The sequence below is a fragment of the Argiope bruennichi genome, chromosome 4 (genome assembly GCF_947563725.1).
Source record: "Argiope bruennichi chromosome 4, qqArgBrue1.1, whole genome shotgun sequence".
Classification (NCBI taxonomy): domain Eukaryota; kingdom Metazoa; phylum Arthropoda; class Arachnida; order Araneae; family Araneidae; genus Argiope; species Argiope bruennichi.
This window is the reverse complement of record NC_079154.1, coordinates 80765415-80837503: the sequence shown is the minus strand read 5'-3', so window position 1 is coordinate 80837503 and position 72089 is coordinate 80765415. Positions and strand designations below refer to the sequence as shown.

Below are 72089 nucleotides of genomic sequence, written 5' to 3'. Positions count from 1 at the left end.
TTTATGCTTTAAATTAAAGTGTAAATGATTAATCTGCAATTAATATAATAATATTTTTTACTGAAACAAAGCATTCTTTTAATAATATGATTACTGATAACAGAATCACTGAGCGTTTACACTTTATGGGCACTAAAGAATATCTTTCTTAATTTATGCAATATCTCAAGAATTTGCCAACAAAATTTTCTCAGATTCATCATGAACAGATCGATTCATTAACAATGTTTCATTTTAAATGCATCAAACACTAAGAAAATAAAATGAATCGTTTAAAATAATCGGTCGGAAACAGGTTTAAAAAAACTACTTAAAAAACGATGTACTTAAAACTATAAGCATATACAAAAAAATATATAACTAACATAAATACAATTTAATTACAAAAGCATGCAACTAACCTAAAAATAATTTGAATCATTGAAAACAGATTTTAAAAAAAACTACTTAAAAAACGATGTACTTAAAACTATAAGCATATACAAAAAATATATAACTAACATAAATACAATTTACTTACAAAAGCATGCAACTAACCTAAAAATAATTTAAATCATCCGTTGATAAGGGTTGTCATGACCACAATCAGAATACAATGCGCATGCGTGAATTTTTTTCGCCAGTTACGCTAACGCAAATGCGTGAATTTTTCTACGCCAGTTGGGGTAACGCTATGCAGATTAGACATTTTTAATTTCCTTTATTCTGTGTTATTTTAATTCAAAAGTACTTCAGAATGAATCTGAAACATGGATTAATTAACAATGTTTAATTTTAAATGCATAAAACATTAAGAAAATAAACAGCATCGTTTGAAATAATCGGCCGAAAATTGTTAACCCTAGCCTCATTACTGTTGGGAGAAAAAAAAATGAAGCCTTACTCATTTGGCGGTGGGGAAAATGGAAGATTTTTTTGGGTGGGAAAGTTGGCGGTGGGGAAAATGGAAGATTTTTTGGCGGGAAAGTTAGTTTTTAATTAATAATTAAAATTCTAATTAAAATTTCAAAAAAGGGGACCCCAGGGGCACATTCCCGACCTCTAAGGTATACATGTACCAAATCTGGTAGCTGTATGTCAAATGACCTGGCCTGTAGAGCACCAACACACACACACACACATTGAGCGTTATTTATAAGTATAGATTTTCATTTTATTACTTATTAGACTACCTACTGGTTCCCGGGCGGTACTGCTTATATTTAATTTCAATTAAATCGCTTAAATTAAACTTCATATCCAAGAAATATATCGCGGAATCGCCAGACATTAGAGGCTTGTTATTTTAGTTCTCGTATATACCTTTCTTTCATTGTGTAAATGGGGCTTTTAATGAAAACCATCCCATATTATTATAGCTCTATTAAAAATGTTAATGTATTTAATCTATCTTATAAATTTCGAAATATTGTATCGTCTCTTTTTTTTACGGCTTGTAAACTACACAAATATTAAACAGAATCCTTCTTCTTTAACTTACAATAACGAAAGAAAATCATGCGTTCAGATAGTTGATAAAGCAATATAAACGGTTTTAATTTCTGGCAAAAATGTAATCTAATATTGAAAATTAGGTAAAACATAATTTTTAAAAGATTAATAAAATTGACCAAAAATTCGAAAGATTTTTTAATTGTTATTAATAAGGCTTTGATCGACATTTTGAAATGTTATTTTGTTTCTGTTTTTAATAGTTTTAAAAGTTATAAAGATAAAACGACAAAATTCAGCTTAATTTTTTATTAAAATTACAAAAAAATATCTCTTAGAATTGCCTATTTCCATTTTCCAAGATGTATATAAGCCAAATTTGATAACTGTAAATCAAATGGTCTAGCATGTAAAGCGCCACCACACATTCATTTGTATTTAATATTTTAATTTACCATCTATAACGACCAGCTGGTTGTTTTTGATTTTGATAAAATCTAATGCTGTATATTTTAATGTTCATAATTTTCTCAACAAAGTCATTTTTATTTCATATTATAATAGAACCAAAACCATGATATTTTAATAGCCTTATATTGTGTACATGAACCTTACTAATTGTATTTTGCCCTATGATACCTCATTGCCACAAAAAATTAAATGCCCAGATAATCTATCTTTAATTTGTATATTGTCTTTAGCTATACTGTAAATTAAATTTCAAACGCAATCTGCTCAGATAATAAGAGGAATATTTCTTCTTTATCTTTCAACAATAGCCCCAAATCACATGTTTGATTGCACATGAAATTACTTCAAATTCCATAACAATAAAGAAAATTAGTATTAAAAATAACTTAACTTAATTTTATATATAATAATTTGAAAAAAAATTGTATGATTGCTAAATTTATATCATTAAGGAGCATTTCAAAAAAAAATTTACAGTGTTGTTGAAATCATTCACCAGGCAATACTATTTTTGGAAATTATTACACAAAAACGCCAGAAAAAATATGATTTTTTAAATAATTAAATACTAATTCGTCTTTAAAAAAATATTACTGAGAGTTGTATATTTCCACCTTCCAAAACATTATTGATAACTTTAGTTCAATTAGCTTACCAATAGTAACTTTAACTCAGTATTGCTCCAAAACAGACACACACATTTCTTGTTCAGATAAACTCTTTTTGTTCAAATAAATTTTAAACATCCTAAAAAAAGTAATTCCTTCTTTATATAAGAATATAATATAGTAAAAACAAGTTTTACAACAACGTAACATTTGTTTCAAATTAGTTTTGAGTTTTTTATTAGTTTAAAGTTCCATCAAAATTATAATATTTTTTGCCTTTCAGAATAACTTTTTTCCGAATCACAGACTTAATTTTATTCCGATATTGCAAAGTATAATTCTTTTTGATAGACGGACCCAGCATAAAGCAACATATTTATTAACTAACTTCAAATAGAAACTTTATCTATTAGATTTGAAGCACTCTACAGAGACGTCTGCATTTTCTAAAGGCAAAACTCTGTTTACATTTTAAGTGCAGAAAATCAAAGGTTCAAGTGAATCCTTCAAATAAAATAACTTGGTCTTAAAAACAGTTTTTATTCTTTAAAACATTGGATAAAATCTTTATATCTCGTGCTTTTAAAATAAATATTTTAAATTATCAAAAACAAACGTCGATTTTTGTTTGGAACCATTTTTTTTCCTTCAAATATCGTCTGAATCTTTCTATCGTTCCTTCAAATATCGTTAAAATCTTGCTATCTCATGCTTTTAAAATAAATATTTTAAATTATCAAAAACAAACGATGATTTTTGTTTGGAACCATTTTTTTTCCTTCAAATATCGCCTGGATCTTACAAACCATATAAACCTGCAGATGTATGTTCGGACATTCAAATCATTAAAGTATATTCCAAAGAAGAGAAAATCTATTTATTCGTACGCTTTTTAAGATAGTTTCCAATGATTTTGTAATTGACATTCTGGAATGATTTGAAAAAAGATAAGAATAACTTTTGTTGCTTTATTTAATGTATTTTAGAAATGGTTACAATATGTTTAATTTTATTTATAGGTTTAAACCCTTATAAATCTATAATTTTAACACTTCCATGCATCTAATATATTGATTACATTTCGATCTCTATAGCTTAACCCTCTGGCTGCGTAATTATTAAAAATCCCTATTTAGATGTCTGAAAATAAGTTTAAGTATTTTTCAAACAAAGTGAACTGATATTATATGTTACACGATACTAATATGCTATAATAAATATTCTAACCATCGAAAAACGCGGAAGGCAGCAAAAAATGGACTGATTGCCAATACGCGGAAATCGTGGGATACACAGCTGGAAGGTTAATAATGTTCAAGGCATTATACGAGCGTTTAACTAGTTAATATTCCATACAAGTCCTGAAAATTATACTTTTATGGATACATGATTGTTAGTTCCATTTGTAGAAATACACTTCGTTTTTAGAAATTCAGAGATCAGACAATGTTTTTCTATTAAGAAATTCATATTTGTTAATATATTATCTTTGATGTTGTTATAAAATTCAAATCTAAGTTTAAACTTATTGAACCAATGAACTACTCTATAATTTTTTTTTTTCTGTGCAATATGTTGATTGTCATAACTCCATTTTCTAGTTCTTATTTGCATTTTTCGTTTTGTTCCTTCTATTGATTCTTATTTAGAATTTAAAATTTAATATAATAATTTATAAATTTAATATAAAGTTTTAAAAACCAGATTAAATTAAATTTCAAAAATCAATTTCTTTTAAATACATTATTATTAATGCACTAAAACCAAAAATTATTTTTATTTTAATTATTACGAATTTTTGTTTTTTGATCTTTAATTCATTGTTATCAAAATTAAAGATTTCAAAATCAATTCTTTTCATAACTTCAGAATCATATGACATCAGAAGTATCTAAATAGAATTTAACTTAATCTTTCTATTAACTGATAATTAAATTTTGAAAATATTAAAACAATGTATTATCAGCCAGAATGCACAATTGCGCAAAATTTCAAAACACTTGGACATCAAGAAGGGAATGAAAATATGATTACGATATTTCACCACTACAAATATGAAATAATAACAGTTAAATAAAAAGGTTTAAAAAGTAAATTCTGTCTCAAGCCTTTCTATAAACAGAAAAGAATCACATTAGTTTGATTTGAAGAAGAAAGTGGCTCGACATACCGATTTTCAAATCTTTGTCCTGTATTTGTATGGAATTGGTAATGGTAATTTAATGGTACATTGACTCACTTCTTTATTTATGATTAGAGTTCATTCGTATTAAAAAAAATACTCTTTTAATGAAACCTATTTTAACTTTTAAAGAATCTTTCCTTCTAAATTTTGCAGTGCATTCTGGCTCTAAATTTATCAATATGATCAAATCAGTTAATAGAACAAAAAAGTAAAAGCTATACAAAATATTTATTTATATGTATTTTTCTGTTCTAGACGAATTATATATATTTTGATAGTAAAATGTATAATTATTTTAGGAATATTTTTATTTATTTATTAGAATCAATTTAGCATTATTCTCCGGTTATTCCTTGTTTGTTTGTTTTTTGCATCAGTGAATCCGAGGAACAGTGCACCATTATCCCATTTACATTAAAAAAATTAAATAAAGAATGCTATTTAGGGGTAGAAATTATGAATAGAGATCTGTAGATTAATGCAATGTGAAAGGTATATTTCATTAGTTAAACTTGCATAATAATAATAATTTAGGAAATTATGGAAGAAAGAAAACATTTTAAATTAATTTTAGATTTTTGGTGAAAGTTTCATTATTGAAAAATTTTTCTTTAGTGAAAAACGAACAACAGTTCCGAAGCTAACAATATTTCAGCATGAAAGAAAATAAACTTAACTTTTTTTTCTGTTTTTTATGGTTATTACTACAAGAAGGGTTCAAATGAAAAGGTATGAAACGACACAATGGGTACAAATGAAGATTTTATTCAAATTATACACCATAGGCCTAAGCACAACGATCCCATTGATTAACGAGCGAAGAATTCATTGTTCCCAGAATTCCTATGGCCGTGACGAGACCCAGTCCTTCACAGCATCCTTGAGTTCGCCGTCCAAGGTCCGCTACTTGTTGAATTCCTCGAGCACAGAAGAACCATTAACTCCAATGTGTACTGTGAAACACTTCGAAGACTACGCAGGCTCATCAAGAGCAAAAGACCGGGGCCACTCACGGACAGTGTGGTTATGCTCTATGATAACGTGCTTCCACACGTCTCCAGGGTCACACACCCGGAACTGGCCAAGTTCAAGTGAGTGGAGTTCGACCATCCGCCCTACAACCCGGACATGTCACCCTGCGATTTCCCTCTTTTTGTCCCCTGAAAAACCATCTGAAAAAGAAGCACTTCAACTCGGATGGCGAACTCAAGGGCACTGTCAATGACTAGGTCTCGACACGGTCATTGGAATTCTGGGAACAAGAAATCCTTATTCTCGTTTATCAATGGAATCGTTGTGCTCAGGCCTATGGTGTATACTTTGAATAAAGTCTTCATTTTTGCCCACAGTGTCGTTTCATACCTTTTCGTTTGAACACCCCTTGTACTAATAATTAGACTAATTGTACTAATAATAGACCGTAATTAATATTTATTTGATATAATAGTATAGTAACTCTAGGAAAGAGGGTTCTTGAGCACTATAAAATTTTGAGATATAAATTTATCATAGTCGAAGTTTTCTCATTCAAATTAATAATTAGAACGATGTTCTTATTTGCTGAAGATGTACCAGAAATTTTCATCTGTATAGGATTACTCTTCAGAGACATCAGAAACTGGACTTATCAACATATCACACAAACAGTATCAATTAAAGAGACAGAAGTGTTTTTGATACATTAATATGTTACAGAAGAAAGCATATTTATATAAGAAAATATTAGAGAAAGGTAATTGGCTTACTCCAGTGAGGAATATAATTCCGTTGCAGATTGCATAATAATAATAAATAACTTTGGTTTACCTCAAAATAATAATCATTAGCGCCATTGAAAGCATAACTATCCTGGTAATATATCTTCTAATTGCACTTTGTTTTTCGCTGCACCATAACTATACTTTTTTATTTAAAATAAATGAGAAAGTACCCAGACTCATTATAAGCACGGATTTTTATTTTTTAGCTTTCAATAATGGAAGAAAACTGACTAAACAAAATTAAATATTTGATAAAATAATGAAAAGTGTTTAAATTTTTTTACAAAAATAATGTTATATATATATATATATATATATATATATATATATATATATATATATATATATATATATATATATATATATATATATATAAAATTATGTAAAATATCTTTAAAAATTTGTTAACTTCTGAAATAGTTTCATAGCAGCTAAATTAGTGCTAGTACAAAAAAAAATTATTATTTTAAAATGGCATAAATATTATATGTGTGCAGTTGTAATTCAGGAAGTTGTTGTGGAAAAACACCAAAATCACGCTTTTTCTTTAATCAATCAAAATTCCAATTAAATTTTTTTTTTAAATCACTTCGAGATGCATATTTTCTCTAACAAAGCCTATTTGTGCTAGATTGCATTAAATCTATCCTGTAGAATGTCTACAGACACACGTACATTCGCCTTGGTTATTATCGGAGAAGGATCTATCAAAGAACAAGCATATCTATCGGCGATATACAATACAGAAAGACCAACCTTTTCGTATTACTTCAAAACACTGTGTAGAGAAGAGGACAGTGACTTTTTAATTCTTTTATTGAAATTTTACTTTCAATAAAAGAATTAATTTACTTTTTATTCTTTTTATTGAAATTTTACTTTCAAAAGGATTCTTTTGTCCTCCAACCGATAGCCTAAAACATTAAATAATTTAATGTTGAATGCTATAACATTAACATTAAATATTTAATGTTATAGCAATTTGTAAATCTTTCAAATTGCTATAATTAAATATTATATTATTCTTTGATTATCTGCATAGATTCTTCATTAGTTGTGTAATTTTTGTGCTACAATAAGCCGAGACAAAATAAGGTTAAACATTAAGTTTCAATTAAAAGAAAATTTTTACAAATTAAAGAAACGGCTTTGCGTAATTTTTAATTAAATTATTCAAATCTATGCTCTTTATGGAGCGAAACAAATCAATAGTGGAATCAACTATGAAAGATTCAACATAAATTCATTCCAAAGTATACAAACAGAATAAATCTCAATTATTAATCACTGTTTTATCACAAAGAGCTTATCATACAAAGATTAAACCCTTGAGCACACATTTCCCCATAGTTTCTGTACCATGTAGCGAATTTATTCCCTATTTGGTTAAAGCACCAGCTTAACCAATTGCATTTAATTGTTAAATATTTGGTATTTCAATCATACAATTGTCTACCGGAGATGTATACTGGAAAGGACACTCAAGAACGGTGTAACCAATTTTGATTTATGGATTGACGGCCGGAAATTACAGGGATAAACGTTTCAATCACTACTCGTAATCGGCATTGATGAAGTTGCAACTGTGTGACATATTCTCTTCTAGCTAAATATGGCAAACATCTGGCTCAGAACATTAATCATATAGACGAGAATATAGGATTCAAGCGTATGAGAATTGTAAGAAATAATGGACGCATAAATAATGCTCGGGATTGCAGAAAGTTCATCTGTCTGATACGAATTATATCCTTGGAGTGATTATACATAATTGTCCTATGGAATAAAAAAAGTTTTGAAAATTTGATTAAAACAATCGAAATGTAACCATATACCAGATTTAGGCTTAAGAATCTAAATAAGTATATACTGAGTATATATTGAATATGAGTGTATATTAAATCATTACTTTTTGCAAATTTTGGGAAATAAGTAATATTGTAAACATTTTTATTAAGCTCATTTTAAGGTTTTTCACAAATTTCATAGAAAATTCATTTTTGCTATATTACTATACAAGTACGTCGGTGATTTGCAATTAAGCCGTCACAAGCATGCTAAAATTATAAAATAATTATTGTCATGATGGCTAATGCTTAATTAATTGCTAACAAATTGCTGATCTGCCCTGTTTATAAACATAGGTATAGAAGAAATAAGAAACAATTCTATATAATTATGATATATTTACCTTGTACAAAACTTACGGAGCGTTCTTTATTTTATTACTAAGGGCATTTGCAAAAATGTTACCTCACAATATGCATTACCTTAAAGTATTTATGGAGTTCATATTTCAAAATGTGCTAAAGATCTTTATTTCATTTCTTGATGAATATTGGTTATTCTCTTCTACACTATCATTTTATATAGTGTGTTCCAGCATTTTTAAATCTCTGTGTATACGAATATGGAATACCTATACTGACATATTACTAATAAATATACCAATTTGCCAATCAGTGTCCAATATATCTTTGACAAGACACATCTACTTCTTCATGTTCTGTTTTAATTTTATTTCCTGAATAATTTTAAATAAGTGGTTTGGCAATAAGCGGTTGTTGGAGAACCGTAGCGTTGATTTTCATTAGTATAACCAAACAGAGATTTAAAAAACGTCAGGATATCGATGATACCCTAACATTAAAAAGAACTGAAAATGAACTTGCTGACTTAAAACACCTCGCATTTCTGCATACAAAATCAAATCATTTAATTCAACGTTTAAAAACACCTAAAATAAAAGACAATGAAAATTGCCAGAGAATTCAAAATAGGTCTTCAAATCCTTCGCTTAAATAGCCCCAAATTATAACATCAATTGCTTCTTTTTAATCGTAAATTCGATGTATATTCATCAAACGATTCAAATGAAGTCGTATTGAAATAGGCTAGACTATACATATTTCAATTATACAACAGCGCGGGATTTGTAAAATGGAAAAAAATCTTGACTGTTTGTTTTTCACTGTTTTTGTATTGAATAGCAAAGAAATATATTTCATGTGTTCTATTTTTCAACGTATTCGTATATTATGTGACCTCATGAAGACCTTAATTTGACCTTGTGAAGATTCGAAGACGAAAATATTCGTGGGACTGAAAATTTTAGATTTCTTCCATTATAATTATTGATGCCAAAAAAAAATTTTTTTTCTTTTTATTTCCAATGTCAAATTAGAATAAGGATAAATTGAAGTAAAGCAGCCAATGGCCGGCCAACAAATAAATTCGTCACCATTAAAGTCGTGTCATTTGTAAGCATTTGCATATTTTAAATAGCAACCTCTCTACTTCCCATATTTGTTTCATAATGTCTGTCTTCGAAAATGAACATAGTACATTCGGTTACATAGTACAGCAAACGAACATCATAAGATGCTACGACATCAATGAAACTATTCTTTAAGACTCAGTCAATGTCACTCCAGTAACAAAAATCCACGACCTGCAATGCAACAGAACAATTCCTAGACTTCCATGATTTAACGATTCATATCACTCTTCAGACAATAATTCTTTTTGTCATCTTCCGGAGAAGAAATATTGTTGTCCTTATTCCGTCTGTCCCTCGGTGGGAGCAGCGTTACTGGGGGAGGATCTAATCTCTCCGCCTGGATAACACGAACAACCAAGAAATATATTAGTGACGTGTGATTAAAATGACCCTTATCGTTTTCTATACGGAGGGAAATATTAGACACAGAGAGACAGGGAGGAAAGTAATGTTTGGTGACATTTAAGACACTGTGGTGTCTAGGTGTCCCTTTTTTCTATAATTTGTTTGACAATTATTTATATTTAATAACTGGACAAAAATGTTAATTATTTAATAATTGGGCGGATTATATTAATGTTAATAAAGAGTTCGATAAATTGAAGAGAAAATCACTGTTTCCTTTAGGCTAGAGTAAAGAGGGTCTTCGTAATATTTCACACAATGTATAAAAGATTTTAACATAATTCAATAATTAATATTAATGAGTGCAAAACTAATTAATTAATATGAAGTTCAATAATGGAATATCGTTTGAAAATACATATACTTATGTTTCTAGTTTTCTATCTATGTTTCTACGTTTAAATCTATCTATGTTTAAATATCTTAATGTTATCCATGTTTGAATAAATATATAGAAACTTTGCAGTAAATGATAATAAATATTTATTAGATTCCTTACACATGTAAATATTACCTTGGCTACAGTTTGTAACTTTTTTAAATATTTAATGCTTCTAAAAAGTAAATTAGCAACAAAATTTTAATAATATTGGCATATTTTCCTTCAAACTTTCTATTCGTAGTCTTTATAAAGATATTTTCTCAAAATACAGCTGAGGAATTATCGTTGAAATTATCATAATTTTTCCCATACATAGTTTATTAGCTTTTATTTCCGCAAATTCAAATTCCGTTAGTCTATAAATTATTCTAATTTTAAAACTTTAACTCGAATGCTTGAAAAAATTTATGAATGTAAGAATTTAATTCTTCGTGGCCAACAATTTAGGATAAGTTCGGTATTTTCTAAATAATATCACATTTAAAATAGGCGTAAGAATGTTTTTCTGCATTCTTACATGGTACTGCCCATAGGTACAGCATCATCTTGGATATGCAAGGAACATCCTTGTAAGTTCTAAGGCAGTGTTTCCCAAAGTGTGGTACGCGTACCCCCGGGGGTACAATAAGAGTTTGATGGGGGGTACAACTGAGGCGAAAGTCAACTCCCGGAAAATCACGTGACTCTGTCCAAAATGAAAGAAGAATCATCTGTGGCCCACTATCCCTGTTTGAACTTAGACATGAACTTCAATGTTTTCTTAATGATAGATTTGAGTTGAGAAATAGTTTACATGACTGGAAATGGCTTCGTAAACTAGCATATTTAGCAGATATATTCTCTGTTTTAAATTGCCTCATCGTTACAAGGCAAAGGAATTTCATTGTTTCACGTTCAAGATAAAGTGAAAGCTACCATCGCAAAACTAAATTGAAAAAGAGAGTTGGTAGAGGAGAAGTAGACTCGTTTCCTTCTCTTCATGAGTTTATAACAAGTCCGACTACTAAAATTAATGCTGATACTCTCAAATGCATAACACAGCATTTGGAGAGTTTGCAAGTGGCCTTGAAAAACTATTTCCCTGATTTAAACAAAAATATTGAATGGATAAGAGATCCGTTTAACATTGACACAACATTCATGCCAGAAGATTTGACGCATGCAGAAGGAGAGCAATTGTTGGAATTGGCTTCAGACGGATTTTTGAAAATTAAACACAGGGAGAGTATCTTAACATCATTCTGGTTACAAATGCAATATGTGTATCTGGTCTTAACAGAAAAAGTTCTGAAATACATCTTGCCTTTTCCAACTTCATATTTATGTGAAGTTGCTTTTTCAGCATTTCTTGAGATTAAGTCGAAAAAAAGGAACAGACTATTGAACGTGGAACCGCATCTGAGATTAAAATTAACAAACAGGGAACCAAATTATGACGATCTGTCATCTCAGCACGAAACAATTTCATCCTTCTCATTGATCCAAATAAATGTTACTCACAATATAACTTTTATTTATATTTTATTATGAATAATTTTATTTCTCTTTTCTTATTATTTTGTGTATGTCACATAAAAAGGAAAAATAAATATACTTTTGATTGTTATTAAAATACATCCATTTTTTTTGAGGAGGGGTACTCAGCGTTACGAAAATTATAGAAGGGGGTACACATATGTCAAAGTTTGGGAAACACTGTTCTAAGGTATACCACCAACAAAATTCTGAAGGGAAAAAATCAGATTTTCTAAACAATGAAAAAGATATCTATTTCATGACTTAATTAATAACTAAATACATTTATTACTTTTTTACTGACAGATTAATCATTTTTAATGTCCTAAAGATTATGTTAGATTTTTTTACAACAGCAATTATTTAAGATATCATTAAAAAAGTTTGCATATAAATAGACAAGTGATCATTATTTTAAAATCAGATGCAATGTTTCATGAAATCATTTGGAATATACTGAAATGTAACAATGTATTTATCCCAGAATATAAAAATACGATTTTTTGGAAAAAGGCAGCATAAAATGCTATTTAAATTTGATTAAAAGTAGAAATCACGTTGTCTTTATATAAAATATATTTCAAGATTTTAACTCACCCTTTTCATTTAAATACCATTACGAATTTGTGATGTTGATTCCTTGCGCAGAGAGTTTAATCGCAAGGAAAACAATTTGACACATAGTTCTATCGTTTGCTGCACGGATGCTGGATTCATGACACCCAACTGGCGCCCATTTGGCGACTTGGCGACGCAATATGGTGACTTTGGTGACAAAATGGAAGATTTTAGAATATTTAATAATATTAGGACAAGATTTAAGGTGATATTTCGAGAACCTTTTCTGTTCTGTCTTGGGAACTATAAAAGGCCGTGAAACCAAGCTGGTGTTAATCATTTGAATTCAGCCCAAGTTATTAATTGAACGAGTTCTCTATCTCTCACTCTCTCTCTCTCTGTCTCTGAGCGCTTTGAGCTGCTTATCATTATTTTGCTGTTATACTCCGATATTTGCTAGAAATGCTGCTCTTTATTACATGAGTGCGTTTTGGCTACATTTGATAGTCATCGTTTGGTTAATAAACGTCATTATTTGTTATTGAGTCCTGTTGACTGTGTCACTGTGCACCCACATCGAGTTTACGAAATTTCGGTAGCAATGCAAACATCAATAGAAATATATAATGATCAATATGATTGTAAGATATCTTCTTAACATAAAGACGTTTTTAATTTTTTTTTCAATAGCAGCAATAAAGCCAGTAATAGCAAAGCAAGCTTCATGGGCTGCTGCTATATGGTGAATAGGCAACACATCAACTGGTGCAACATTCACTATGAGGCAGATGACTATGAAATAAATTGAATTTTGTTCTAACGTAAATAATCTTTCACTATTTAATGAGAATTTTAAACTTTTTTTCTACAAATTTACCTATTTATGAATGTATCTCATATGTATATTACATATTTTATTGACAAAACATCTGCTATTAAAACGATACAAACAAAATCAATACTCAATATATTGGCTTTTCGAGACATATTGACGATCATGTAATCTTCTTTCATAGATGCAGGAGACGAACGAAAGTGCCGCTTTAGAAATAGTAAAAGGAGATTTTATTCATTTCCTTTAACACAGAACTCTAAAAAGACTGGTCTATTTTCTTATATTCCATTTATTCAAATTTCTTTGGAGATGGCTTTCGCATTCCAGTTTTGCATTTTCATTTACCTCTTACTCTTCCGCAGACGATTTCGAAATAGAATAGATTATTCTGATGCAATTGATACGAATAGGAATTTTGAATTCCTATCGTAAACAGATCGTTTTGAACAGTTGATTTATAAGAGATGCAGTGGGGATAAAATATTTTGTCAACATACTGAAAGCTAAAGTTTTCAAAATATTTATGTAGCCAGGCCTTAAATTAATTTTCTCAAATGTGGTGTATATTTTTGTTCATTCTCTTACTCCATGCACGGGAATATTTTTTGTAAAATATTTTTTTTTCTGTTAAAAGGATATTCAACTGCTCCTCAAAAACTAATTTTCTTACATTAAAGACAAAATTTTCCGTTTTTACATAAAAAAAAAATGTTCGCTATGATTAAATACCATATCGGATATCAAAAGGAAATTCAAATTCTTGAAAATAAAAATTAGCTCGAATATATAAAAATTTTTGCCCTTTCAAAGAAGTGAAGTATGAAATACGAATAATTGATTTTTCAGACTACTAATATTAAATGAAACTTTCAGAAAGTTCGATATATTTCTAGACTTTACTTATAAATGTTAATTGTTCTTGACTTACATTAATCTATTGTTTAACGTAAATAAAAAATGTTTGTTTTTTATCAAATATAAAAATGATATGTTATAATTTTAAATAATTATTAGATTGATATCTTAAAAATTATTTAATTAAACATACAAAAATTTTGATGTTAAATGAAAATGCAATAACTCAAACAGCGCTGACCGAAATTCCAACTACTTAGATTTAGTAATTTTCAAAGATTTTAATAAAAATTCTAAACTCTCGAAATACCACCAATTTTATGAATAAGTCATCAAAATTTATCAAATTATAAACTAATTTACATATATTACAAAATATTGCTAAAAGAAAGCAAAAGATAAAGTAGAACTATGGATAATTTTAAGGGGGTCCGGGACACATTTTGAAAAAAATTTTATTAATTAATTTAAAATTTTGAAATTTTTTGAACTGATCAACCATCTTATTAATAAGCAAAATCACAACACAAAAGTTTTCAAATTTTTTTTAAAACTTAAAATTTAAATTTTTTTTAAAAAAAGTGACGTTGTTTTAAATCGATATAACTCAAAATATTTTTGATCAATTTTCAAAATTTTTTCCTTAAATCAAATATATATTCTTTTATTTTGATTCGGCAATTTAAAAAATATTAATTTTAAAAAAAATTTAAATGAAAATTTTGAAAAAATCTTGGGTACTTTTTTTTTAAAAAATTCATATCTTGAAAAGTAAAAATTTTTTTTTAATTTGCTGAATCAAAATTAAGACAAACAGTTTGAAAAGTATGTGTTTCAAATTTCAGACCTCTGTCTTTATATGATCTGGACTTATATCAATTTGATCACAACAAATAATGAAAAAATGCAACATGGTTAAAAATGCGTTTAAAGTTTAAAAATAAAATTTATAAGAATTAAAACTATTTAAATACATTTAAAAGCTTCCAGATGCATAAGAGACGCCTCCCTTCCTCACAAGTGTTTATTTTAATTTAATTTTACATTTACAATTAAGAAAACAAACTTTAGAGCAGAAAATTAAAAAGCACGTTGTCTCATGAAATGTAAACACAGAGGTTCTAATAAACACTGAATCTCTTCGTTTCACTTCATTATTGAAGGAGTTGAGTTGTATACAAACTAAATCTAGGATTTAAAATAAATTCTTTAAAAATTTATTTTAAAAAAAATCAAAAATTAAGCTAAAACAGTGCCGGGAAATGTCTGTTTACATTTAAAGAGATGAAGTTGCCATGGCAACGCCTTTTTGACAGTTGGAATTTCAAAGCAATGGTCAACAAAAATTATGATATCTCTCGTTCTAATTAAGACAGAAACATGATTTAAATGTTATTTTAAGCAGAAAAGCATGAAGAATGTTTTCAGCTAAAAAAAATGTCGAAAATTTGACGATTTTGGTGTCCCAGACCCCCTTAACTAATTACTAGATTTACTGTATTACATAATATTTTCTCTTCTAAAATAACTACAACATATAAATTAGAAAGTTGAATGAATTGATTTTGTTATCATTTGAACAAAATTAATATTTAATTAAAAGACCAATTGATAATTAAATTATCAAAACAATAAAATAATGTATTGTCAGCAAGAGTATTTCTAAGGGAAAATGTTAAAATCATGGCATTTCTGGATGAGAAAAAAATTCTGCCACAAATATCACGAAATCATGGAATTTTCACATAATTTCTTGATCTAGAAATGGAGTTACAAAACATAATTGGGGAATTTCGAATGATATGATAATAATTAAAAATGAAAATGTGTGTTAGAATGGAAAATTAAAGAATTTTGAGATTCAAGAAATGCGTATTATATGAAGATACTAGGTGTGCATTCTTTTTTTAACACCTAGAAATCTAAATTTATTTAAGAATGCCGATCAAATACATGCAAATTGCGTATCTTTATAAATTTTTTATAACTAAATGCCATTTCTAATGAAATATTGTTCTGAGTATGATAATAAAATTCAAATCAAATAGACTACCTATATTTTATTTGAAAACATTTTTTCGAAGTCTGAATCAATCTTACCAATTTAAATATATTGTTAGCTTTTATAATAACGATTAAGATTTCTTTAGTTTTCTTTAATTTTTTTATAAGATAAATACATGGATTTACCAATATTAATTTTTAGATACAAGACGTCTAGAAATTTGTTGTTAAATTCAAAAGTTTTAACGAATTTCTACTTGTGAACTGCTCTATCTCTCTCTTTTACTACTTAAAATCAAATATAAAACAAACGCTCTGCTAGAAAATGAGTTCTTTAAAGGAACGATTTTTCCAACCAATTTTTATATAATAATATAGCATCACTTTATGAATTGATCATTTTCTTTTATTTTATAAGACGAAAAAATGTGCTGCTTTCCTTTCATAAAACATCAGGACATCAGTTTTTGACTTAATGACGAAAAACGCAGCCAAACGATTTGATTAATTATTTCTTGTCTGATTCATATGGCAAGATAATGGATGCTTTTTCAGATTTCAGAATACAATATTTTCTTCATCATTACATTTTTTTCTCGTAAATGAATACCATTTATTTTTATAGAGGATAATTTAGATGTAGATTATTCATGGAATAATTAAAACTAGTTATATTAATGATTTGTAACGAATAAAATATTTGTTAATTAAGGAGCACTCGTGAAAAAAAACTGCTTTTAATGGAACACTAAATATTGCGTTTTCTGTCTTAATAATCAGCGTAAATGTATTTTTATCTACTAATTAATTTTTGTTTAGCTTGCACTTCTTTTGGACGGAAACCGGAGCGGTATTGATTAAATTACAAATTTTCTACCAGTAGCATATTCAATTAGAAAAAGAAACGGGAAGACAAAAAAATATACAAATTCCAAGTTATAAAAAGAAATACTGCAATCGAAAAATAAGAAAAGATAAATATTTTAAAACATAAAATAAATTATCCTTTCATTCATTTTAAAGGATCATTAATTCTTTATATCATCATGTGACAGCTCTATTTTAAACATTTAAATCCTCATAAATTTCGAAAATACATTAATTATCTTAAATCAATATCACGGCCCAAGTATATATCAATCTATGCTATTTTAGTAAGTTCCTTCACCGCCAGATGGCAGTGATTGATAATAACCTTACAAATCACTTATCATGAAACTGGTGAGGTTACGTGCATATTTAAACATTGAGAAAATTGAAAAATATCCATGCGAGCTACGTAATAAATGATTTTATAAAATATTGCAGTCAACAAAACAATTTCTTCAAACAATTTCATGTACTTTTTAAATTTTTGTGGAATATTTTGGACCATTATAATACGAGGATGATTGGCACGATTATTGTCGAAATATTTTTCATTTAGTCCTTAAAATTTCCAAAATTTTTATATGAAAGTAGTTAATAGAGCTACAAATATTTTCTTGGTTTTAAGATGATAAGTGCTGGAATATTAAAAAAATGAGTGAATGCAATTACAAATAAATAAATGAGTGTCACGAATTTGTAATTTATTTTCCTGCTGAGTCAGTGCCCAGTGAAAGACTGTTTTACAGATACAGTAAAGCTGAGCGAAAGCAAAGTCATTGGCCTCTGTCTTGACGACCATATTGCTACCAGTTTAGCTAGATTTTCGAAAGAAATGAAGGAAATCCGCATATTCGAGAATCTTGATGATAGCTTTATTAGAGCTCACTTTCTGCCGTTTGTTCTAGAACATTCAGTGACCTGTCCTGGAGTTATAAAAAGTGAAGTGAATCTTAGCGATTCAGTCAAGTAGTCGAGCTGAGAGTAATTTTCCGTTGAAGTATAGATCCCCTGTGTGTTCTCAAAGGACACTTTGTGCTCTTATGTTTGTTTATTACCTATTATTACTGCTTACTTACTGATTCTATTCACGGTAGGTCCTATTTTGCATACGCCTTACCTTTTTGTATATTTCCATGTAGGATAAAGTGTCATTTTCGGTTACAGAGGCTATTGGACGTTTCCACTTTACAACAGACAGAAGGATTCTGCAATTTTCCATAATAATATTCTAGATTATTAAGGAATCAAAATTTCCTTTTCAATCCGTTTCAGTCCCTACTTTGTATCTTCTTTTATTAAAAGATGTGCAATTATCGTACAAATTACAATTTATTTCTAATTAATTGAAAAACAAATATTCTTCTCTTTTAGAAATGTATCATGCCAAACACGCTTTACGATTAAATCGTCCTTTGCAAGTTTGTTTCAAGTAAAGCTTAGTGTTCTTTCTACCTTTCACTTCATATATTTTGGAGATATAAAGCTTTTCTTTTTTTCTCTTAAGATATATAGTAGTCACTATTTAAAATTTGAATAATCAGTGAAAAAAAACGAATTTGATCAAAAATAAGTATCTAAATATGTATTCTAAGTTCTAAAATACGGAGAACCGACAGGTTATACTAAAATTCTAAGTTACACTACTTAGAGCATTCTAAGAGTCTCAAAACCTTAAACATTCTTACATTTTCATGCCGAGCAAATTCACAAGAAAGAAAAAAAAAGTTTCTATTTTCATTAACAAACCCTTAAATATAATTATTCAAGGCACTTGTAACGAGATAGCTTTGATTTACAATTGAGTTTATTCGTTACAAATCAATCAAAAGAAAACTCATAACAAAATTAATAGAAAAATCTATAACAATAAAAAGATAATTTAATAATAATAATAATAAAAGAAATTGAATTGACCATTTGAAAAAGGGATCATCTCTGTTTTTTTCACACCTTCATTCTTTATGATTTCGCAGTACTTTAGCATCGATTCATGCATTCCATATGAAAACGGAAAACATTTCCTTATATAAAGGACTTCCCCAGTAGATCTCTTTCCAGCGTTCATTTTCAAAATGAATCACCCAGTCCATAGGTTTCAGCTCAATCGCTCATGCGCTCACTGTATAAATTTGACAGCAAACTCTAAAAATGCAAACAAATTGAAAGTGACAAACAGCGCATATCCAGAATTACCTCATTTTTAAACTTGACGGCCAAACTACTTTACGAAGAAAGTTATCGCCATTTGAAATTATGGCAAAAACTGTTTTTAGAGAGCAGAAATTTTCTTTTGCGCTGAACGACTGTTAAGAATTCCATTTCACTAGTGAAGAATCAGGAATTGCAATAGGCACTCTATACGTCAGCAATATCTTAGTGGAATGATTTCTATAACTGGAGAAACAAAATCAAGATCCCCCCCCCCTGCACTTCGTCCTAAATCAGTAAAGGAATTCTGCCTACCTGGAAAACTTCCTGCCAGTATTAACCATTTCCAATACACTGGGGTGTCTGATACTCACATAGAATTATCGAATTTTTAGTTTTAATATGTAATTAAATGACATAAAAATGTCATTGAACGATTTGATGAAGTAATGAAATTAGGTTAAATTTCATCATAACAATAAAAGTATTGTTATACATTATGTATCAAATTAGATTTAATGATTACATTAAAATTACAAAAAAATGTGTGCAAAAATGAAATTGGTATAATTTAAAAGAAAATATTTTGTTTTAAGATACCATAAATTGCATTTTTGTAAGATAAAAAATTTCGAAGATATAGTTGAAAAATATAAAAATTTTGCTTAATTTTTTTTATTTACTAAAACTTTTATTAATTTTTGGACATTGAAAAATAGAAAATACCTTTCATCTTGTCTTCTATAGCACGCGTTACAAATTTCTTCAAGACTGGACAAAATGTGTATATTTATATCGAAAACATACAAACTACAACTCATATTTACATATGTGTTACCGTTAAATCATCTAATTCAATTATTTAAAAGAATTTCTTACTATTGAATTTAAAAAAAAAACTAATCATATTCTATGAATTGATCAATTTCATATTGTAAAATTAAAAATATAGAAATTATATTATAAGGCCTGTTGTATTTCTCTCAGCTTCACAAAACTTTAAAATGCAAGCATAGATGTTTTTGTAATACCAAACCAATTTAACTACAACAAATACTGTCACGCAATGACTATTCAAATGAATTTCAGTAAAAGTGCATTTAATCTTAATAAATGTTTTTAAAACTTTTCAATGCCAAATATATTAATTTGCATTACTTAACCTTATTACAATTTCTCAATACTTTTATCATAAACAGAGAAAATAATGTCCCATTCATTGCGAAATAAAATTAAATCAATTTCCATCTCGCATTAATTCAAAATGACGCGTAGGTAAGATAGAAAAATACTTTACTTCTTAGCTTATACGAAAATATTAACTGAATAAAATCAAACATCTAAATAAACTATTCAAATATTTTGGATTTAGAAACGTATGTCACCTTATTTCCGTTAAAAGCGAAGATGAGTGATAGACAAAATTGAAAATTTGGATTCCAAACCTTTAAAAAAATCGCAAATCTCATGCATACAAATTTGGTGTTGACTAGATAAAACGAAGAAATTACAGCAGAAATCAAAATTTAAATCTGACGAGATAGATTTGATAATTTTAGAATATTGAGGATACTTATGGAATATAATGATATTTTTGGAATGTATCTTTAAATCCAAAATGGATAAGTGTTTGCACATCGTGTTAATGCTTTGTATTTTCATTAAAATATAAGGAATCGAAATCATATCTAAGCAGATTGACAGTTTTTATATACAAAGAAAACAGGAGAATCAAGGTCAGGGATTAATTTATTGTTTTATTCTCATATGCAAGAAATAAAATGAAGTAAATCAAGTTTTTTTCGGTTCAAAATTTTATAGATTTTTCGCTATTGCTGAGTATTTTAAGAAATGTTTGAGTTGAATGACGTAACTTATATAAATGCTCTAAATAAATTTTAACCTCCAAGAAGCTTTATTATATACCATTTGAAACTTCTTATTATAGCAGAGGTTTTCTCTAAAATGTTTTAGAAGAGTTTATCGTAAGAAAATGATATAGTCTTTATTTTATATAAAGCTATATGCATTAAAATATCCTCCATCAGAAAACACTTTGTATGAATTAAATTATAGCTGTGCATCAAAATTGCACATTGAATAGTTTATATACAAGTAACAAGTAATATTACTTTAAGATATTTTAGGATACTTTATTTAAAATCAGGGTTTATGTTGGCAACATAATAAAATCCTGAATACAACTGTTAAGTTTCAAATACTACAATTTCATCTAATATTCTTAAGAAAAATTAGAATACCTAAATTTTTGTACCTTAAAGAACCTCTAAATGCGTAATACATGCTCTTCAAATTTTGCTGACAATGCTACTAATACATAGAAGGTTTTAAGAAATTACTCAGAAATTAATTACCCAGAAAATTAATTAAATACTTAATTTTTAATTGTTTACAAACTATGTTTCCACTGCGTATGAAAGCCTCAAGAAAGTAAACAACAGCAATTAAAAATAATCAAAACAAGATAATGAGTGATATTTAAATAAGATTTATTTACTATATAATTACATTAACAAATGGTTCTATTAACTTGAAAATTATATTAAGGCTTCCAGTTATTAAAATTCTTATTCAAAATTTTAGCATACCTTTTAATTCTCAGTGGAGATTGAAATAGGCTGCTCAAAATAATTACCCTCATATTGCAAATTGTAATCGCATTATTAAGTTCTCACTCAAAAATATTGAATCAATTTTTTTATCATTATTAAAAAATTAGCAAATGAAAAAAATAAATTTATGTTTAATGAAATATGGTTTAGGACGCATCTGTAATAATGAGGAGAACTATACTATGAGATATTAAAAACTTTAAGCAGCATTTATTTTTATTTGAATTTATATATGTTACGGTAAATGTAATAAATCGGTGATAATGTATAATTACTGAATTAGTCATTAAAACCGTCACACGCACACACAGATATTATATTATAATTTAGATGAGTTATGTCAATTTTATTTGTGATAGTTTTGACTTTTATTACAACTTTTGTTCATAAATATTTAAGTATAAGCTAGATTTTAATGAGAGTTTTGTGGCAGTAAATTTAATGGCTAATTTTTCATTGGTAAAATAAAAATAATAATTTAATTCAAAGTACCAATAGATATATCAGCTAATTCAAAATATTATTAAGGTACATACATATACTTTATTTTAAAATTCTTTCATTAGCATAATATATCAATAAAATTATTAAAAAATTATTTTTTTTTCAATACAACATTTTAAAAATTAATTTCGTTTTTCATTTTTTTTAAATAATTCTGAAGCCTCGTACCCTGAAATGATTCCAGTTTTTGGTATTGTTATTAAACAACCGCTCTTTTTCGTTCTTGCTGGGAAGTGAAATTCAAGATAACAAGAAATACTATTTCATTTAGATCACACTAGCCGGCGACAGAAACCAACTTATTCGCCTAGGCTATTGAATTTTTAAATTGTTAAATGCTTACTATAGAATGTATTCTTTTAAATCACTTTGTTATTTGAAACGACTAAGAAACGTGATTTCAAATAATTCAGTTTAGAATATAATAATATATATTACGAAAAAAAACAGAAGTAAAAATTCTACAACGAAATTAATAATTGACAGAAGTACACAATCGAATGCTTTGATGAATGAATTTGAATTCTATTATAACATTTAAAAATGTTATTCAAATTTAACGGAAAATGTATAAAAATGAAACTGACATCATTAAAAATATAATTTTTTTAGTCTTAAAATGATACATAATTGTTGTAAGACAATTATTTACGAAGATAGGAACGTCAGTTTCTATAGTCAAATCATGGCGAATGCCCATCTTACGACGATTAAATCTATTTTTACTCTCGATTAAATATCTGTTTGAAGCCCACTTCTTTTTCTTTTATGCCTTCCTTTATTGACTTTTTAGTGACATGATGAACCTTCTCCAAAATATTTCTAATAATATTTCGCTACGCGAAGCGTTGGATTTAATACAGCTGCAAAATCATTCAAGCAATCTGAAATTCATAGGATTATTTGTTTGCATTTGAATGTTGCTGTTCGGCAATAAGTAATGTAAGCGATTACCACATTAAGAAATGTAAGTATTATGATTTTTGTACCACATAAGTAAGAGTTTCATAGACTTTATAGATTTCACTTAACAATTCAATTAAAACGTAAGGTTATTATATTATATGTTAATGAGAAATTTCTCGTGGAAAAGGAATTCCAGTGAATGTAATTATGGAATGAAAATGATACCAGCAAGCTATCCATCTATTCCACAAATTGTCCCAAAATTTCTTTATTAGTCAGTGCCATAAAAATTTGACTCAGAATGCATTTTTGCTCAACGATAAAGAAACAATCTGTTAAAATCATTCAAAATAGATAAAATTGAGCATTATTTGCATATTGCTAGAGTGAATACATTTTATGAACACTAAATCTTTACTGGAATAATTTATCTAATAGTCGAAATTCTTATCTAAGCTTCAATAACTTATAAAAAATATTTTATCTATTTAATTTCCTATTTATGTTTTTGTATTATTCCTCATTGCAGAATATTGTTCTAAAAACTGAAATAATTCGTAATGTCAAATATAAATTTAGAAATGAAGTAATGTTATTTTCTCAAGTGAGTTGCATGAAATTCTGGAATGTTGCATGCATTTTAATCTCATGTACTCATGCTTTTCGGGAGAAAGTTTTAGCTTTTAGTAATTCTAAAAAGCATAGAGATGTTCTAAACTTTTTATTTATCTTTTATTCCATGAATAATAAAATAAAAGTACATACATTCACAATTTTATGCAAAGAGAATTCCAGTAGAATTTCTGATCTCCCACTTGCATATGAAAGAAATTTAAATCATAACAGCATATAATATTCATATTATTTAACATTCTCGGTAACTTTATATTTGTAAAACTAGTTGTAAGCATAATATGCTTTGAAAATATATTTAATTAAGAAATGCTTACAAGCTAATTTAAATATACAAATTCTTAAAGATTTACCGAAAACTGAATTAACTTTTCATAAATACAGAAAGTTAATTATTTTTAATCTCATTCATTTAAATATATTCAAATCATTTGCATAATTTCATAACATTTTCTTGACATAAACTAGAAAGTTATAACCTATTTCTGCTATTTTTGTTGAAATGAAATTGAATAAAAGATTTTGTTATTAAAATAAAATTAGTTCTTAAATAAGGAAAAAATTTACAATGTATATTATTTAGCTTTAAAAAAATGTCTATGAGCCAAAACAGAACATACGAATAAATTATTCGAATTTTTTGATTTTTTAAACATGCCTCCTGTTTTTGTAGGAGAAAAAAATATGAACTCCTTTGCACAATTGAAATCTCGTATTTTAAAACTCTCGGTAGAAGCTTACAAATCTCATGCATATAAATTTGATGTTTGATAGAATGGAGAGAGGATTTATAGTAGGATTGTTTATAAAATAAAAATTCGATTCTATGTATAAAATTAGATGTTTTCAGGAAAGCTTGTATTGTAGAGATGTTTGTATTATTTCATATAATGATTATTTAGTAAATTAACGAGATGTTATATATTAAAAAGTTTTTGTGCTGGAAACAGTATAAAATGGAAAGTAACTGTATAGTTTTCTATTATATCTTCTTTAGAAATTTTAAAAAAATTCAAAATAATTTGAATTACAAGTCTGATCGTTATTCTATATTTTATTCTTTAATTATCTTGCATGAGGCTATTAATTTTTTTCTTCTATATGTTAAAAGTTTAAAGACGTAACCTAAAATTTGGAATTCATTTCGATTTTTCCAAAATACAGAATTGAACATTATTTGTTGTTAGGACATAAAAAAATGAAAATTAGTTTTGGACATATAGCAATAATTTTTTAGCATAAAAAAGAATTTGATGATTTCTTTGGAACTGGTGGTATTTCTTATTCAGTATTGGAATTTGCATGGTATTTACATCTATTTTTTGATAAATTATGAAGTATTTTTCTAAAATTTAAATAATGATAACCAAGTAAAAGGTTATTTACTTAGAAACTGAAATTTTCTAAGAAATCTAAAGTGGTCTATAAACGCATTTCTGAATTCTAAGTAGGAATTTGTGATTTTTTTACTAAGCTGTATTTTAAAGGATTCATCATTAGGATGGCTTTCCTCTTCTAGTGCAACGATTTATTTATAGGAGATGCACCTTGCATCATGATGAAGTTCAAACATCCTATGGAATTACCATCATTTGTTAATTAAACCCTTTTTTTCTGTTATCAGTATTCTTGTCCATTCTTACCCACGCTTCTTCATCTGTGATGTTTCTTTAATTTCTTAAAATGTAGGATTTATCCTTTTTAATGAGGAGGAACATTTCCAGAGATCTCGATGGAGAATGGATTTTCTTCAGACCCCCCCCCCCCCGCAACGAAAAAACTAATAAATGGTACAGTGGGATCTAGATCAATCCTGCTATACAACAGACAGAAAACACAAGTTTCCTTTACCCAGAAATTATTTCAATTGAAACAAGTTTGATGTATACTTCTGGATAATGGCGACAAAAGACAAATACCGGCTAAAGTGTCAATTTTTAGAAAATATCTAATTTCAAAAGGTTAATAACATCAATTCAGATTCCTTTTAAGATATTGATGTATAATTCTTGGATTATGGTGGCAAGACACAAATACTAACTAAAAGGTCATTTTTTAAAACATATCTAATTTCAAAAGGTTAATAACGTCAATTCAGATTCCTTTTAAGATACTGATGTATAATTCTTGGATTATGGTGGCAAGACACAAATACTAACTAAAAGATCATTTTTTAACAAAATATCTAATTTCAAAAGGTTAATAACATCAATTCAGATTCTTTAAGGATTTTGATGTGTAATCCTTGGATTATAGGATTCAAAACAAAAATACTGCCTAAAGTGCTAACTTTTAGAAATTATCCAATTTCAAAAGGTTAATAATATCATTTCAGCTTCCTCGCTATAATCTGAACAAGCCAAAAGAAAATGGCAGAAATTTTACGAAAACCAAATAATTTTATTAAATATAAATTGCATTGAAGAAATTTCCAAGAAAATTAAAAACAATCAAACAACAACAAAAAGTTCCAAAAGGCATCTTCACAAATGATTGTATAAATATTAACAACCACTTATATTCTAAAATTCGATGTCTGTAATTTCACATTATTTTATACATATTATTTTTCACATTACACATTATTTTTCACACATTTAATCTCTACCTAAAATTCTTAATTAAATAAAATAGCTACTAAAGGCTCCATACAAACAATCTCACAATATTTAATTTTCTTTAAAAAATTAATCGAGTTTCTTTACACATATGTAATGAAAGCTCTAATATCTTAAAAGACCTAATAGCTGGAAATATACACACTTCATGTAATTTAAAATTTTGAATTCTTCTGTTTCGCCAATTAAATAAAAAATGTAAAAATATCTTTTTTTAAATGATAAGGCTAAAGAATTTCGTATTTTATGAAATTAAATGTATCAAATATTATCAATTTAGATTTTTCTGTAGCAAAAAAAAATGGACAGACAATTAATTGTAACAGACACAACAGCTGCAAATGTTAATATTATCGACAACTTTTAGCGTCACAAACCATTATGTTCAAAACTCTTTGCCATCTTAAATAACATATTTAAGAGAAAAAAGCATATGACCCGTTGACATTTTCATGTATTATTATTCTCTTTCTTTGTCATGAAGATAATTTGTAGTGAAAGACAAATTCAGTACGTATTTTAATAAATGTTATATGTATAAACAAACAAAAGATTTCACTTTTATCTTAGATATGGACCTTTAGAAATTTTTTTGTATGCGTATGTAAGAAAATGTATTAAAATAAAAATATCCTTGGTTTATTTTTAAAAGTTATTAATTATTTTTAATTACATGATTTAATTTTTAAATTGTCCTGTATATTAAACTGAAATTTCAGAAATTTTGCATACTGTGTTTTATTATTGCTTTAGCAGATAATACTTTCTTAGCTTTAAAGTAAGTTTGACTATGCGATCTCAAATTTATTTCAGATTATTTCTTTTAATATAGTCGAATTGCAATTTTGCATGGAAAAAAATAACAAATTTATTAGTTTAAATTGTTGAGTTGTAAAACAGGTCTCCACACTTGCATCCGGATATGTGACAAAATAAGAGTTGGAAGGGGGGTTAGGAAGTTGGAAGACCGTATTTAAATAAAAATCTTATTTTTAAAAAAATGAATTAAAAAGTTGCAAATATTAAAAAATATCTATAAAATGAACTTTTAGACATTGTAATACTTTAATTAAATAAGGAATAAATTTTTAACAATAGGTTTACCAAGGAGTTATTTTGACCCTCTGAGAAAGTCTTCGTTAATTTTCTTCAAAAAAATTCTTGCCATATTTTATGACAATATATCAATTAATTTTTACTTGCCTTTATAAAACATATAGTCGCAAAAGTTTTAGAAAGTTCGAATCCAACACTCCAGTAAATCAAATGAAATCCTAAAATATAAATTGCTTTAAAAATCCCACACGCAAAACAATTTAAGGGCTGAAAGTTTCTTAAAACTCTTGGGTTCTAGGTACTCGCCTACTTTGCCTAATTAATAATTCCACCCTGTACACAGATACGTAAAACTTCAAAAATGGTTTCTCTCAAACTTTCTGAAATTATATGAATATTTTGAAATTCATTTAAGTCGAATTTTTTGATGATATCTATTCATTTTCTGTGCATACATTCTATACAAAAATGTAAAAAGACAAAAACCAGTTGATCACGTTCTTTTTTTAAAAAAAGTATAGAATAAGATCACTTATATATAGTGAATATATATAGATATATAGAATAAGATATTATATAAGATATTTTTATTATTATCTTTGACGAATAACAATTATTTAAGGCCTTTCATAATCTGGAATTTAATCTCTTAAAGGTCATTCTTCAAATTTTACAGAAATGTTAAATTAGGAGATTCTAAATTTAAGTGATTCCTTCCATAAGTAAATAATTGTAACCATATAGGAAATTTCATCAAATGTAATAGTTTTACGTTTCATCAGACGAGCTTAAAAGATAAACTTATTTATTGTAAATCTTTGTTTAGTTTATAGCTTTATTTATTTTGAAAATAAATTTCACTATTTTCCCTAATATCTATACAACCCCAATGATTCTGGATAATTATATTTGAACTATTCTCATCAACACTAATTTTTTAGCATCATGGATTAAAGCATCATGGATTTAGCATCCATGGATTAAAAATCAAAAGCATATCATACCTAAAATTTTCATTAACTTCTCTTAATCACAAACGTGCAATGAATTATTCTACATTTTGATTAATAGAATTTACGCAATGAAACCTAGACGGGGCCAGAAATTAAATGGAATAAAGGAAGTTGAAATTAATACTGCAGATATTAATTAAACCACGATGAATCCATATTATAGCAAAATATGAATGAAGCATATTATAGCAAAAATGCACGTGCAATTTAATAACTCTACATTTTCTAATAAAAAAAATCTCTTGCAATCACTTTTACAAAAATAAGCATTCTAGTAAGCAGAAGAAAATAACTCTATTTTCTTCTGATTGTCCAAAAACTGAATGAATAATTCTCTTCTTTCTTTCTGAAATCAAAATCGCAGACTTAGAAGATTATGTGCATAAAATTTAGTTGAGATTCAACCAATAGTTTTTGCACAGCAGATATGTAAATACTTGTTTAATTTGGTTCACACATTATGTAAAATAAATCATTGTAGTTTTTTAATTAATCTTAATTTTTTGAAAAAATGATTACAGAAATAGAATAAAAAGAAATAATCTTAAAAATAATGGGAGTTTCAATTGCCTTAGAATCAAACGAAATTAAATTTCCAAAAACTCTAAATTAACTTCCAAATATATTATGGGCATGAGTATGAAGAACTTATGAAATTAAACATGGAATGAATCAGTTTTAAAATAACAAAAGTCAAATTATTTCACAAGAAATTATTTTTCTGACCCGCAATATTTTAGATATACATATAAAATTAAAATGATTTTCCTTTCCAATTTTCGAAGTAAAAAAAAAATAAAATCGGCCTTTTTAAGAAACAAAAATTAAAGGAAAAAATTCTTTACAAAATATTTCTTTGTTAAAATCGCATTTACTGCTTCTCGTCTGCTCTACTTATTAAATATAAAATGTTAAGCAAAAAAAAAAAAAAAATGTATGCAAATGTTTTCGAAATCAGAAGCATGAACGTATAAGAAATGCTTAACATAGTATCAAAGCATATATTTATGCATATTATAGGAGCCAAATTATCTTAAAAACATTATTTTGCATGCAGCTTGCAATTCGGAAAAATAATCCATTGTGAAATGAACCGAACGCTGTCAACTTGATTAAAAAGTCTAAATTCCGAGTTACTTGCGTTACTGCAGCTGAAGCAGGAAACGAAAAGAAAACAGAGGAAAGCTGCATGAATAAATTAAATAACATATTTGAATCACGTTGTGAAGCAGATGGAATTAGGAAAGAATAACAAAATACGTCACGTATTCTTTTGGATTTACTCCAGATAGTTAATAAATCTTAGTTTCTGCATAACACGTGAAAAAAAAAGAGAGAATGGAAGATGAAATACAGATTTAAAGTTCAGCTTTTTACGTGTTTGTGAAAAGGTAAACAATTTTGTTTTTATGGTACCAAAGTTTCATTTTATTCGAAAAGGACAAAGTGAAATGATGTCCCTATAAAATTCATAAATCAGATATACAAATCAAATTTATTTTTTTGCTGATTCGGAAGAATTCAACAAGAATATGAATTTTATGATGGCAACAATCTAATTCTAATAAAAAAATACAATATTTAGTAAAACGAAAAATATAAGTGAAAAAATGTACAGTTTTTATTGTTCGATGCCTGTTTTTTTATGTCATTTTAAGAAAGAATAAAATTTTAGGATAATTAAAGTTAACAAAGCTTTTTTATACATTAACACAGTAAAATATTTATATAAAAAAGCATTAATATCAGGATTCTTTTGGAATCCTTCTGCTTTCTTTCTATTTTCGTATTGATATTATCTACTTATAAATAGTAGGTCAATTCCTTTTATTTAAAATATAGACTACATTAAATATTAACATATACACTTAATAATTTTACACATCTCAAATGAAAAAATCTGTTTAAAAGAAAGTATGCGATATAAGAAAAAATGCTAAAAAACAACTAAAATCACGTTTTACTCTAAATTTTTAATAAAATTTAATGCAACATTAACACATTTTTACATTTAAAACTCAATTTTTATTCTTTACTTCTTTTCTTTATTAATTCAAAAATATAACAAATAAATCAATTATTTACTTAAGTCTTATTTTTTTAATTAATATTATGAATATTAGTATATTTTGATATGGATAGAATTAGAGATCATAAAAAATTCCTATTATGCTTTATTTCATTTTTTTAAAAATTCAATAAAAAAGTATGCTGAATTGATTTTTTTTCATTCAATTACATTTAGTAAAACATAAACTCATTCTTAAACGATTGAAGAATCTAAGCTGCAGATATCGATGTAGTAAAATTATCATTAGATGCACAAAATAATTATAATTTCGTTTGATATCTCAAAACAATTTCATGTAAATGTCTAATTCCAAATGAGATAACTAACAACTAATTTCACATTGCAAAGGAGTTTACAAATAAGAAATATTCATCATTTATTTAAAAATGATGAAATGGCTGAGGAAATAAATATTAACCCTAACGATAATTCCACCGAATTCTCATTGTACGCATTTGGGTAAACAATGAATTGAATGAAATAAAAAAAATAATAATATTCAGGAAATGAAGATATGCTTTTCAAAGAATCAAGAGCCTTTCCAAACCAATTCAGTCAGAAAAAGTTGAGTGTTTTGCTTATTTCATTTATTTCTATTAATGTTGTCGTTTTTATATTAATACATATTAAGTAGTAATATATTACAAATGTTACTTGTAAAATTGAAGTCATTACATTAAAATATTCATTTTAAAGAAAATTTTTTTGTAAAATAAAGCTTAACTGCGGAAACTACGTGAGCCCATGGTGACGCACCACGTCGGAGCGTTCGGTCATGTGAGAGCGCTTCGATGTGAGATTATTTTAAATATATTTATTTGCATAATTTTCAATAATATATTTATTGAAACAGTGAGAAGCAAACCTTTGAAGGAGGATTAAGATCCTGTTTATTATTTAACCTTTACATAAAGAATAACAAAGTAATGTTACAATACCGTAAAAGGAAGATACCCTTGAAAGCAGCATTTTCAATGGTATCACGATGTCCAGAATCGAAAGTTCAGATATACAAAATTAAAAACCAGTATAAGACTATTAAATTAGCAAGGTATTAATTTTTATTCGTAATTTGATGCTCAAAAATATTTTTTGAGGAAATCAGAGACATCAGTCTATACATAAAAGAATAATTGAAAATAAATACAGCTAATAACACCTTCATAACATCTGGTCGCCAAGGGTGGCTATTATGACATAAATAGCTTCTGACGAATTCTAATCCTTAGCAAATAGCCTGGAGGTTATATCGCTCTTTCGTAGCAGTTTGTGGGTCGAAGAAAAGTCACTTACTTTAATATTGGATTTTGAATAGCTGCATGTTGCGGATAAATTAGTTTTTTAGTCGCGGTAGAGTCAGCCGCAAAACTTTCGAGATTCAGTTTGATTTTAAGTGTGTCCCTTAGACTAAAAATGTTTCGTATGGAAGTGATTTCTGAATTTTTTGTAAGTTAAAACTAGCGGATATGGGAAATAAAAAGTTTAAATTTACTTACTCAATTAAATTGGAATTTAAAGAAGATAAATTCGCTATTTTTACTTTCACTGTGGTGTTGCAATAAATTATTAGCAAATTATTTCGTAAAGCAATAAAAAAAACTGATATTTATATGTTAAATTTGATAATAAATTTGATTTGATTGTTTTTGTTAAAATCATTTTGATAGTGCAGATATATAAAATCAAATAAGTCATAACCAAATTATGAAATAAAAATAAATAACCAATTTTAATATAAATAAAATCTATTGTGGCTGTGTATGCATGTTCTGCATCTCTTTTTAAACAATTGGACCAAATTCAGTCAAATTTTGCTCTCTTATTATATAGACAAGAGAAAGGATAAAGTAGCATTTTCAAAATAGAAAATTAATTAAATATTAAAGCAATTAGGAAGAAACCTAAGTATTCCTTTTATAATCTTTGGACTATCATACCGCCATTTTTTTAAATTTCTTTTTTTTTTCATATGTATTTTGGCAACGATTTCGCAGATTTAAAAGTAGTGATTTAACTATGCTTCAAATCAAGCTTTAATAAAACCCTCAAACTCAATCGATCTTTCTTATTTCAGTATTTATAAACAAAATTTGCAATCGAATAACAAATATCAATAACGTAGGCAGAAAATGAATTATCAGCGGTTTTAAAAAGTCGTCTGCTTCATAATCATTCATCGTTGGCTGAATAATTCATTGATGTTCTAATTTCAACTTTAAAAAAACATTTCAGAGGATGAAAGGATATTGTATATTATAATATTTCATACAAAAGTCATTTCTAAGTTAAAAACATTATATATGAAAGGATTTTAATCCTGAGAAAGAGAGGCCATAAGAACTAGTGCCTTGAAAAATCGTAGTAAGCAACAATTTAAGGAAAAAAAATTGCCAAAAAGAAAATCGATAAAACTGTAACTTTTTAGGTTTTTCAGTAGTATAACAACCTCTCTTTTGCGTAAAGCAATAATATTCTTAGTGGCTGAATAATTCTACCAGGAATCGAACAGAATATTTCTGTAAGAATATTTCGGCTGTAGAATATTTCATCTGTAAGAATATTTCAGCATTGTTTAATTAGTTGCTCAGACTAGCATGGTATGTTGTCAGAATTTTTTTTCTATGTTAACAATTTCTTTTATTATTTTCTAAAAAATAAAAGGTAAAAGAACTCAAGTTATTTCCTTTTTTAGACAAAACACATTCGCCGAAAGGGGAGAAGTGGCATGTTTCTTAGTAAGTTTACAGACTTCTAGGTATGTATCCCCATATATTCTGAAATAATTTTTAGATATCAATAGAAATTTTAAAAAAGATGCGAACATCTAATTCAAAACATACTATTATGATGAAGTACAAAATTTACGTTTACAGTTTTATTTTTGATATCGAGCAGTTCTTGGAATCGAAGTTTATTTTTTGATAACTCATGGCAAGCTGTGCTCCCTATTGATAAACTGGGCGGAATGAGTAAAAAAGATAACATTTTGAATTTGTCTTCTAAAATAAAAATTTGATGAAAAACACAAAATAACGGAACGTATTAACAAATTACAACATATAAAATGTCACTCAAAAAATGTTTAAAAAAAATATTTCATCGACACTTTTGTTGTCACTTATATTTTAAGGGAATTCATTAAAATATTAACCAAAATATGTTATTTTGCATAATTTGCTAAACATGTACGTAACAAAGTTACACTCTTGGACTTGTCAGAACTATTTTTAAAGAACAAAGAAAAAAAATTGGCAATGGCTCATCTAATTTATCAGTTTTATAGCTTTAACATAGAAAATCGAGTGTAAACGATGAAACATTTAATTAAAATGTCATTTATTTTATTTTTTAGTTTAATACTTTAATAATAACCTTCGTGTTTATCTTCACAATTACTGTTATTATTTCACGATGAGAAATTTATTTTCTTGTCATGAATGTTACTTTTATTTTTATTAAATTGTCGGATGTCTCAAGTAATGAAAAATGAGCACATTAATTTCTGTCAAAATGCGTGCTCAGACTGTCTTTATCGGTATTTCTTGAAACTCCTATTGATCTTCACTAAGAATACTTGTTTTCCAGACAGAAGTCGATTACTAGAAGGGAAATGTTGGAAAAGGATAAATTTTGTCTCAGAAAATGTTTCAGAAAATCCATCATACCATACTTTAGTTTTTATGCTATCGTCTTTTTTTTTATTTAAAGAAAAAAGTCTGAATAATCGTTTTCCGAAGAGCTTCTGAAATTGTAGATTTTTACGAATATAGTTTTATTTTTGTTATGATTTTGTATACTTAGGTGGGGATGATTTTGAAAAATTGAAAGTAAAATTCCATAAAAATGATCGTTTTTCTCATTCTTGATAAGATATATATATCGTTACTGATAAAGTCCTTATTAATAAAATCTTTTAATTTGTCATTCTACTTTTAAATTAATTATTCATTCTTTTATGCTTAAAAAATTGGGTATTAAGATATTTATTTGTCATACATATAAAAATGAAATAGTATGCATAAATATATTGACAGTAATTCAGTGTATGTATATTGTGAGTGTCGTGATGGTCTAAAAGCAAGATTCTATGAATGAGTGATGCCATTTATTTAGTGTACATATCATCTTAGTCATAGTGCACAATAAGATTATTTAGTGCACATATGTTTTAAAGCAAAATGACTTGAAATGTATTGTTAAAAACTGTAATAAATATTCAAACAAAATGTTGGATATTTTATTCGTGATAATATCTAAAATCATTATTATGCAAAAGCGAATTTTACTTCCTTTAAAAAAATAAAATTCTAATATTTTAGTATAATTGCAATATTTGATGAAACATTGAAAATGAATTTAATTTCATTGCAGCATTGAAATATATTGTTAAAAATTATGCAAGGTGTTTCAAAAACTGTTTAAAATGTAGGAATGATTTTGGAAGTCATCATTGAAAAACTTCAAACATTGCTTAAATTAATTAATTAAAATTTTAAGGAATTCTTTTTTAAAAATTCTTTTCAAAGAAAATATTTCTACTGAATATTTGTATCATATTTAATAGCTTTAGGTTCAAATAATTTGACTTATAAAGCACCAACTCAAATTTTCTCCTACGGTATTAATTGGAATCTATATCAAAATGTCTTATTTTATTTTAAATTAAAAACAAGTATACCAGAAAAAGAATATTATTCAGCATGTCTAACTCATAAACGTAGATAAAGTTATAATACTGCTAAAAAAATTTCAATTTTATTATAAAAATTTGAATAATTAATGTTTAATGAGAAAATATAATGAATAAATTATACAAATTAAACCTTTCATTTTGCATGATAATAACATCGATGTAATCTGTAATTAATTATTGGATTTAAAAATAGTTTTGAAAAATTGACATCATAAAGAATTAAAACCCTCTCGGGTGCATTTCATTATCATTTATTTCAATTAAAATGCATCGATTTGAGCCGTCTGTAATTAAAACAGAATGACTTGTAATTAAGTGAAGCACCATTTTTAAGTTTCGATAAATTATGAATTCAAAAACATGCGCTTTTGTCGTTTAGTTAAGTATTAATTCTCATTTTCTTTAGTCAATGAAACACGTTTTTTTTTAAAATTCAAATTCTTAAATCTAGTAATTATTATTTGAATTTAGAAGGGTCATATTTTATATGATTTTAGATAAATTTAAGAGTTAAATTTTAACTTCGATTAAATATATTAATGTTTCGTTAAAATGGGGGCATTTTCCATAATGCATTATTTATTAAAGAGATTCTTATAATAGATTAATATTAATTTCTTTTCGTATAATATAAAAATAATTTCCTTTCGGATAAGTTTTAAAACAATTCCTTCGAACAGTAAGTTATTTGAAATTGTTAATAGTAACAACATTCAAAACAACTGCATCATTTTACGATAAATTATTTAAAAAAAGTCTTGCTAATTATTGTTATTCTAATATTTTAATGTAATAATATATCATTTAATTATCTGCAACTAGCTGATATACCAAGCGTTGTTTGTATTTAAAATACTTAAAAATATTTTCATTACCAGAAACGTTTTTTCTTATTAACAAGTTTATAACAATTCTACCAGACGATTTATAAAAGCTGACGATAGCTAATTTTCTCCGTAATTAATTCATATTTCTTATATAAGCATTTCAAATTTTGTACACAAATTCGGAAATGTGTAAAAAAAAATTTTTACAACTGATATATTCAAGTGAATTGATAAGAACATACTCGTTAATTAGCGAATTAGTGCGAAATAAAATGAGAAAAAGTAATTAATATGATTTATGCATTCAGTTACCGCATGAACTTTAAAAGTTCTTTAGAAATGGCGAAAATCGACTGATTTTCATTAATTATAATATTTTTAAAAAAACTTCTTGGTCTGTTTATTACTATATTAGTTTAAGTTCTTTAAAATACTTGAATGTATGACTTCAAATTCTTAAAAACAATACATTTGTTTAATTAAAATTGATTGCCAGTGCTATATTTAATATTCAAACAATATTTTACCGCTGAATTGTAACAGATAAATGTATCTAAAAATACAGTAAGTTTTTAAGTCTAAAAATATAACTAAGTCCTTAATAAACTCCAAATAAATAAACTCCAAAACTAGAATATTATTTTTGAATTAAGAACGAATATTAAAAAAAAGAAGAAAAAAAAGAAGATAATGAAAATACTGACTTAAAATGTTCCATAACATTTGTAATAATGTCTCATAAATTCAAAATTCATCTTCAACATTCAAGTTTAAAAACAGAAATTGTTTTCTTAAGAAGTTGTCAAGATTTTTCAGAGTATAATATAAACTACTGCATTTTGCTACAAAAAAAATAGTATGTTTCTAACACTTTTGTTATGTATGCATTTTTTGCATTATTTCATTTCTAAGAACTCATAATTACTAACATTTCCTATTTTCTCAAAATCCTTTTTTTTTTCGATATTATTTTGATACTGAAAATAGTTTAATCTAAAATAAATTTTTAAAAAATCAAACAGAAATATCAAACATGTTTTCTTATAAAAAATCATATTAATACTTTTATATAGTTTTCTTTACTATCGAATTAAATGGCTGCTGATTTAAAAGAATATAGTAGTGTTAATTGAATTAAGAGTGCACGGAAAATTTGAATCTGTGATCAGACTTTTCACTGAAAAATATAATTAAGCTTAGGCCACACAGTTATGATTTAAATTGCTTTAAGTTGTTTAATTATGAAAGCTAATAATTTGGAATAATTATCTCAAAGCCATTTACTTGCCTACTGCTCCTGTTTACTAACACTTTTCCTATTATTCTGTTTGTTATCTCTCTGCTAAAAATAAACGAGTCTGTCAGTACATAAAAGATTTAAAAAATTTATCAAACTAGCAAAGCAATAAATAGCAGTTAAGTTCTAAATATATCTCTAGAGATACAGCATATATTTTATCATGTGAGAATATGATGTTGTTTTGGTTAGATTTTGAAGCTCGAAATGCGTAGGCAATGAATATTTAAGCTTGAAATCACGTCAGCAATAAATAAAACATAAATGGCAATTTTCATCATCATCTTTTAATCGCACATATTTTTTTACCTGCTTTTACCAGTATTACATTATTTTTATGTATGCTTCTTTGAAAGTAGATGCGTTTTTAAAAAGTTGACCTGCTTTTACCAGAATTGCTTTATTATTACGTATGTTTTGACAGCAGATGCGTTTTTAAAATGTTGACGTAGAACTATGACATCATAGATGTTATTTCATATGTATATAGATAGATAGAGAGAGAGAGAGAGAGACCGATAGAGAAGTTTCACGATTGTTTCAAACTAGTTTAAACTAGTTAATGACTTAAATTCATTAAGACAAATAATGACTTAAAAAATAACAATGTTCTCACATAATAACTTGAAATTTGCGCTCGCAGATTTCAATTTAATTTTTCTCCAGTTTTTTTCTTAATTCTCTTCATTTTAAATGTTTATTTCAGTCACACAAAGTAAAAATATTAGCCACACATGTACAAAGCACGCACATTTGCATGCTTTCAATGCATTTCGAAACTTAACTAATGCCAAAAGTGTTATTTGAAAATTTCACGAAGTAGGGCTTTATAGTCATTAAGCAGAACTCCACGTTTCAATATAACAACCTCAAACATTTATTTACTTTTAATAAGAAGTAAATAAATTTTCAAACGTTCTCTCCAAGAACTTAAAGTGTGTATTAAAACGAACATTTGTTAGAAGTTCGTTTACCAAAAATGAGATTCTGAAATCATTTTCTAGCTTATCGTCAGACGATTACCAACCGATTACAAGCTTTCAAATATTCAACGATATGATATACTTTTATGAACAAACTCTATGGTAGTTATTAAAGTCAATTGCACTCACGTGGCAATAACAGAAATTTTTATGCATTATTTGTATGATGGGGCTCATGAGCAGAAAATGTTGGAGATGTTTCTTTTTTTAATTATTATTATTCTTTATGGTGCCTTATTAAGATCAAAGAGATTGAAAAATGACTATTAAAAATATATTTGGACCGTAATTTATTTATTTTTATTCTGTAGGGGCGTCTGTTAGAAAAGTATATAAAAGTGAAATGGTTTGGGAAAATTTTTCTTCTTTTTCTTCTGTTTTGATGTAAAATAAAAATATCTACGGAAGTTTTCTTTCTTGTATGGCTATTTAAGTTATTTTAAGTTATTTAAATACAAGAAAGATGTTTTTTTTTAATTATTTAAATATAATATTTGCCAAAAACATTTAGTTGATATTTTATTATTGAAAACATTTATTCAGAATTAAAAATGTTTTATTTGTTTAGCAATTAAATATTTCACACAAACATTCTTTCGAAGATGGCTTATTTTTCTACAAGTAAAATAATGCACAAAAAACAAATTCTTGTTAATGTATTGTTTGCCAATAGATTCTAAAATCCAACGCGCTTTAGCGCATGCGTTAGGATGAGTTTAATTTGATAAAATAGGGGTAAGAGGAAAGGAGAAGATGTTTGCATTTAACAACAAAATAAATTCTGGAAATGTGCACATCCTTCAGAGTGTCACCTCTTAATGAGATAAAATCGTCGAAAAGTGGTCATCTCAGAATATTGAAACGAATAGTATTTTTGGATTTCCATTTTAAAAACTCATTTAATTTTCTTGGCTAATAAAAGATGCAGATGAACAATTTTACAATTTTCCCAATTACTTTTCTTGCAGGATTTAACTGAAGATTAGAGATATATAATCTTTGTGTTTTATTATCCTATTTTTATATTACTGTTTGTTTGTTTTTCGTTTTTTTTCCCTTTAATTTATATGTAAAAACTTTCCCCTTTTAAGAAATAAAACAAGGTCATTACTTTATAGGTTTAGAGATAAATTTAATTCGTCAGCATTCGATTTCAACTCAACATACAAGGGGTATTCAAATGAAAAGGTACGAAATGTCGTAATGCGTACGAGATGCGATTCTACTCCATGATAACGCGCGTTCACACATCTCCAGGGTCACATACGCGCAACTGGTCAAGTTTAAGTGAGAGCAGCTCAACCATCCACCTTACAGCCCGAACAGGTGACCCTGCGATTTTCATGTGTTTGGTCCCCCTGTAAAAACATCTGAAAGGGAAGCGGTTTAATTCGGACGGCGAGCTCAAGGACGCTGTGAAGGACTGGGTCTCGTCACGGCCACAGGGATTCTGGAAACAAGGAGTCCTTCGGCTCGTTAATCAATGGGATCGTTGTGCTCAGGCCTATGGTGTATTCTTTGAATAAAGTCTTCAATTATACCCACAGTGTCGTTTAGTACCTTCTCATTTGAACACCCTTTGCATATAACGGCAATTTTAAATGCTCATACAGATAAAATTATTTAATTTTACGATAGTGAGAGACTGCCTTCTCATGCAATTGGAAAAGAAACATTAAAAAAATCAAATATCAATGAAAGTGAAAATTCGAGAGAAAGAAAGCCATGAATTCCAATTATATTCATATAGAAAAAGTGAAATTTTACTCTTGCTTCATTTAGATATTGGTTTGAGTGTCAATATCTATGTCATTTCCTTGAACCAGAGCAAGTGTTAAGAAAGGAACCTTGCAAAATCCTAGAAAAGTTATCTAAAGAACGCTTTAAATTCGGTAGCAGAATCCGCTTAGAACTAAAACTAGGATACTTTCTGAAAGAATATGAGCAGTTTCGAATTAGCCATAAAGTATTTGTATGTAATAGTTCGAGGTTTGCTATCGCTTATGGAGAAACGTGTTTTTCTTTATTGTTGAAGGCTGATAATTAGATTAAGATGACTCTTGAATTGATTGAAGAAGCATCTAGACAGCTTTTGGTTGTGACGTTATGTTACTAAACTGACATGAATCTTCTTTGTGTGAAGAAGATTTATCTCAGAAAATCAAATAATTTCTATCTGAGGCTTACATTTCATACATTTGATATTATTCTAAGAAATCTTGATTCGATCAAAGAAGTTTTTAGACAGTTTGAGGTAATTATCTTTCCCACTACTTTGGTGACCATTATCATTCTCATTCTTTAGGATAGTTGGAATTTTATTCTTCAGAATTAGAATTTTCTTATTCTATTCACTAAGGGTTTAATTAAATATATAAAATTATATAATGAAGCTTTTAAGAACTCGATGAAGTTGCATATTGTAACAAAACTTGTTCTAACTTGACGCGGACTGAATGGCTCAATGGTGGAATGCTATGAACTGAAAGTGACAGTTCGCAAGCTCGTATCTGACTATAGATAAGTTGCCTAAAAATTGTTTTGTTATCGATTTACTTTCTGTTATTTCCCGTTTGTTCTAGAATGTTCTAATAATTTCTGTATCATTCTAAATCTGGAATATTCGAGTCATTTTGTCTTGTGAATAAAAACAGATGTAAAGTTTAGTTCTTTGAATAAAGTCTCGAGTTGAGATTAGAGAGTGATATCATTGATTTCAGTCAGCACACGGTTTGAGTATGCTAACTTCATTTACACCACAATATTAATGATTATGTAATACTATATTCCTTCAAACTAAGTTAATATTATTGTATTTGCATATTTACAGAATTCATTTTTAATTCAAAGCCACTTGATTCATTGTTTTCTTAAACTTTTACATTAAATTAAAACAAAATGTCAAATAATAAACAAACTGTCCATTTTATAACAAATAAAAGATGCTTATTTTTATTCACGCTTCTTAAGTTTGTCAGTTAAAATCAGTCTAAAGTATCTTCAAAGGTTAAAGGTCCTTTCTTTGAATGTTTTCTTTCTCGATACCAGTGAAAGTTATTTTATTTTATTATATTTTATTTATCCATTTATGATCTTCATGCTCAAGAGATTTCAGATTTCTTTACTCGATCAACAATACACACGGAAGACTTAGAAGAAACTTTCTTTCACAAAACAATTCTGTTGAAATCGTCCATCGCTTTCAACGCTGTCTTCTGTTTCCACTTAACGAAGCCATTGATTCTTCTATTCAAAGAATGAAAAAATTCTTTCTTTTTCAAGTTATGTCTACTTTTCTCAAGGCACTTCTCCGATACTTTCTGTATATCTCTTAAACCTGGATTCTCTTTTTGATGAACTAAAACAATTACCAGGATAGACATCTCTAAATTACGTAACAAATAAAATATTTTCTAAATTAAATGTTGGACGGGACAACTTGAAAAAAAATATTTTCAGTTACTAACATATTTTTTTTGCTTTTACTTTTATTTCATGTTTTTATGGTCTATAAATTCCACATCTAGATATTGCCAAATACTGATATTTTAACAGCACATGGGATATTATAGGCGCATCAATCAGATTCTTTTTCTAGCTGCCTGTATTCTTATGAAAACTATATTTTTGATACTGAAACAATTATATAAGATATCTGCTCTAATTATTTAAAAGACATGCTTATACTTCAAATTGGGAAAATGCTATAAATTACGAAAATAATTATATTTTTTTCATATTTGAGTTAATAAATTTACTTTTTAAATAATTACAAAGCCTAAAAATTTGGAGAATCTTCGAATGCTATGAAATCTATTTAACAAAATATCTGTGTCCTCCTAATATCTTTTAATGTAATTTCTACCTCCCTAAGACTAAAACCTACAAAATTATGAAGCTTTTCCTTCCCTTTTGAGGCTAATTATTTTAAACTAACCAATAACCACTTCGTGCAAAGAACGCTTATTGATTCGCAGTAACACCTTCGGAAGACAATATTGTCTGTCAATTGCTAAGTCTAAAAATTTGAGTCTTCGAATGCTGTGAAACCTATTTAATAAAATTTTTTACCTTCTAATATCTTTTAATGCAAATTCTACCTCCCTTAGACTGCAACTGACAGAATTTTACGCTTTTCCATTCTTTTTGAGACCAATTATTTTAAAACAATCAACAAACACTTCTTACAAGCACCGCTTATTGATTGGGAGTATTGTCTTCAGACGACTCATTGTCAGTCAATAAGCGGTATAAGTTCATCTATTTACAAAATTCTCAGAAATATGTTTATTTCTAAGTTTAAAGGTTTTTATCGCAAATTTAGATGGAAATTTCTTTTAAATATGCGCATTCATTGAACAGAAGAAAAAAAACTATTGTATGTAAATATTTGTCTAGAAGTACATCATTCAATCATGATGAATTTTTCATCATGAATTCATCAAGAATTTTTTTCTAACCACACATATTGTCATTCTCCGTTACTGACTGGCAGTTGCAATTTTGAATTTACAGGCATAGGAAGAGAAAAATTAGACAAAGATTGTGTAATGTGTCTCGGAGAAGAAATGCAATGCCAAACAAGAAAATAAAATGCTTTGCTAGCATTTTTTTTTTGTTTTTTGCTTATTAATTTTTCTTAAAAAATGGCATATTTCAGCTATAAGAAATGTTTGAAATTCTTAGATTTATATTGTATGTAATCGTAATGCAGCTATACGAGTTTGCACGTAATATTAGATTTTTAACTTTGTGAATTGTTAACAAAGTGAATGGCTAAGTTGTTTAACTTTGTATGAACATCTAAGTCAAGAAGATTTGTTAATATCTGAAACCATGTATTATGTGAGCATTTTTTAATTTAATAAAAATTGCTAAAATAATTATTATTTTCTAAATCCAGGCATTTTAACAACTTTTTATGGGTAAGATCCTTAAAATGCCCAAAGAAAAATATTCTAAGAAAAGCCTGAGAGTCAAGTGGCTGGGAAAAAGTCAGTCAAGGAATAAGTCATTCTGAGATGATGAAGGTCTGAATTCAAAAAGTAGCAATTTGAAATCAATCAATTTTCCTTTGATTATCTGTGTAAATTTTAGAGACAGAAATCTTAAATTTTGTCTCTGTGTAGAGGAAGGATATCGAAACATTTTATTAACTGATACTTTTACTTTGTGAGGACCGCATAAAAATTTTAAACTTTTTATTAAGAGTCTCCTCAGAACCTTCTCCTATTCATTACTCATAACATTATACATTACTTACACAATTATCCATTTGATTTAATAAAATTTTGTAATTAGTGATCTATGTATAAATGCGATATTTAGAAAATAAATTTTATTACAATATTTAAGAATATTTCTATTTTACATTTTTTTTTTTATTTAGCAGATACCAATTTTTGAGATGATATAATTTCAGATTAACCCTTTCTAGGGCCGTGGGAAGTATGCTTCCCACCAAATTTATCAATCCTTGTATGAAATTATGTAGGTTGGCATCAGTTCTGATAAATTTTTTTAGTAAGTCAGAAACTTAGATGCTTCAGTTCTTTATCTCAGACAAAATGATGTGTCTTGATTTGTTACATAATTATTAAATAACCAAATTAATTAATTAATCAAATTAAATTTATCTAATAAATTAAATGAATCCCTTTCCTTATTCTAATTTCAAGCCTAAAAATATTTTAACATAATATGACTAGAAAAAAATGGTCCTTTAAAGGGTTAACTAATTGTTTCAGAATGTAATATTTTGAACTCAAAGACCTCTACTACATTATATTTAAAAATAGATTGATTTAATAGTGGTACTTGCTTATTTTTTCCATTCCTTCCAGATTTACGTGGTAATTCTCAGATTACACCTAAATCGCCAAGCTAATGGAGTTATTAGGCGAATATCAGATTACGCCAAGATCATTCAACTTTATTATATGTAACAAGCCAAGATTATGCCAAAATGATTGGCGACAATTTGCATTATTTTTGGGCAACAAGTAAAATAAGTACCATACTTTTAAATATAAAAAAATGAGCAACTCACACTGGGAATTCTCCCCTAAACATTAATATGTTAAAATCTTGGATAAAGAAAACCGAAAAATCTATGAAAACGTTATATGTACAAAGAAACATATGTGATTATTTGAAATATTAAATAAAATTTTACTCTTTGGTAATTTGAACCAAATAAGATTCAATATACCGACAAACGTCTTTTCAACAATAATAGAAGAAATAAGAGATTATGTTATGATTTCTTTTTTTTTTAGAACTTCAAGTAAACCATTATGTGGCCTGTCTTTGCTTCATTTCAAATGGCAACAAATAATCGAGAATTAGGTTTATCCATTTCAACAAAACTTTATTTATTCAAAATGTACTTTATTCTAGCTATATTGATATACTAGAAAATTATTCAAATTCCAATTCTGTAATTGTTCCAAAACAATTAAACATCTAATCCATTTCTAAAAGACACAACATGATTGAGCCTAAACTACACAAGCAAATTAAATATCAGTTATTTCTAACACATAATCCCTAGAGAATTATCACTATGAAACTCAGCATAACTTCCTCGCCATTTCAACGCCACTAATGTCGGAGATTATTTATTCCACGCCTCTTTAAAGCAGCAGAACCGATTGCACCCGACTGTTTGGGCATTTGGCATTTCAATCCTAAATTTGAATGCCGAGGATATACATAAACCATGACAGTCAAGAGTGATGTAAACGACTTTAATATATTCGCTGATGGTCGGAAATTGGCGGAATAAACATTTCAATCGCCATGCATAATCGACGTTGATGAAGTTAGCACTGAGTAGCAAATCCTCCATTCGCCAAATACGCCAAATATGGAAATCATCTAGTTCAAAGCATCGAACATATAATCTGAAGGAACTGTGTGAATGGTGCAAGATATATTTGATGAAGATAACGCAGACGATTATCGAAAACTGGATACCCTGGGGATCGAAATACGGGAAGAACGTATCGTGTTCGAGGACTGGTAAGTTAATAATTTTCCTGCGAATGAAGTGAATTTCAAATTCAATCTTAAATCGTTCGAAATAATCAGATTTTTCATGATATATCGATGCCATAAATATTTTGAATGCTGATCTATGATGCAGAACAACATAATCAAATCAACATGTAATGTTCTTTTATCTAATGGCTGTTTTGTCAAAATATTTAGTTTAATGGTATTTTCATAAGCATAAAAAATAATTCATAATAATTCTTTTTTAAATGTCATATAATAATGTCACACATACATGCAACTGATTATGTGTACTTCAAACGAAAAAAAAAACACATTTTATTTATTTTTCAACCAAGCAATGAATTATACCTGGTGTGTGTGTGTGTGTGTGTGTGTGTGTGTGTGTGTGTGTGTGTGTGTGTGTGTGTGTGTGTGTGTGTGTGTGTGCGTGCGTGCGTGCGTGCGTGCGTGCGTGCGTGCGTGCGTGCGTGCGTGCGTGCGTGTTAAATATTTAACAGTTAAAATATATATTTGAATTCATTCATGTCATTCACAAAATAATTTGTTACCACTTACGAATAGTAGACAATTTCATGTCTAGATTCCTTTTTGTTTTACTCATAAATTATTAATAATATAATGCGCAATATTTTAATTTTGAAATCCCCCAAGCATTTCATGTGATGAATTAGTAAGTTACAGCATTATGTAAGGTAAGAGAGATAGTAGATAATATTGACGAGTTACAATTACCATCCAAATATCACGCCTTGTGACCTGAATCATAACAGAATTTCATGCACGCAATAAAGAGAACAAGTACAATGATATTAAATGTTTATCACTATTTGGTGTTTAAAAATACTTGCTAAGGGATCCATGAATATAAAATTATAAATATAAAATTTACTTAAAATCCATTCACAATCAATATTTTAGTGAATTGCCTCAGATGTTTAGTCTACATATTTAAAATAATTTTAAAAAAATCAAAAGTTCCACATATTTCACAAATGGCCCCCTTCCTTTCACACTAAGATTACAAGAGAAATCTCGAAACACTACATTATTAAACAATCTTATGAGGAGGAGGAGGGAGGGGGAGGAGAAATCTAATGCATTTTCGTCACTTTTTATTTCATACGAAAATTGATAATTCTTAGATAATCCATTAATGATTTTTTTAAACTACTCCTACTTATTTCCGTGGGAAGTTAGGAAAATAATACTTCACTATACATTTGTATGAGAAAGAAGACTCTAGAAGCCCCTCCTCCAACTCCAGTTGCTGTACATATTCCACCAATTATTTTATTTCATTTGAAAGCATAAAACGTTTAGATACATCATAAATGGTCATCTGTTCCTCTTCCCCCTTCCGTTTTCGAGAGATAACGTCAAACTTCCCTATGACTATAATAATTTTGATACAGCTCCTAGGCTAAACAACCAGATCTATTTCGTCAATTAATTTTGCGTGCCTAGCATACTAATAATATTGCTCGAGTTCATTTTGCGGACATAATTTCAAATAAAACTTTTGCTTGGTAAACTTGTAGTTTATCTAAATTAGTTGACTTAATCAAACAGATACTAATAATATTGTGGCGGAAAATTCGGCCATTTGGTATACTGCAAAAAGTCCACCATGGTGATTAATTCATAATGGAAATTAATTTTATAATAAAACGCAAATATCAAGATACAGCCCAAGGGGACAGAAAAGAAATTTGCAGAAATCAACAAATTGTCATTAAACAATCACAAAAACACCCAACTTCAAAGAGAATTCACTAGAAATCAGCATTCTAAAAAGAAAATTATCTAGTCTACACCTTCTTTTAACTCGACTGTCTCTCGGCTTTTTACAGCCACAAGTGACAGGAGATAGAATGTTCTAGAACAAATGCTAGAACTCGAGTCCTAATAAAGATATTGCCGAAATTCCCAAATATTCGGCATTTATTTCTGCTACCAAATAGACAAATTCTAGCTAAGGCCGAGCATCAATAATTGACAACAATTCTGCATTCGTTAGAGGTATTTCTTACTAGGAGAATACGACTCAAGGAAGCAATATCACACATTTATAACAATTTGGTGAGTGAACATACTGTCACCGATGGTTATCCTCTTGCTGATTAAAGTATAACTGTAATGCATATTCGAAATTATTTTTCACCACGCATAATTTTAATGAAATTTTTCATATATATGGACAGCAAAGTAATCGGATGTAGTCTTTTTTAAAAGCATAGTCTCTCGGATTTCGTTTTACGAAATCCTATATAATAGTAATTAGGTAGAAAATCAAAATAGTAAAATTCTAATAAATAAATTAAACTCTCATTGTTGAATATATGAAAGTTTTTTTTTTATAAATAGAGGAGTTGAATTATAGGAATCGACAAAACACACCCGCCGAAAATAATTACATTTTCTTCGAGAATTTTAAAATCCCTTACATAGATAAAATTAAATATTTAATATCTGAAAAACATTTACACAAATATTGTTATTCAGAAGATGTTTGAATGAGTGAAAATAATTAAAATGAATGCGATGAGAAAGGATAAGCTCCTAATTCTTGTACGAAATTTTCAATTTTAACAGTAACTTATTTATACCTTTTAAAGTATTACCTTCCTCAACGTCTATTCTCTTTTATTCAGAGATTTTTGGGTTGTTTCAATAAAGCTTTGGTAAAATATAATGCGAATTTATTTGGGTTTTTTTTTCGATTTCATTTTTATATTAATCATTTATTTCTATTTAAAAAATTCAAAAAAAACAAATCATATTACGTTTATTAAAGGTGAAATATACAACCCAAGATCTTTAATAAAATTCAAATGAAAAGTAACGTTTAATTATTAGATAGAAACTAATTTGGATAAAATTAGATTTTATTTTTTAAATTACCCTATCATTAAGATGGCAATTTAGCAATCTTTTGGTTGGAAAAAATGATTTTATTATTCAGTATTAACCAGATTGGTGGAAAAAAAATTACCACTTAGCTTAGGGCAAATTATATTTTCAGTTTGTCAGTTTTTTTGGGAAAATTTATCTTTGGAATCATAATTATGTTGAATTAAAGAAAAAATATTTTGTTAAAATAATAATTTTTAAGCAGTAATTTATGTAAACGAAAGCTATAATTCAAATATATTAATATAAAATAACATTCTAAGGACAATTAAATTCTATTTCATACATTAATTCGTATATAATCATTTGTAATTTATCTGTAAAAACATTAAATTTCATTACGAACTTACGCGCTCCAACCCTATAATATAGTTTTAAAAATAATATTCTAAGTTCATGAAAATACACTATTCTATTATTTTTGTCTTTATAGTTTTTTATTCAATTTTTATATTTCTTATATATTTTCATTTCATACACTAGAATTTGTAAACCTATGTTCATATTGTAAACCTATTTCTAATTTTGAAACATTCGTTACTTTTATACAAGTTGATCCACTTAAAATATTAATCGCAAATTGCAGAATCATATTTCAAAATGATTTAATGAATACAACTTCATTTATTCTTGAATTATTCTTTTAATTTTATAATTAGAATTGATTCATTTTAATACTGTCCTGCTTCAATAAGGATTTTAAAACTGTATTGTGTTTGTATACTGAGTATTAAACTAAGTTAAATCACACTTTATGAACCTTTTTTACTTTATCATATGCAAAGTATGGAGAGGTACTATAATTGCCTCACACACAAAAAGAATTTAACTCGAAATTTTGGTGAATCTTCACACTTCAGACTTTTATGAATTCATAAATCCGAAAAACGCATTTTTGAAATTATGTCTTCTGTCTGCCTGTGAACACGATAACTCAAAAATACTTTCACCTAGGTAGTTGAAATTTTGTATACGGCCTATACATTAAATTTATAGTTTCCCATCAATTATTGAATGAAATGAGCTTTAAGAAAGTCTATCTACCCGTTTATATAAGCACAAATGGCCACAGCAAGTACAAAACGTAAGGAACCAGATAGATAAAATTGGAAACACAAGTTTTGCATCTGCAATATCCCGATTAAATTTGGAACCAAATCAGTCAAAGGACTGCCAGATTTAGTCTATATTTTCTCAAGCATGTAAATACGATGATTCAAAAATGCAATGATTTCATAAATGAAATTTGGTATGTAATCTCGTGACTACAATTATTCTCTTAAATAAAATTTTAGTTCATAATCTATCGGAAAGAGCATAGAAATATATTCGATCTCCCGGTTCTTGTATGAGCGATTAATCACTCAAAAATTGCCACAGATCGCCCACATAGATTCATTTAAAAAGTAGATTTTTCTTAACAATGGGAAGCCAATGGCATACAAGTCATAAACAATTACATGCTTTCTGTTCTATACTACAAAACACATTATTGCCATGAGTGAAAACAAAAATCCGAGCAATCGTAGCATTCACAGCCTTACCTAAGGTCTGTAGTGAATAGCTTATAAGCCAGTTAACAGATACGCTACCCGAGCAATTGCTTTTGTATCATGGTCATGTTACTGGACTGCGAACCACAAGGTCTCAGGTTCCATCCTCGCCCATTACAATCCGCTACATTGGTGACCCGGACGTGATCCTTCAACCTTCGTACAGCTGTTGTGGCGCCATCTACCCGCAGCAACACAAAGTCGTCAGATTCACTGGACTCAGCAAACTAAAGTCGTTAGACTCACTTGACGCAGCAACAGTAACCACTCACCCACACACGCTCGCCATAACGCTTGGCGCTACTCAACTGGGTACAGGCGCATTAGAATCAACAGCTCATACATCACCACTCAACGCCATATCGTTTGTCTCACCTCCGACTCACTGGAGGGCGAGTCTAGTGAATAGCTTATAAGCCAGTTAACAGATACGCTACCCGAGCAGTTGCTTTTGTATCATGGTCATGTTACGGGACTGCAACCACAAGGTCCCAGGTTCTATCCTCGCCCATTACAATCCGCTACAGGCCCACAGTTTTATGCGAGGGGAAGGGAATAACATCATTCTTGCAGAGTATACGAGAAAGTTTCCGGAAACCACCTGTTTTATTACAAAATAATAAAATTCCATTCTTAGGTAAATATATGGAATTACTGTCTGAAAGTATGTTGGACTTTACTTCTTCACAATAAAAATTTTAGTAATATTATTACTATTTTGCTTAAAAACTATGATAAAACATTTACTTGTTACCTTCTATATAAGCTAAGCTGAAAGCTTGAGGTCCATTTTCTTGAAACTGGCTGGCTTTAGCGTTTAAATATTTTATTAAATGAATACATTAAATATACTCTTACATTACATCTCAACCCGAACTTAATTTACAAACCAGTGCCTTCTCCATTGCGAAACAAGTTAAGATACAGGCGCCTCAATCTCAGGAGACACCCGAGCACAAGTCGAATCTGATTGGTTTGTCAGATCAGTGAATTGAAAACCGCCAAATTCATTTTCAGCCAATTTCACAGTAACCAATTTTTATCTGCGAAGCGGTAAACATTGTTTCGTATTGCAAGGATAAGGAATAAACATGGAATTCAAATGTGCGTTATGCGGCGCTGAAATTTATAAAAAAAAAGGTTATTTTAAACGCATTTTATAAAAAAACAATGCATAATATTTTCTTTTCAAATATAGAAATAAGAGCTTCTCCCTGTGAAGTTATTGCAAGTTCCGAACACATTTGTTAAAATGGATCCAGTGAGAGTTTTGTAGATCTGTGCATTTCATTTTCATTGAAAGACAACATTTATAAACCTATATAATAACAGTTCATAATATTTTCTTTTCAAATATAGAAATGAGAGCACACTTATAGACATGTAGCAGACCATCATTTCTTCTATATCAGCTTTATTATAAAACAGATGTGAGTGTAAAATTTTAATCAACTGAATTACAAAACAAAATACTACAGTACTGATATCTATTCCCAAATTAATTTCGCCAAAATACGCATCTAATTGCCAAAAGGTAAGATAAATAGCCAACAGAAGATTTTCCATGACGTATAGTTTGAAGTCATGTGATCGAACTAACCAATCAGATTCGACTTGTGCTCGAGTGTCTTCCTGAGATTGAGGCGCCTGTAGTTAAGACACGCTAAATTGGCCAGATTTTGTCGTTGAAATCGGTAACACGGTTCTAATTTCTAAAATTATCAATTAATAAAAGCAGGTTAATTTTTATAAATTAGATTACCTATTTTATTTTCAGAAAACCTGCACTTTGCAAATCTGACGAACACCATTTAATATTTTATTTCGATGTATAAGTTGATCTCTGTCCCCAAAAGTTCGGGCGAGTTGTACAGGTATATTTTAACTTCCGTTTTGCAATATTTTATATGCCTGAATATGGAAATTAGACTTCAGAAGTTACAGTTATTTTAACCATCTTTATCTGCAGATAAACAATATCTAAATCGTAATTTTATTATTCCCCTTAAAACGATTTTGAAAGCGGGAAGTTGCAAAATGTTTCACTCTAGTAAAATTCAAACTGATTCATATTCGGAAGTTATCATTATTCATTAAAATAAAAATTTTAATCTTTTATTTACAGACAAGATGATAAGTTGCTGCAATTCAGATATTTCATTTGCAGCCTCCCGCCTCAAACCAAATTTCTGTGTGTTCGTCAGATTTATAATGGTCTTGATTCAATCTAACAGAAATCAACTAAAATAAAGAATTTTCTTTAAAAGGAAAAGAAAAGTTCTCCTGATATGGAGTGAAGGATTGATGTAAACCTTCTTTCATCTGAAACACAAATATACATTTTTTTTCTACATACATTTGAGATACATCTCTTGAGAAACATCTATTTGAGAAAAAAGAAAGATGTGTTTGCACTGCAGTATAATACTGTAAGCACTTCGATATATCATTTCTCCTGTAAAAAACTGAAGAAAGAAACCTACAGAATCTTCTTTGGCATCAGAGATGCCATGATTTTTCGAAATACAAAATTATTGTAAGGAATCCTCTTCATGATATGGCTAAAATATTATGATTTTTTTTCCAGAATTGATTTATTTTAACCTTCCAAAAGATACACCATCTGTATCAATATGGAGAGTCTCTCATACTGTCATCCAATTAAAATGTAGTTGTGTAAAAATCAATAAGTGCAATTAGTTTAAATATTTTTATAAAGGAATGGAAACAATGTAATCATCAAAGATGTAAGCAAAATTAAATGGCCAATAACTAATAACGAGGAAATGTTCCTACTGAAATATTTACATTTGTAATACAAAACAATAGAAACAATACATATATTATAACCTTAAACGAGCAACTCATATACAGATATATAAATTTATTTTGGGTATTTCGGAAACGACTCGAATGATTTGAATCATATTTTATATTTAGATAAGGTTTTGCCTTTTAAATTTATATATATGTCTTTCCTGAAAAAAGAAGATTTCACGCACACACACACAAATTATTAGTTATAAAAACACATATTTTTTATAACTAATTGTTATTGTTAAACCCCCCGGGGGGCACCTCGAAATGAGGATGAGATTCTTCCGGCATGGAGGTTGGATCTCGCCACCCTGGAGGGTACATTAATAGGTGGGGGATCTGACTCCTCCCATCGATGACGGGACGTACTTCCTTCGGGGAGGGTTGTACCTTGGCCGGTGATGGCCCTTAGGAGTCAACCACAATTCCCGCCAATATTGCTGTTGCGGCGGTCCGGTCATTCAGTTTTTATGGTTTAAATCCGTGTGCCTTCGTGGCGGGTCGGAGAGTCAGATGGCTGACTTATAACTAATTGTTAGAATAAATATATTCAACTTCCGCTTCGAAGCTTGGGCAGTGCAGTATAATGGTAAGAACGAATGACTAATGTATTGAGGATACTCGGTTTGAGTTGCGCTTTTTACTTTATTTTTTATATATGTATTTATATTTAATATTTTTCCTTTTTAAATTTATCTATATAAATGTCTTTCCTGAAAAAAAATACGATTTTACCCACAAAACATATTTTTATAAGTAAATACTATAGCCCTTTTCTAAAACCTTTCACGCTTACAATGATATCTAGCGTCCTCTTGGGCCCGATTTCATCATGATAAAACAGAGTGCAAGTTCAAAAATATAATGATTGATAAACGAATAATGTAATATAGCAGATTGTTTCGAATGATATGACAAACTAAGTGCATTCGTGATTTTAATATTTATTTAAATGACCAGTTCATATGTAGGTGAGATTGAAAAACCTTCATATGTAATCAGTATGGGATTCCTATCTACAAAACGCTGCCGAGCGAAGCTTTGTCTTCCAGTTACTTTTAAATATAAAAAGCAAGAAAGTTTCATATTCACATCTTTGCATCATTGAGTCTGCTCAAACATGTTTTCTCGGAATATATAAATTTCTGACAAATCTGACAGTTAAACCTTGAGATTCTACTATGCTTGTCATATTCGCTCGTTTTCTTTTTTCAACTGACGACATATAGTTCACATCTTCAAACTCGAGTTCTGCAACCCCCCCATCCCACCAATACCTTTCAGTTTTGGCGCTTTTGTACAGAGCAAGCATTCACCACTCAACATATTCTTTCACACAAGTATTGTCGATATTGCTTTCTAAATAGCTTTTATTTAACGTTTGCCAAATTGTTGTTGTTGATTGCACTTATATTTATGAAATAATTTATCAAAAACAACAAAGGAAAGAAGATGTAGCAAAAACTTACCACAGCTGCGCGTATTTTTTAAATACAAATAGCAAATTCGTAGAATTCTATTAAGTCCTCGAATTCCAAACAGTAACTTATAGTTTGTTGTTAGGTGTCGTAGAAATAGCCAAAATCATGCTTTCATATCGCCCTATGATAAAAAGATATAAAATGAAACTTTAATGTATCTCTCACATACACTTCCCTCTTGGAAGGTAAATGGCACAAATAGGTTTTTTTAGTGTGTGTGTGTGTGTGTGTGTGTGTGTGTGTGTGTGTGTGTGTGTGTGTGTGTGTGTGTGTGTGTGTGTGTGTGTGTGTGTGTGTGATATTTTAACCTCTAATTTAAATCCAAATCAAATTAATTCCCAAAGTTTTATCTTAATTTAACCCATAGTAACTTCATTCTAAAATATCCTCTTATTTCCTGATTCAATTCCACTTCCTCTACTTAATTATTTCAAGAGAAGCTTTGTAAAAATGCATAAATTTGCACTTTCACACGCTCCGCGTGACGGGATAGAAAAATGTCCAGTAAGCACATTCTTTTTATAAGATCCCTGTGTTTCCCTTACTTGTAATTGAGCGTCAGAAATCCTTATCAGAATCTTAATAATATATTTGCACTGTAAAAATATATTTTCCCTATCAATATCTCATGTTATATAAGACGAGGGATAATTTATTTCTCTTCTTCCCCACTTCTGCTTTTGTGCCGCGCAGAGAGATAACGTGCTTTGTCCACGCCTTCTTGTAAATAAATCATGTCTGTGTCCCAGGAGAGAATAAAATAAACTTAAACAATTCGAAGTCTCTTCACTGCCATTCGCATCTGCATTCTGCTTCAAATAAAATAATGCTTTTATATTATATTATATATATATATATATATATATATATATATATACTAGCCGCCTTTGGCGACCAGACGGTTCGCCAATCTTAATGTTCGTTAAAATTTTAATAATGAAATATTTTATGCAATTCCTACTTTAATAGCTCCTTCATCAAAATATTTTAAAACTTCAAATTTCGATAGTCATATAATTCTCTCATAATATTATAAACGCCTTCAGTCATAACGTAATATGTATCTCTCTAATTTTCTGTTAGTTCCCGTAGAATTTATACTATAAATTAAAGTGGAAAGGATTAATATGCAATTAATATAATAATATTTTTTACTGAAACAAAGTATTTTTTTTGTAATATGATTACTGAAAACAGTCACTGAGCGTTTAAATATGGGCACTAAAGAATATCTTTCCTAATTTATGTAATATTTCAAGAATTTGTCAACAAAATATTCTCAGATTCATTATGACCAGAACGATTAATTAACAATGTTTAATTTTAAATGCATCAAACACTAAGAAAATAAAACGAATCGTTTAAAATAATCGGTTGAAAACAGGTTAAAAAAAACTAAAAAAACGATGTACTTAAAACTATAAGCGTATACAAAAAATATATAACTAACATAAGTACAATTTAATTACAAAAACATGCAACTAACCTAAAAATAATTTAAATCATCCGTTGATAATGGTTGTCATGTCAACAATCAGAACACAATGCGCATGCGTGAATTTTCAATGCCAGTTACGGTAACGCAAATGCGTGTGTTTCTCTACGCCAGTTGGGGTAACGCTACGCAGATTAGAAATTTTTAATTTCCTTTATTCTGTTTTATTTTAATTCAAAAGTACTTAAGAATGAATCTGAAAGATCGATTAATTAACAATTTTTAATTTTAAATGCATCAAACATTAAGAAAATAAATAGAATCGTTTCAAATAATCAGCCGAAAAATCTTAAGCCTAGCCTCATGCCTGTTGGGGGAAAAAACTGAAGCCGTACTCATTTGGCGGTGGGGAAATGAAAAGATTTTTTTGGCGGGAAAGTTAGTTTTTAATTAATAATTAAAATTCTAATTAAAAATTCAAAAAAAGAACTATCCTATCTTTTAAGTTAGATCAAACTGCACACGGTGTGCAAATTTGATTAAAATCGGTTAATTAGTTTAGGAATCCATCGCGGACAAACAACGTGACACGTAATTTATATATATTAAGATATTCTATTTAATTCAAAATAATAATTTTCAGTGTTTATGGAACTTTTCTGTGATCATTACATAGAAATAAAGCAAAAAAAAAAAAAAAAAAAAAGGATTTTTCTAAAATTTATAAGCGATACTAAAACCAAAATGCATTATGGTAATGCATTATGATTTTATTATTGAAGAATTCTAAGACTGCAGAAGCAAGAGAACGGCTCATATAATGGAGCTAGTTTAATTTTCTGGAGCCTTGATTCATTCCCTTAAACATTCACACCACACCAACGAGAGAAAGCTTAGCTGACAGGGGATAGTATTTACACCAAATTTTGAAAGAATTATTCCCAAATTTGGAAAACAAAGATTTAGTATGACACTATCAGAGGTCAATCAAAATGTAAAAAGGGTAAATTCCTTGAATTGGATAAATTTTGCTAACATGTAAAATGATTTTGAGAGTTTTTGGCATATATTCATTCATTTAGAGCAATGCTATGGGCAACGGCAACATCGCGCGAGTTCAGCTGTGTGACAAAGTGGTCACGAGTACATCCAAATCATAATTTGAACAGTTACTTTAATTTGTAAGTTTAGTGAAAGATTAAAATTAATTGAAACTACTTTAGACGAACGCATAATGCTCTAACGTCATGAAATTTTCTATAATTGTTAGATTAGAACCTTTATGATATAATCTATACATAGCATAAAATGAAGTCTCCTGAAAGTGTCTATATGTTTGAATCACAAAAACTTGAGAAATAGTTAACAGATATTGGAGATATTTATACCATTTTGTAGAGCATTTATTGGAATGTTTTAGCACATTATCAAAATAAAAAAAAGAAGTTTTATAATTGCGATTTTAATTATTCCATGCATGCGCGAAAATCTCAAACTGCGCATGGGCAAAAAAAAGAGCTGTAGTATGAATCAAGCGATACATTTCTTTGTTTACCTCTGTTTGTTAGTCAATCACGCCAGAACGGCTGAACGGAATTGGATAAAATTTAGCATTCCGGTTAATTAAGTGGTTAAATTTTTATTAATTAAAAACTAACTTTCCAGCCAAAAATATTTTCATTTCAATACTGTCAAATGAGTAAGGCTTCAGTCTTTTTGCCCACGCTAACGAGATTAGGCTTAACATATTTTCGATCGATTATTTCAAACGATTCTGTTTATTTTCTTAGTATTTGGTGCATTTAAAATTAAATATTGTTAATGAATCGATCTTTCGGATTCATTCTGAAGTACTTTTAAATGAAAATAAAACAGAATAAAGAAATTAAAAATTACTAATCTGCATTGCGTTACCCCAACTGGCGTAGAAAATCCACGCATTTTCGTTACTCCAATTGGCGTTGAAAATTCACGCATGCGCAGTTTGTTCTTATTGTTGTCAACAGTATTTTCATTTTAATAAAAAGTTTAAAATTATGTGTATTATACAGTTGTAGCTATCTCAGTCTCGATCGATAAATAAAATAGATTTGATTTTTAAAAAATACGGATTTGATTTGAATCTACTGCTAGCCCAGCTCCGCAAGGACCGCAATATACTATCTTTGGCTGTAGCTTCCTCGGGCATTACTGCAACTTTGTATGCGTGATCCGTGGCCCGGACGGCACATTCCGTTTTCAAATTGCCGCTTCATCTTGCAATCAAAAATATCCCAACATGCAACAACACCAAAAACAGCGGCCGAGGAGTCCTTTTGCAGTAATGCAATTTAATATTAAGGGACGAGTGCACAATGAAGCAAGAGCATCATGCATCAGAGGCGTTAAACCGCAGCGTGCAGGACATCCGCGGCAACCAGGCGGTGATGGGCGGCGGTGTCGTTTTGCTCACAATCACCTGTTTGCAATTTTAGTGAGCAATCTCGGACCATCAAACCCTCTCCAGCTGTGGGATACATACAAGGATGCTTTATCAGAAGATATCGTGCACAGGTTGGATGGCACTTACAATGACCTACTCATTAACGGAGCTTAGGTACTGATTGAGGCGCAAGATGCATAGGTCAGTTCTCATACATACACATCAAAATTTCCACGTGAACGATGTCGCGGGTAATAGCTAGTTATTAATATAAAATAATATTTAAATTACTTATGGGGATATAGAGCTTTACGCTGCACTTGTCTTTTACTATGGGGACTGATTTAACTATTCTGATTAGTTATTTTTGAAAACAGCCAGAAATTTAAGGCGTATACTGTTTGACAACGGATTGTAAAACCCTCCGCGCTTTTGCTCATGCTTTAGGATGGGTTTAATTCATCAAAATAGGGGTGAGAAGAACGATGAAAGAAGATGTTTACATTTAACAATGAAGTAAACTCGGATTACTTGTGGCTTTATGAGACATAAACATTACATATAATTAGTAATACTATTATAATTAACTATTCTGATTAGTTATTTTTGAAAACAGCCAGAAATTTAAGGCGTATACTGTTTGACAACGGATTGTAAAACCCTCCGCGCTTTTGCTCATGCTTTAGGATGGGTTTAATTCATCAAAATAGGGGTGAGAAGAACGATGAAAGAAGATGTTTACATTTAACAATGAAGTAAACTCGGATTACTTGTGGCTTTATGAGACATAAACATTACATATAATTAGTAATACAGAAGAGAAAGGTACTAATGCACAGTAAAATATTTCAGAGCAATTTTTATTTAATGTAAGGGGCATAAACATTGAATTATGAAGATTAAATGAAAAATTTCTGTTCTTAAAATTTGGTAATTAATTTTTTACAAAATAATAATGATTTTTTTTTATATTAAAATGCTTCTTTTTTATACGTTATTGAATTTTTCGGCAATATTTTAAGATTAACAACAATAGATAATAGAGAGTTTATTCTATTTAAAACATTCTATTTTTATTTAAGGAATTGCTGTAGATATAGAAAGTCTTAAAAATATTATAAATATCATTTTAAAATATATGATATTTTATATATTTTGATATTTAAGAAACATTATTTTTAATGATTTTTCTACTTAAAATTATTATTATTTTTAAATACGTTACATGAAATAATTTGCAAAATTTTACCTTTAAATATCGTTTTCCTTACTTTCCGCTGAAAGGGAGGCTTTGCTGTCACACTCATTATCTCTTCATTTATTAAAGAAATTTGAAGAATTTCGCACATTTCTTCAATAATAGCGTCCTTTTCCCAATATTTCATTTCAAGTATTTTAACGTACTTACAATGAGACTGCCACCTGTCACTAGACGTTTTATGTATGGTCTTCTACCATTTCTCGGATTAATTTATTCATTTCCATGTCGGTTGTGGGGTTGATATCCCTAATTTGTTTTTTTGTTTTTTTTATGTCTGCCCAAATGTACTCGATTGCATTGATGTCGCAATGGTATGGTGGAAGGCGAAGCACTTGAAAACCGTGTTCTTGCAATATAATACCAAATCTATAAGTCTTAAATTTGGGAGCATTTAATTTTACAAGTTGGTTGCAATAATTCTATTTTTAAAGAATCAGATGCATGAATGATGGAATTTGCTGCCAGCCAATCTAAAATTTCTCTTCTTGCTATTAGAATTTGGAACTTTTATAACCTGTACAGTATGATATGGCTCATTATCAATTACAATCACAGCATTTTCTGGCAAATTAGTTATCAATTTTTCTTTCTCCCACTTCTCAAAAGTTTGCGAGTTCATCTGTCCGTGATAGTCCCTTTTCATATTATCGGTTTTATAGATGAGATTTACTTTATGCAAAAATCCCATGGATCCCCCAACGCAATAATGCGACGTGAAGCATTTCCTGTTCGGAATATGCCATCTACATTTTCCGACTACCAACATTTATTAAAAGCCAAGTTACTATTAACCCAAGTTTCATCAATATAAATTATTGGTTTATTTATTATTTATTATTTTTCCGTCTATTTTCTGTGCAATAGTTTTTTATGGTTCTCAAACATTGAATTCTCTTTAAAATGATGTCCTCGCGTTCAACTCATATTTTCCGTTTATTCCGATATCTTTTCTATTTATGCAGAATTTTCCTTAAATATTCTTTACTCCACTTAAAGTTCATTGATTGTTTCAAAAGTGGAAGAAGTTTATACAAAGAATGGATTTTTCTTTTCTTGATATAAAAATCATGCTCAGTTCGTCTTATGATGTTACAACTGAATTCGTCAATTGATGTTTTTTCAAGAACATTCCTTTTCACTTTTTTTAGATGAAACAAAAGTTAGGTGAAGTTCATCTCTTGCTTCCCCTCGGATCTTATTGATGGTGCTAATAGAAACGCCGGCAATTTGACTGGAAATCCAAGACGGATACAAATATTTTTATTGAAATGCGTCGCTTTCATTGATTAACAAGAGACTGATAGCAATTCTTCTTATGTCTTTATTTTTAAAAAAGATACTGTTGATTTAATAATATAGTTTATTTTTATTCCATGTTTCCTTTAGAGCTTATTTTCCCCTACGCTTCATTTCACTCTTTTCATTCATTCATTCATTTTCTTTGTTTCTTTTTTTTTTAAGAAAAAGTAAAGGGAGAGACTTTTCAGTGAACTAGGGAAAAAATTGCCATCGATTTAGAACTACGATATCTTCGCAATTCTTTTTTTCCACCCTACTTCTAGAATGGACTTGGAGTAATGAACTGGAAAATTTACAAAAAAGAAACGAGAAATAACATTGAGAGGTAATAAAATATGATGCTTCTGAATCTTCTTGCTTTACATAATTGTACACTTAACTTTTAAACAGGAGAGAAAAGAGGATTTTTAAAGATTACCAGCGATTCAAAAATATTAATATTGTAAACTAAATTGAATAGCCAAGAAAAATTTCAAATTAATTTTTATTGGTATATTTCTTCGAAGTTTTTGAGTTTGAATTGTCACTTGTTCTAAATGAAGGACTACTTTGCGTTCTTCGAAAAGGACCAGAACAAGCAGCATTATATAAAGTATTACGATATATTTTTAGAAATTTGACTATTAATAGATTAAATTTAACAAAACACATTTTTGCTTATCATACGATTCCCATAGGACTCAAACCACCATTTTTACGAAACCGAAACGAATGTTGATTTATTACAACAATGATTACCCTTTGAATATTTTCTGAATTCAAATTCACTTTTCGTTTCTCAAGCACTTTGCTGAAGAAAGAACATTTTTATTTTCTCAAATTTCACTATAAAATCCAATTACGTTTTAATCCAACAACGGAAACTTCATCAATTACAGATGAAATGTTGTGCATCTAAGTGAGAAACTTAATGAGAAGCATTTCGGATTAAAACTTAAGCCGAATTATTCAAATAAGATGAGGTATTTGAGCAGCCTGATTAGCTACGAGTTGCCAAGTGGAATGGCATTAATCATTAATTCCACTAGTTTCAATTATTTGATTTAGAACAAGCATGGCCTTTCTGAAATGGATGGCTAATATTTCTAGTAAATTCTGATGTAATTATTTTATAACTACTAACAATATAATAAAGCTATTTTATATCAAACATTATCATTTAATTGTCTTTAATTATTCATCTTCTTTTATATCCATTACACTTATCAAACCATTCACGAAAGATTATCCGGACTCTTGGTGCATTTTTATGGTCATAATGCCCATTAGCGAGTTAACTCATGGTATATTTTTGTGATCGTAATGCCCGTTAACGAGTAGTGGCATATTTTTGAGGTCTTAACGAATCAACTCGTGATATATACTATTTACGGTTATAATGATGCATATTAACGAGTCAAACTAGTGGTAAGTGTTTGTGGTCATGATGTTCATTAGCAAGGTAGACTCGTAATATAACTTCGAGGTTATAATCCGCAATAAAGTCAGACTCGCAGTATTTTTGTGCAGTAGTAATATACAAAATTTGGCAGTATTTTTTTTTATTTCTATAGCAATTTAACTACAAAATATGCATAATGACTATTGTCTGAATAGATTTCAATCAAGGAATCATATAAAATAATTGTATAAACCAGTCACACACTGCTCCAATTACTTGTCCGATTTTTCCAATTTTAATTACATATAAAAGTCCATGAAACTTAGGTATAAAATCAGCAGTCATTCTTCCCACCACACCATTTTTAAGAGCTACCCTAAAAATACCACTTGACTGAACACTCTGTATGAAAAAAAAGCAAAAGAGTTCCCATCCCAATTATTGTACCAGTTTCGTTAGTTTATCTTTCATATAATTACTGATATTTCTTAGATATGTCAGTAATCGTCTCTTCCTTGCACCCATCTCCATTTTCCAGAGATATCGCAAAATAAAATTTCAGCAGAATCCAGTTTCAATAACTGGAAAGATTTCATTACTTTTGAAACATAACTACCAATCAGAAAGCTATAAGTTTATCGTGAAAAATGTAATTTGAAATAAAACTTTCATTTGTTGTGACAAGATAGAAACCATCAAAGTTAGTTGCCATGATTAAATTACTACAATTAATATATCTTTATCAATATTATAAGGCCTCAAAAGTCTGTTAGACTAAACTACAGCAGACACCTAAGATACCTAGAATATCATTACAAACTTTCCTCCCCTTTTATTAAATGGGATTTATTGAATAAGCGAAGTGGGTAGTTTGTTCATTAGAGACATTAGAGTTTTCTTAAAGCTTAAAAAGATGTTCAAGTATGCTTTTACTTAAAAGACTTTAGTTAAGCGAGATCCTTTTATGTAATCATAGTTAATTACTCCGACTCATCTGTTGGCTCATGGAAAAAACTGAATGACCGAACCACCGAGATAACCCTTTCGAAAACTAAGGTTGAGTCCTAAAGACCATCACCATTGTAAAACCATTGTAAATTAAATTAAATTAAAACAATTATTAAAAATAAAGGAAAAATATGCAGAAATAAAATTTCCATCATTAAAAAGTTAATTTTTTTTAAAATAGTGGAAAATTCTTGGCAGATAATAGTTTTAGAAAATATGAATATCAATATTAAGTCATGGTGATTACCCATCTAGCAACGGTAAAGCCTATTTTCGTATTCGATTAAACTTTCTGATTAATTACTATTTCATATTTACTTTACACCTTCTTTCTCTCTGATTAATTGGAGTTTTTGTACCACGTCGAGTTCTGTCTACTTTATTTTGAATAGTTTGCAGTTCCGTTAAATAGAGAAGCGTTGAATTAAGTGCAGCTGTAAAAATATGCAATAAAGCAGTGTGATACGTTCGTATAGTAATTTGTTTATATTTTATTGCTGCTTTTCAACAATAAATAATAAAAGCGATTTCTAACCCACGTTCATTAGCATTTTATATATACAAATAAAAACACCCAAGCGAAAATTCTTACATTTAATTTAATATTTATATATACCATAAAAGTGCGTATTAAAAAAGTATGTTGAAAATTAAGAAGGCGGGTGTTTAAGAAAATAAACAATGGGAAATAATAATAAAAATGTAAAAAATTATTGTTAATGTGTTGATAACATTGGAAAATGAATTCCTATAACTTGCTTTCTTAACCCTTTATTTACCGACGTTACTTTAAAGTACCGTTTAAATCTGGCTGATATCTACAGAATGTGACGATTTTTTCGAATAGTATTTATAAGAACACGAAGAATGTTGTTTCCAATAAAAAGTAGTAGATATCATCTAAAAAATAACATTAAAATATTTTATAATTAATTTAATTAGTTAAATTATTTTAATAAATAAAAAAGTTTTTTTTCTTTCTGCTTTTATTCTATACTAAAACTTAATTAATGGTTCCAAAATAAATTTGAAAAATTGATGGTAAAGTAATTCGGTAAATAAAGGGTTAAACAGCTCATTTAAAGGCTAATATATCCATTGTTCAATTTTCAGAAGGGGAAAATCTTCAAAATTAATTACCAATTTGTATCCATGAATTTTTCAAAAAAATTCCTTTAATGGGCTTCATTTAATTAAGATAAAATTAGCTTTGAAACACCCACAGTGAGATGAAGATCCTTCGCAATTATATCATTAAATATTCTTTATTAAAAACCTGAAGAAAAATAAAGAAATTGCAAAATAAAAATATTAATTTTAGTTAAATATAAAACATTTTCTTTAAAGTGTTTTCATATGAATTTCATTCGAGTTCAGAGACAAAAAAAATAGGCATTTAAAAACCTAAAGTGAAAAGAAATTTTTCTCTACTTCAGCCTTTTATTCATTTTATTTATAAGTGATGATATTAAAAGTAGAATGCACAGTGAAATTCAAACTAAGCTCGTTTCGTGGAATTTTTTATAAATGAATTGTTTTGAAAGTAGATTTAATGTTCTATAGTATTTATTATATCAGCAGTTTTGTTTAAAGTGGATTTACAGAATAAAAGTAAGCACTTTTTTATATAAAAATAAAGAAGTTTAGAATGAATACTGTTTCTTTTAAATGGAATAAGGAATTTTTAGTGCTAGAATTAAAATTATAAATGTTTCCAGTACAAACTACTTAATTCTGTTCATTTACAAATATAACTGCAGTTTTAAAATTTAATTCAAGTGAAACGAAAAAAAATATTCTGTATTCTCTTGATTTCCATATTAGGCAGGAAATAAAATGATTAAAATTAATTTTTAGGAATATATCTTTATAAGTGTACTAAAAAGTAAGCTCTTAAAATTGAATTCTTTAATTTATGAGTCATTAGTATATGTATTGAGGAGTTATTTTTTTTTTCATAAATTCACCGAAAATTAGAATCATAGTATGGAATCAAAATTTAATTGAATTATTCGATTGACTGACACAGAGTTAAAAAATATTAAAAAAACCACCTGTCATCAAGAAAACACAACTATACAAAATTCCAAAGTTCTAAGAAGTGAATGAAAAATATATTATGAAATTCATTTTCAAAAAATAATATGAAGCAAGTACAATTAATTATAAGTTGCACAAAAAAAGAGATCAACATTAGACATACAAAAAATATATATTGACTACTTAGCTATGTATGGAAGATATTTAATAAATTGTTTTCGAATTTTCTTTATAAACATTTTTCTCTAATAAGGACAGGAATCTCTCAGACATAACGCTTGTATATTCAATATATGAATTATTAAAATTGTTAATTTCTACTACATTTAATGTGTTGGTTCTTATTTCTTCATTAAACCTTTCCATTCTATTAATTTGTAAATCAGTAATCTTTAATATTTAAATGGCCGCAAGTCTACGTCATCAAATGTCTCCAGGAGATGGGAACATTTTCGCAGAATTAATTTTTTTTAAAAAAACTTATGTGGAGTCAAGAAATAATTGAATATATGTCAGTATATACATAACCATAGGCCGTAGCATCAGATATATTTTGTGTGAGAGGACACTAATAGTTATTTCGATTATCACACGCATGTTGTGTGAACAGCCATTAACGTGTCAAACTCTTCTTTCAATTAATTAAGATTTTTTAAAAATTGAATAATGTTTAAAAAATTTTCTTTTGGATATTGAAACTATTTTAAATATTATTTTCAATAATATTCATATTTTATCGAAACAATTAATATATTTTTAAAATTTAGGTTGACTGTATCAATAAATTTGCAGATTATATTTTGTCTTTCAAATAGGCAACAGATAAAAGTAAAAGGATATACTCTATTCACCTAAAGACAAGTTATTTAAATTATTCAAGTTTTGCACCTAAACTATTTCAAATAAATGCAAAGAAAAGAGGTTATCGAAATCATCAACAATTACCTGTCTATATTTTTTTTAAGTCAGCAATCAAACGAAACAAATTATAATACGGAATTATAATATAAATAAACTTATAACAGTGTCTGTTCGTAAGATTTTCGGTAGCAAAGATATACGTTGTGGTTCCCCCGATAATAAAACAAAATCCAGAAATGTTTTAACACAAAATATGAAGTACTTAGGTGTCTAAAATCTAGATCTCAACACGTTTTTTCACAGTAATTCAAAGCTACAACCAGTACAATTGATAAATTTGTCATTGTATATATTCTGAGGAACAAACAGTCTTGAGTAAATTGAGGCAAGCATCATTTCTGAAATTTGATCGTCTAAATGTCTGGGGTTTTTTTCCTCAGTGTTATAATAAATAACACGTTAAAGCCTAAATTTGAGGTATTGCAGTGAGAATGAAATCTCAAAATCGTTTAGTTGGAGAATCATCGGCAGACTAAAAGAGAGGCAATCTCTCGAGCAGGTAGCCTGATTACTATAAGAGGCAACATAAGTGGTATCAGAAAATCAATTCCAAACAAGTGGTGCTATTACCAGGAGACTCAGTCAAGTTCGCTCAAGGGCAACGATACCTACAATTAACCGAATATTTCTCAGATTTTGGAATATTTTTAATTACCACAGATTTTGGAATATTTTTAATTATCACAGATTTTGTATTTATGACCTTAATTTTGGACAGCAATGTAATTACCAATCGTAGACAGGATTCCGAATTTCAATAGATATAAAAGCTTAGATAAAATTATTCAATGTTTAAAATCAGTTATAATAATTCAATATAAATAATTATAAATAAATAGTCTAATAATGAGTCTAAAATCAGTTATAATAATAATAATCAATATAATTAATTATTCAGTTGTAAAATAATACGTTTAGGATTCTCTAATAAATACCTCTTATTGTTTGTGTTGAATGAAGTGATGACTAGCGCAGCTGCATGAAAGCCGATTGAAATAAAAGGCTTTCAATTGATTGCAACTAATATTTGATAAATAAGATTTCTTTAAATCTCAACCATTATATCATAACTTTCTTTTATAGTTTAGAAAAAATAAAATTTGAAATAAGAAAAATTATTTTCATTTGAAAGAATTATGACACATTTTTGGAGTATTGTAAAAACTTAGAGATATATGTGAAACGAGCCAAATTCGATTGAAAAACCCTTTTTGTCTATCATTCTTGCAATGTAAATAAAAGGATTACTTATTTCTACGGCCTATTTTAATTCAAAATTTGTGATGCACTAATTAAATATTTTATCAATTCTCTTTGATGCTCAAGAGTTTTTAGAGTTTTGTGCCATAAACTCGAGATATGATTTTTTAGGAAATAATTATTTTGAAATGCGTAGAGTATATTATGCAGAATCGAAAAATTCTTGTTATTTTTCTTCCCTCAAATATTAAAATTGTATGTGCAAAAATATTTTTTTTCTAAAAAGCAGATAAGAGTAATTTTTTTTTAATTTTAAATATAGTTTCGTTCTCAAAGAACAACTTTTTCTCTTGATAAAAATTTTGTAATTCATATTTTCTTGTGTTCGAGCATTAGTTTCGCAGAAAAACTAACAATATATAAAAAGTAATACTGAAAGCATTTCTACAGTGGTGCTATCAATTATTTTTAATACAATTGTGGGTTTAGAAATTCCATTTGAATCTGATATACGAATAGAATTTAATAATTTATGTATTCGAGAAAAGTATATATATGTATTTTATGCATTTTAAACTTTAAAGATAACTGAAAAGCGAAGTATGTTGATTAAAAATGGCAATTAAAAATTACTAAAATCTAATTCAAACGCATAAATTGAATTTTATTAAACCAGAAATAAACACAATCTGTCAAAATCGATTTAGTACTGCTTTTATCTGGTTGTCTCATTTGCAAACTAACATATTTCTATGTTACTAGCTGACCCGGCAAACGCTGTTCTGCCTTATAAATTATTTCTATTAAATATTTTGTTTGTTAACGAATGCATTGTATGTATGCGGGGATGGGATCTATGACAGAAAGAGAAATGGAGCGCTGTAGACAATGATCGCCGATAAAAAATAAAACAAAAAAAAAACACCAACCATTCATTTTCTCAATATAATGTATTTCATTAACATAACGAACATGTACATTGTTTGATCTCTTAAAAGTTAAACGTAAAGTGAAATGTAATGTATTTTTTGTCCTAAAGTATAAAAATGAAATAAAGAAAATCAATATTCATTTCGAACAGCAATTGAGAGTAGGATATTTTTTCTCAGTCCGTCTTTAGCCAACACAAATAAGATCGATAGTTTGCCCACGTGAGAACATGCCACGTGTGAAAAACATGGTGTGCCCAAATATAAGCCGCAAACAGACATCGTTTGGCCTTGCGACTTATTGATTGTCACTGCGAATGCGAATCTAATAAGAAATTGAACGCGTTTTAATTCGATCGGCACGTCTGTGAGAATCATTGGGAATTCGTAGCAGCAAAACATTTTCGGCTCGGAATTTATCATTCAAACTGGTGGCTTCGATAACGTTTTTCGTCAATTTTTTAATGACCAATCGCGTGTCATTGCACAGCCATGGTGGGTTCAAATTCCGAAGTAAAATAACCGGAGATCCAAGTTTCAATCGTAGAAGGTGTAGTGGCATGCCTGACAAATCCAGTGAGTTAAAAAACTGTGTTAGATAATTTACAGCTTCGTTAGCATCTGAAACTGTATCGATCAATTTGTATCATACCAAGTCGCCTGGCAACGACTGCTGTATCTTGAAGTTTAGATCGTCGACGTCCACATTTTTTGCTGCCAAAATGGTTCTTTCTGCCAACCATGCATGATTTATGTGTTAGGTGCGTACATCGGGAAATATGCGGTCAATGAGAGCATTTTACGAATCAAAGATAATGCATAAATTAATGGGCAATTTTATGCGTCCAGTATTTTATTAGACAGCAACTTTTCCATCGCCGATATCTAACAATTAGGCCGAGAATGTGTCAGCAGATAGAACTTGTAACATTTGGACGCGCGTGTTTATTTTTAGCTGGACTTTTTCAACATTACGCCACAGTGGCGATGATTTCAAGCAAGTGTTGATCTCATCAGCGTACGGTGAACGTGGATAGGAACACCCTAATTATCTAGCGTTATGAAATATACTTTACGACCTATTCTCATACCTACCAAATACACACAAAAAAATTCATAACAATCGGTCTAGCCGTTTCGGAGGAGTACGAACACAAACACCGTAACATGAGATTTTTATATATTAGATTTAAATACCTTAACTCTTTTCCTACTTTCCAGCTGTTTCTGCTCTCTCTCATTCCATATTATAAATATGTGGGAGCTGCTAACAATTCTCATATCCTGTATGACACCATGCTTGCGTCATTGATCACATGATGCTTTCCCGCCATAATTGGCAGAAGGGAGCCTGACGATGAGGCGGTAAAACATTCCGCTCGCGCTCATGTATCTGTGTAAATAAAATAAAATGTTTTATATTGTTTTGGTAATGTTCTTTTAAATGTTTTATATTAGTTTAGTAATGTTTCGTCCTTGTAATCTTAATAAATATATTTTCATATTAATGCTGGTCGTTGCCTTTCTCCACAAATATGGTATATCAATCTAATAAAAAGTGTTAAACTAGTGTTTTTAATTAATTTTTATTACTATTTTAATTTATTTTTATTAATAGTTATATAAACAAAAATAGAAAATAATTGCTTAAATTTTATAAGTTCTTTAAATTCGATATTTATCCCAAACGACTTCTTCCAATACTTAAAAGCATTTTTAGTCCTATCATAAAACTGATCTTTTGAGCTTAAAAGAAATCAATAGGCGATTCGAAAATTAAGTTTATATCTTCCCTCACATCACAAGAACTTTTTTAACGCAACAAAAATAATAAAACTAATATCTACATTTTAAGATAATGAAGAAAAGTCTAAAGCGAAAGCATAAAAAAATGAATGAAAAAGGTATTTAAGTAGGCGAAAATGTTTCAGAATTTGACAGCTTATAATTGAATTAGACCTGACCTCTTTGACGAGCTTGAATCTAATTATCTAGAAAGAAGGATTTTGTTAATATAAAGCGTAGCAAAGTAATAGGGAAATTGTTCATGGATTTTTTTTTCTTTTCCTTTTTCATTTTGTAGCAGATTTCAACAATCTTTAGGGAATTCTACGGAACTGCTGTGCTGAAACAATGTTTAAAAAACAAGAAATTCACAAAAATAATTTCTGAAGTAGAAGAAACTTTCTCCATCATATTACAGGCTTTGTACAGACAACAGAATCACATGATACCCGTTAAATTCACCAATTTTAAAATCTAATGCAAGACGACAAAAGAAAGTGCAGAACTTATCGTTAAGTAACGTTTGAATCGATGTTTAATGATATAAATTATTCAATTCCTCCTTTTAAGTAATTTGGTGGCAAATTTTAAAAAAAAATCGATGTTAAAGTTAGAATTATTAAACAAATCCGTTTTACACATGCAATAAGCTCGGTAAGTGCCACAATTCTATACATAGTGTTATGGTTATATATGGTGTTAATTCTACATAGTGTTATGATTATATATGGTGTTATGTCGAATTACACTAATTCGACATAAGCTATACTAAAAAAATATCTAAAATTATAATTTCTCCAAATGATGAATACCATAAAATCGTCTTTTTTAATCTCATTAAATCACTAAAGGATTCCATTTTATATGCTTTCATAATTCTCGGAACTTAATAGATTTCCTTATTGAATTAGTTTTCATAAGAATATTAGACAATAATTAAGATAATTTTTAATTATTAAAGGCAATTATCAAATAGCCCAATAATGTTTTAATGCACACGCAAGATTTCTGCTTTTGAAGATTTAAAGGAAAGACAACTTCATAAACAACAAAATAAATAAAAATTGATAAAAAACATGATTCCATTTCATGACATTCAAAATGTAGATACAGTTTTAAATTTAGTAAAAGAAACAAGACTATTGAAAGGCAGGTTTTTACAAGAGAAAAAAATATGTAAGAAAAGAAACAGTTACTATAAAAAAATTGGAAACGGCAAACTTACTGTAAATAGTTTTCGAAAATATTTTTATAAACAAATTTAATTAGTTTATCTTGATTCTGAAATATTAAGAAGCCGAAAACGTAAGTATTCAAACTATATATTTTTTCATTCGCTCTGTGGTTACAAAACACATAGAATAATATTTAGACTCGAATGGGGCATTGATGTATATCATATAATTAGACCATTATAAGAAACCAAATAATGAAAATATCTATAAATCACATATTATTGATGATGAAATCGATATGTTGAACTGTTAGGGAAATTGGGAAAATACTAAATATTACACATCAGCAGTAAAGAATTTTTCATTTAATCCTAGCCAATTTAAATTCTCTTTTCTTTGTATATAGTCGATAGTTTATCGATTCATTTTACTCATGCAATATAACCTAATTTTACTATAGATAATTTTCAGATATAAATTTATTTTTCGCTTCTTTTTTGAGAATTTTGTTTGATTTTTTAAAAAATTAAATTAAATAATAAAAACCTATTATTCTTAGAATATAGAATTTGTTTCATTATTATACAATATATTTGGCCTGAATTCATTAACACCTACGGTAAATGTTCTCTATAAATGTAACTTATTAAAATTGTTTAAAACACGGTTTTCAACACTGTTGGAAATAGAGTAATTGTGCGTTTGAATTAAATTTAAAATTACATTCACACTAATGACCATAACACGCAAAATGTGCTAAATAGTGCATATCCTTGGAACACTCAATATTTTGCAAAATTACAATATTAATACAAAGGGTGTTCAAAAGCAAAAGTACGAAACGACACTGTGGGTATAAATGAAGACTTTATTCAAAGTATACACTATAAGCCTGAGCAGAACGATCCCAT

General features: G+C 28.3%; 1 long non-coding RNA gene across 1 annotated transcript; it reads left to right on the top strand.

Annotated features, from left to right (window-relative positions):
* The first annotated feature begins 29955 nt into the window (after nt 1-29955).
* On the top strand, nt 29956-69574 carry LOC129965483 (uncharacterized). Its single transcript, XR_008784219.1, has 3 exons — nt 29956-30061; nt 33434-33496; nt 69440-69574. It is a non-coding gene; the product is annotated as an uncharacterized LOC129965483 (long non-coding RNA).
* The last annotated feature ends 2515 nt before the right edge of the window (nt 69575-72089 follow it).